Raw genomic sequence first — 72,089 nt, forward strand, 5'->3', positions numbered from 1 at the left:
TTTTTGTGTGTGTTTTTATTTACATTTGCTCCGTGTGTTTGACGTGATTTTTCTGCTCGGCTGCTCTTCTGTTATTTAGCAGTGCAGTTCATTTTGATGTAATGAGGAAACGTGCGCTGTGACTCGGCAGGAAACGGCCGGTGTGTTTAACATCCCAGTACTCCGTTCTGCTCTCATGACTCACGGCTTTACTTGGCAAACGTGCTCGTGCAGTCAAACTGTGTGCTAACTGAACGTACCGCAGGAGGTTTCCCACAGACAGCAGGTGAAATAGACGGGAGATTCTGGATTTTGACAAGAATGTTTGTTTTGTCTTTTCATGCATTCTGTGTCTTTTAGTTCTTTTCAAATGTAAGGCTAGGTTTTCCAAGGAATGTTTGTTTTTTGCATTACTGATGGTAAAGAAAGTATTCCTTCCCGTTAACAAATTGTGATTCATTGTTGATGAACCGGTTGTTTATTGATTCAAGATCTGGTATCAAAGTATCAGTTATTTGTACTCGACTTACGAGTTTTGACACACGTAAGTGAACAGTCCAGTGAGCCGAGGACAAGCCCCAGTGCATGCTGGGTAATGGATGGATGGACGCTCCTGAAGCCCACATAGTAAGATTATTCATGCATTTCAAATTTAATGTATTTTAAGTTGTGAAGGCTATTTCAAATTGTAAGTAGCATAATTATGCTTAAATAATAAAGTAGAAAAAAAATCAATGCCTGTTTAAGATACCTTGTTGACCAAATTGTTTTGCATTACATCCTTAATAGAAAATATTTCAATGTGCATTGTGCAAAAATGTTTAATTCAAATTTTATTAGAAATTACATTCAAATTTTTTACAACATTGTATTCTAATCGAAAAGAAAAGTGGTGTATAAGGAAGACATTTATTAAAGGAAGTGCACTTAGAAGGGTCTGTCTGTGTTACCTCATACGGATGACATTGTATTGAAGCGTAAAGGTAAGAAAGTGGGCTGATGCTGCTGGATTTAGCTTCGAGCAGAACGATGCTTTTCTTCAGACGATGAATCTAGGATTATCTTCTGTGATCTAACGTCGCTTATTCGTGTCAGGTCTTTGGATTTTTCCGCCTAATGCCTGAAGAACTTTAGTAGGCTGAGACGGAAGATGCCCTGAACAATAACGTCATCCGTTACAGAACGTTCATGACCTACCTGTGTTGATTTCTTCTCTCCGCCCGACCCAACAATGACGGGACGGTGACGAATGGCAGCGTTTAAAAGGTTTTAGACAGATTGTGTACAGTCTGCTGTTTAAATGTGTGCCGGGACGTTTGCTCAACCCATTGTCCAGACAAATGGCTTCCTTTAGCTAAAGAACCTGCGCCTGTAAGTATGCCATGGAGACGTTCCTTAGGGTTCCTCAGTATGATCTACGAGACATTTAGAGTTAGCATTTTATTTTTTGAGTTATTTGGGAAAAGTATTGTTTTTACATTCAGTTCAGTGCAATATGAAATGCGGTCTGTTGAATTTTTGTTGATGCATGTTTGGTCTGACACAACACAAATAATATGAGATTGAACCTTGGGCTTGCCGCTTGTGTTTGTACTGGCAGAATCGGAGGATGTTTTTCTTCACGAGTTTGCCCGCCACGCCGCGCGCGCCGCTTCCACTCCCCGCCAAACTCACACAACCCGTTTCAGATCCGTTTGTTGTTCTGAGGCCTTTTGCCATGTATGTTTTATGATGTTTAGGGAATCATAATTTCATTTTAACATTTATGGTCTGTCCCATAAGTGTTGCATGATAAAAAAAAATCTGTTTCAAACGTATAATTAGCAATTAAGCCGATGTTGTTTTCTTGGCGAGCCTTCTGACTCGCAATATTTTTTAGTAAAAAAAAAGATGCTTGTGCTCTTGATGACCTTACGTTTTATTCTCGAAAGAAAAGCAAATATGGGATATTGATCTACTATGCGACAGAGCTTTTTCAAATAAATTACAGATACTGATTTGACCCTGAGAAAGTGCTAGTAAATCAAGAATTGCGAAAGATTTGCGTCTTTCTCTGTAAATGTGGTGTAAACTCTTGTTCAGTTTTAATATTCGCAGTTAACCCGGATCACCCGACTGCATCTGTTGCCTGTGTGACAGTGACCTCTGACCCCGTGTACCCTGCCATGAGAAAAGTGTCCTGGCTAGCCCGCTGAGGTCATCTCTTTCCTGCGATTGGTGTAGTTTTGTTCCTGCGTCCGCGGCCTGTGGTTTCGGTGGGTTTACTGCAGTCGGTCATGCGTACAGACATGAGAATCCTTTGTCGTGGTTTGGGTCACATGGCAGCATGCATCTGTTTTCTTTTACTTCATGGGCTGAGAAGTTCAGTAACTTTACCTTCGGCCAACATTTAATTAAAAAAAGAAGTTTGCTTCAAAAATATTCTCCTGCTGTTAATATAAACGAAGAAGTTTTAGTCGGATGCATGGAGGTCATATTGAGTGATCACAACACTGCAAAGATGATCGCTTACGTTGAAGTTCAGTCGGCATTTGTAAGATCTTTGTCAGGACATCTCTGTCTTTGTCTGTGAGAATATGTGATGAATGATTTCATTGTTTTCCGCTCTGATTCTGTTTCGCTGCTGTAGAAGTTCATTTTGTTCCGCTCATGTATGCAGGGTGAAGCCGAGGCTCTGAAGTGGCTAATATTTAACTAGCTGTAGAATCCATTAGGGTGGTGGTAGTGTTTGGTGAACGTTTTGTACTCTTTGACAAATATCTTTTGGCTGAATGTCCGCGCACACATTTTGCTTCTGGAGATTTTCGTACCAGAATAAAAACAGCACGTATTCCCAACCCCTGGATAATATCAGACCATCATTTTTTGCTTTGTGTTTAAATGCATTTAAAAATATATAGTTTTATCTTAATTATTCTCCTTAGAAAAAAGTGTAGTTATGCAGATTATTGCAATAGAACAACAATACAAAGTAAGCCAGGCAGTCAAGCCCCAAAACATGAACCAGAATTCTTCCATATTCACTTCTTGGGGTTTGATTTTAAAATGCACAAAATGAGCATTAAAATATACATACCCAGTATTGGGATTTATAAAAAATAAACCAATGTGTGGACACCCTACAGACTGTTCCTATGCACACTTTAAGGATGACATCAAGTTTTATACATGAGGCCCCAGACCTTCTGAAGTCACGCCATAGAATAAAAAAATTATGTAAAAATGAAGTTGCTGTTCAATGAGACATAGACATGAGAGTGAGTAAATGATGCCGCAAGTGTTTTTTACTCTTTGAATCTTTAAAAAATGAAAAGTAACAAAATGTGTTTGTTGTGGTCGGAACAGACTTGTGACTGGAGCAGATGAGGATTTAGAGATGAAGTGATGAATTAAACCACACCGTATGTGATTAGGGCTGGGCGATATATTGTACGATTCTTATGCTCTCAGTTCCTCAATGATTTACGGTTAAATGCCGCCACATCCGAAAGCCAGAGGGCGATCTTGCGCAGAAACTCCCAATATGGGAAACAGAAGAAGAACAATCAGTTCCAAGATATGCCTGTGGTCATATTCTATCGCTGTTCTTCAAACCTTTTCATGATAATAAAGTTGATTTATAGTGATGATGTTTGACGAGTGTTGCTTTTTCAAATACACTTTATAAACGACTCGATCTCGTAGTGATTTTAGATCGAGCAGTACTTCCTACTGATCAAAGAGCCGTAGTTCACGGAAGAGCTGTGCAAAAAACATCGAATCGATTTCAGAATCAATTTAGACATGCATAATTAGCGTGAATCGCGATACATATCGCCCAGCCCTATATGTGATATTTAATGGTTTCTGTGGACATGTGCCAAACTTGCTTAAGTCAAAAACTGTATATGTTCCAGAAATGAAGATATTAAAAACAGTGGCATGATTCTTTAACAGTCGAGAGCAGAGTTAATATTCAATCACAGAGGGAGGTGATGAGGAATGCAGGAGAGTTGAACATTGATAGATGATGATTTGACGTTCATATAAAGTCAAATGTCTGAGGTCTGAACACCGAAGTGAAGAATGAAGTTGTGGGTCTGTCACGTGAGGCTATTGGAGCTGCCAACAGATATGCTTCAACTCTTTTGGATGTTTGTGTCTCCTGGGGGTCAAAGGTCAACTGACTGACTTCGGGGCTTCTATGTGTGGTGATGTGTTTGAAATGATGTCAAATTAACACAACTGTCGGAGAGCAGGGGAAAAGAGCACACAAAGCATTGACGCACAAAGGAAGGTGCTTTTGGAATGGAAGTATTGAATACTGTGGACATTATGCAAGTTTTATGTATGCACAGAATGTCTTGACGGCCGAGATGATTGGATGAGCCATTTTCAAAACTCAGATAGACCGAATGAGTCGAGTTGTGTTGTTTAGCAACCATAAACATTGTACGTCAAATGATGACACAAAATATAATTGAAATGTTTTACATGCTGTTTTGAGGAGGCAGTATATTTATTATGTAATATGCTTGAATTGTATTGTTGAGCAATGATGAAAGAACAGGTGAATCTAATCCAGACAGAAAACAAATGTACTGTCTGATAAACTTGGATGTATCTGTGATCTATTAGAGAGGAACAAAATGTTCAAGGGAGAGTTTTCGTAAACATCTGCACCCATTACTTAATGTTTATACATTTCGTTACTTTATTGAATTTTCTTGGCACTGAGCCTCAAAAGAATATTATTACTTTGTAATTGATTTAGGATTATTTTATTTTGTTTGCGGTTTTAAAACATTCCACACTGATGTTTTATTTCTATAAGACTGTAATTAAACAAATTTCTTTTGAATTGCAGGCTATGGGTTATTTGCGGAGCGCAGTCATCAGGATTTGAAACAATAAGTCTGTGGATGAACTGATAACATGGAGACAAACGTTGGATTGGTCTCGGCCTCGTGTCTGGAGGCCTGCCTGTGTTCCAAACCACCCCAACCTCCAATTTACAAAATGCTTTTGGTTTTATCGTCCGCTCCAAAAAGCAGATCTTAGTTGATTATGTTAGTTTATATTTTAAAGGCTAGACGTTTGAAGGGGAATCTGTACATGAGCGATATTTCAACAGCGAAGCTGACAGCCCGTCATCTCTTATTGGAAACAGCGGCATTCTGAGGAAAATTGCTGGCAAAACGTTGTGTCAAATTACCTAATTGAAAGCATCCACCGTCTACACTCGTCTGTAAGAAGGTGACACGCTTCAAAACAGTCAAGTAGACGTGTTAACATTCAGGATGGCAGATGTTTATTTGCACATGCGAGTCTGATAAATCCAGACGCTGGGATTTAGGAAGTGCAAAGTCAAAGAAACAATGAATGTACAAACATCTGTTGCTCATCCAATCAGAATTCAGAGCCAAAACAATCGATTTTATTGACTCTTTTTAAGGTTTCAACTCGAGTGTTACATAACGACGTTAATTTGTAACAAATATTCTTATCTTATGTTTTCAGTGTATAAAGTTCGAAATTTAAAAGAAAATAATGAAAATATTCAAGTACTTTTGTTTTATTCATATAAAATATAATTTATATGAATGTTTTCAGTTTATAAAGTTCCAAATTTAAAAGAAAATAATGAAAATATTCAAGTACTTTTGTTTTTATTCATATAAAATATAAATAATTTATATGAATGTTTTTCAATGTAAATTAGCCGTCAGTTTAATTTGTTCACATTTGTTCAAAAATAATAATAATAATGTGTAAGAAAACCTGTTCGCCTGAGGGTTAACGTGCTAAATCCGGGTGTAGGCCACCACGTAACCGTACATCAAACCGTGGGTGTCCCTCTCCTCGCATTCAGATCTCATCTCCATCTTTAACACCGCAGGGGACACAAAACACAGCGAATTAATCCGACTCGTAATAACAGGTTATCTGAAAGGGTTTTGTTGGGACTGGGATGGGGGGTAACCTTCTGTGTTTTCTAAAATGGAGCTTTTTCACAGTGAAACACGGCGGTTGCGTTATTGTCGAGTGGCTTTTGATTCCCACGCGAGGACCTAATGCGGGGACACAACGGCTCCGCTGTCTCTCACCGCTGAAGAGCGACGCCTCGAGAAGACCTCCATTAACCAGCGCCGGGGATTAAAACTCCACCTCATCAGCCGCTAAGGAGTCTCGGACCCTCGGTCTGGCTCTTGAGCGCTTTTGACCGTTGCGCCTCTTTCTTGCGGCTGAATGCGGGGTTCACAGTTTGTTATATGGAAACAATGCGCAGGGGTTGCATGAATGGCGAGTCTCCGCGAGCTACACATCCTTTTTTCTTCATTCTCTGCAGTCGTTGTTCCCCTCCTTCTCTTTTTGTGCTCCAAGGGAACGCAATTAGAGTGGGGAATTGGCCGGGTGGAGGCCGTGTACGGGGGGAGAGAATGAGAAGGCTATTATCCCACTGTTACATGTGAATGGAGAGCTCCACTCCGAGAACACAAAAGCTGAGAGAAAAGAGACCGGTCAGCCGCAGCATCAGGCTTTCTCTGCAAACTTTCTGACATGACGGGTTCAAATGAAAAATACATACAGTACGAGTGTAGATCTACAAAACTAGATGTGTAAAATGCATTGGCCAGATGTTTGGGGTTTCGTAGCTTGGTGGTTTTTTACAGGCCCAAGTCAGAAGAGGGATTTGAGATATGCCCTTATTGTACATCGGTAGGTTTTTCTTACCCATCTACCAAGTGAAGAAGTCTGTTTTCTTACAGTCATATAACACACGACTTTAGATGTTTAGGATGAAGTTTAACGTTCCTCTTTATTGGTTTATCCCAACCATCAGATTCAGGACTGAGCGCTAGTCATACTTTACATGTCAAACATTACTAAATGATGTAGATAACAGCTCAAATAATTAGGGGTTGTAAGAGTTTGATGAGAAATACATGAAGATTTCATTTGCAAAAACAGATAACTCTGCTTTTATTTTGTATAAATCGTGTTTTTTATTGTGCATTCCAAGAAATACCACTGCAGTTGGGTTGTTTTGAGGTATAATGACTAAAAACAACACCGCTAACAAACACAATAAAACATGATTCTTGACATTTTTAAAAACGGTTATCTGTTTTTGCTAATTTCTTAAAATATAAAAACATATTTATATTAAAACGAAAAGCTTTCCTGTGGCTCAGTGGTTGGAGGATGGCGCTCGTCATGGGATCGACCCCAGGGATGGATTGCACATGCTTACAATCCAATGTATAGTATAATGCAATGGAAGTCGCTTTGGATAAAAGCATCTGCCAAATGCATAAATGTAAAATCTCAGAATTTGGCAAATCTGAGCAGTTTAAGACGTTGTTGAGATGTCTTTTGAAACTCTAGGCATGTGACATTACTAAAGTCTTTTTATTTGTATTTAAATGATTTTCTGACAAATGTCACTGTGTTTTTTCATTGCAGGTAAATGAAATGTGTTTTTTTTATCTACAGTAGGCTACTGTACTGTCACAACGGATGGATGTCGGATGAGAAATAGACGTTGGCTCTTTCATTTTGTCATTGGTGGCATCATCCAGCATGGCTCTTGAAATACTGCATTGTATAAGTCACGACTGTTCACTTTTTCCCTTCATGTTGCTGGTGACATACTGCAGAGCGTTTCCAAAAAAACAGAGAAAAAAGGTCAGGTCTTACGCACGCCTGCCACACACATCTCAGGAAAAACCGTTACTGTGTGGGCAAGGGGTTAAAAAAAGAGTTTAGAGAGAGAAAGAGGGGAAAAACTTCCCCGTGTATAGGGCGATGTGGTGAACTTTACGATACAACGAAAACAATCGAGTTATAGAGACCAAAGTACAGTTGTTAATATTAGCAGCAAATGTGAAACGATCAAATAAACAAACAAAAGTCTTTTACAAATCACCACAACAAGGAATGTTAATGCAAAACACAAGGAATCGTAACCACTAGAGATGTCAAACCTTCATACTTCTAATATTTATTTGTTCTGTATTACTGTCTACATGAAGCAATATTTACATATGTTTCTGAATATGTGCAATCTCTGGGATCGAACCCTTGACCTTGGTGTTCCTAGCGTCATTCTCTAACCACTGAGCTACAGGAAAGCAATATTTCTATATTTAGGAAATGTGCAATGTGTCTGTTTAATTGAATAAATATTTATAGTTATATTTATTAAGCACTGCATCTGGTATCCCCCTTTTTTTTTGCTTTGGTATTGAAATTAGGATCAAGAGTCGTGAAATCACTAGTTATTGATGTTGACTACCGAACGTCTGTCATTGATAAAGTTGTATACGTGACCACCCGGGTGTGCTTGTTTATTAAATAAATGGAGAGATTGTGTGGCGGTAGTGGCAGTGCATTGACATTGAGAGCAGCTCTGTTTAATAGTTTCCAGGCTGGTCACGAACCACTTCCTACATCAGACCGGCTGTTTTTGACCCCAAGGCCCCTGCCCTGTCTGGGGCGAGAGAGCCACAAACACACTAATGCATCTACATGCTGTAGGTCAGACGTTTTTCCACTCTTTTAAAAATTAAAAATAAATACAAGCATATCTAAAAAAACATGATGGCTTGTTTTAAACCAATATGAAGAAAACCAATCGCAAGGTTATAAATTCACCTCTGCTGGATTGTCGTTGAAAGAACCCAGCACTTTAAGTTGAATCAACCCATCATAGTTAAGTTTATAACACAACGGTTGGTTTTGTTCATATTTTATCCAAACATGGTTTCAGACAACAGCGTTTTCTAGAGTGTGGGAGAATAAGATGTCGTTTTATTTGTGATTATAAAAAAAGTTGTTATTATTTGACCTGAACACCCCAGTAATCTCACGCGCATCTCAGATTCTCCAATAATTCTCAAATCTTCAAAAATTCTCCGATCTCTTTGGATCTCAATGATGTCTCAAACTGTGCTCAGATTTGCCAAGATCTGCATCAGATTCTTCAAATGAGAACATCAAAAAATCTGAGCTACAGTATACTATCCACCTTTATTTTATACTTGTAATGTATAGATATTTCAGCACTTGAGTCATTTCTGCCTTTTACATATCAACTTTTACATAAGAGAAAGGAAAAGTAAAACAGCAAATTGATTATATCTGCAGTCGGGCCACATGTGAACAGTTTTCCTCTGATGTCACAGGACACAGCGTATGTTTTATAACATCACTAACTATAAGACGACAAACCGACTTTGGACGTCAATGTGTGGAAATAGAGAGTCTTATCTTGATTCCAGCTTCAGATGTGTTTTGTGTCATATTTTGGGCCTGGCAGAGAAGAAAAAGGGAACATTTTAAAAACTAAACCGCAAAGATGTAGATTCAGCAGTAGCACTGTACGGCCGGTTGTACCGCACAGATCACTCGTGCCGGGGTGGCCGGTGGCCCCCCAGTTCCTCAGACCCAGCGGAAGGCCCCTGAAGGGATTTCCTGACCCCAAGTTCAAAAATAAGAAGCTTTTACGACTTAAGCGGCGTATTTCAGGGTCCGCAAACCAAGCTCTGTTTCACCAAAAAAAAACACAAGGCAGGGCCGTGTGAGTCAACGTCTCCAGAAGGGAATCGCTACGCTCGGCTGACAAAACCACAGGGGTCCGTAATGGTTTCATTGAGAGGGTGAATGTAGAGATCATTTCTGTACATATTCTGTAGCACCATGATAAATGGGAGCTGATGGGTACAAGCGAAGGATCTGGAACGGATTGCGCCTGCATGCGTCACGAGAGAGAAGACCCAAGCTGACAAAATCTGGTTTGTTTCTTTCTCATCACTTTTCCCCTGAGCAACCGCTTTGGCGGGTGAGATGGACCCTCGGTTGCGCCCTCGCGTCGCGCGCTGGTGTATGTGACAAAGGCCGTTAGCATAGCATTAATTAGGACCCAAAGACATCAATTCCTAAACAATAAACACCCGTCCGCAAAAGCCACCGCTGCCTCCCCGGCCCGGTCCGGGTTCAGCCAAAGAAAGTAAATGCAGTAATACATTCAAGATTTGATTTGCCTCCACCCAGCGAGAGCGGCCGTAAATGAAATGTTATTCAACAGACAGGCGTACGATTGTCATTGAACGAAGGAAAGCCGAGCGTTGAAAAGATGGTGTTCCTTACAGCCGTCTGGACGCTGTCCAACGCAGATGTGCACGCTGGCACCTTCACTCATTTCACCACTACGTGCTGTATTTTTTTATTTTGAATCGTGTAGTGTTTTGCTTCACATGTTTAATGTATTTTGGGTGTGTAACTGCTGTCTACAACATTTGTTTGTATGTTTTTTTCAACACGTGTAGAGAGGCGCTACTGAACATAAGAACACAAGTTTCTGCTCAGCCAGTACAGTTAAACCTCTAAACAACTCGAGCTGAGTTTTCCAAAACACGCTAATCCTAAACCAACAGTAAGTGGAAACTCAACATCAGGAGATTAAGTCAAAGACTGCAGATCTGTTACAGAGCGCATTTCACGCAAACCAGATAGTTAGCTGTGGTTGCGTAATGGTTTAAAGTAAGTTCGCTTTTTATTCAACCTCACGTCGATCCAAACCCACACGACTGACCCGTGCAACACACCGGCATACATTTAAAACATGGCTCACGTCTTTAAGAGTGAATAAAAGAACGGTGTCAACACCAGATCTGAAATGGCCGCTGGATTGCGCATGATTGTGTTTCTCTATTGTTTTGTGTATTCAGAAATGTCATTATGAAAGCTCACATCTTCCTGCAGAATTTAAACATTCATCATTCTCTAAACCTACTGTACAACCCCATTTATCATTGTTTGAAATATCTGAATTCTTATTGCTGTAGAAGTCAGCACAGAAAGGGGCAGCCTATTAAACGTTATTATTTTATATAAAAATTTGTCATTTTTATTTTTGTACATTCCGTAACACCCTGTCATCATGTCGTGATGCGTCGCGCGGAATCCAGTGTGGACGAAATTTAAAATTACGACGCGATCTAATGAGTTCTTTTGTCCTGTCTCGTTACGCCTTCTCGCGTCCGGTGTCGATAGGGTATAGCTTGATTTACACGAAAATTTACTCTGTCTGTACTTTTATTATTTTTATTTTATTTATTGGTTTTGTTCTTTCTTAGTTTTTTTTTTTTTCGTGTTGATATTTAAAAAAAAATTGTTTATGTAATCCATTCCTAATTTAACATTGTGTGAAATTACATTTAAAAAAACTAAATAAAAAAATGCGACCGAGATGAGTGATACATGTCTTCACCTTTAAGTTTTCACCAGACAAACAAAAAATTAAGCGAAAAAAGTCTCAGACATTGAATCTCATAGACAATTAAGTCTGTAAGAATCAGAGCTGTGATATATAACCGTATTCATGTGTCCTCCAGTATACGTGCGTGCGTGCGTTCATGTTTGTATATCCCGGTGGGGACCTAAACCTGAATACACACCAACACATGGGGACTCGTGTCACCGTGGGGACCAAAATTGAGGTCCTCATGGGCACAAAAGCTAATAAATTGTACAGAACAATATTTTTTACAAATCTAAAAATGCAAAAAGTGTTCTATGATCTTTAGGTTTAGGGATAGGGTTAGGGATAGGGGATAGAATATACAGTTTGTACAGTATAAAAACATTACGCCTATGGACTGTCCCCACGGGGATAGTCAACCAGACATGTGTGTGTGTGTGTGTGTGCGTGTGTGTGTGTGTGCAGGGGACTTTGGTATAAATGTGACTGAATCACCTCATAAGTGAAATACCAAACCCGGTGAAATCGTCAACCGCAAACCAACACTGCGGTCCAAATGTTTTTCCAACATGGCATGTATTTATCTGAAACATATTGGGATTATAAAAAAAGAGATTTTTCATTTCCATGACACTAGAGAGAGGGTACAGGAGGTGACTGCTGGCTTACGGTCTCTACAGAAGAACACTGTGTGACACGTCTGTAACGGCAGAGGTTGCGATGAAAGTAAACATTGAAAATAAAAGCTCCACGTCATTACGATGTCTGTTTTTCCATTAGCAGCGTCTTCTTCACGACTGTGGTTATTCACTTTCTCTGTCTCGGTCTTTCTGTAAGCGCTGAAAGAAAGCCTTCACAGCAGTGAGAAAGGCAAATGAAGTGAATTCAAAGTGGTTGATAGACTCGTCGAAGGCGAGGTCTTTGCGTCTTGGTTGACAAAGGTAAGTAATGAGAGTTGGCCGAGAGTCTGGACGTTCCTTTAAGGAGCACTGAGGGTCTGGACGGTGGGGGTTTCTCCGGGTGACATTGGGCCTTTTGTCGACCAAGTCAGAGATGCTTCTCACGGGCATCAGCGTGTCAAGATTGGTTACCTCTAACCAGCGCCGATTGTTGGAGAGATGGATGGACCCTCTCGATTCAAATCACAAGCTCTTTAGAGAGAAAATGGGGGAGCGTGACCACACAGCGACGGCTTAGCATTCATTCACGCTGCGGGATTCATTGACCTGTGTGGCATTGTTCGACAGGTCACTTCCCTGAAACCGTAACCTCAGGGGTGAGAATCATTGGAATGCTCAGGACGACATTCCTCCGCAAGACCATTGAGTCGGATTGGCACTCTGTGTTGGCCTGCGGAAACATTCTCCACCATTAGTTACTGGTCCATGGAGACCGCGATGGAGAATAGCCGTCACCGTCCGAGCTGGAGAAACCCTCCTGGCCTTATGGGAAAGTGAGAAAGTGAGGGCGTCCAAAAACTACAGAAGACGTTCTGCGTAACAGACAGAGTTAGATTCATTTGAAGCTGTCAGACCAATGAATAATTCCACCTGCCATCTGTTCATTTATTTACAACGTTATTAAAGCGTACATGTATAATGCTTTATAAAAGTAGTTTTAATGTATTAATTATGCCTTTTAATGCACCATATAATGCATTATGGGTCATTGTAACTACAGGTAATACATTATAATACTTATCAAAATTTGCATTTTTTATTTGGTTATAATTCTTTACAACAACATTTAATGTACTACAACACACTTTACGAACGATTATAATGCATCATACCCTTTATAATGCATTATACATAAAGGCTTTAAAGTCCCAGTGAAATTAAAAATGACAATTCTTATTTTTTCATGAAATATTGCAGCGTTTAGTGTAAATAGTTTATCAATGTGGGTCGTTATCTTTTTAAAATGCGTGTACCCACATAATCTTCAGTTAAAATCTGAAAAAGCACTTCTGCCCTGTAATGACGATCTATCTTAGATGACGTATGTTAGACGGCTTGGGCGGAGCATTTGTTAACTCCTCCCCTTCAACTGTCAGTCTTCTGCCAGTTACATTTCAAAATGCAACGGCTGTTTTTATACATCCAATCAAATCGCAGAGAAAGACGAAAGCCACACCCACCATTTCTCATTAAAAATTAAATTTCACTCGGAAATGCGTCAAAATATGGAAGTAAAAACAATCGCAACTTCCGGTTCACGGGGACTTTAAGTAAAGTGTTACCGAAGTTATTAGGTTTCCCAGCAAGCTCTATATGTGATCGGAGAGGTTGAGTAAATGTACACTGTAAAAAAGAGTTGCTGCATTAAAGGGACAGTTTAGGCAAAGCTGAAAATTCTCTCACCATTTACTCATCCTCATGTCATGTTAAACCTGTGTGAGTTTCTTTCTTCTGTGGAACACAAAAGAAGATATTTTGAAGAACATTAATAATCAAACAACACTGAACCCCTTCGACCACTTCTAGACAACGAGGACATAATTAGTGATGCTTTGAAAAGCATAACTATTGTTACTCGAACACACATACTTCTTATAATTATTCTTGTTCCGCCAAAAGTTTGGCACGCTGCTTGTCCCGCAGCTTTTGACGTAGACCCATGAATGAATACATCACATCGACGGGCCTATTCGGGAATGTTGTGCTATGACTTTTATAAGCGATCTGGTGGACGGGGTGCGATAGGGGGGCGAAAAACCACCCGAAAAATCCCATTGACTTAACATTGCGCCCAACTTTGATGGGTCGTAGCTCCGAGTGAGGATATCGTAGAAACATGAAAATAATACACGATTTGAAGAGGCTATCAGGCTCTGTAAGAACATCACTCACAATGGGGTGTAAGTTGTACCCCTGGGGTGTGAGAGCCTCCCAAAATTTCCCAATCACAGGAAGCATGCCCATATAAGGCGTAAAACGTTCCGTGTTGAATATCTTAGCAGTACAACCACTTAGAGACAAGGGGGTGGGCTCATTTTACTCAGGCTACCAATCAGTGTGACATGATCATTATGAAGTTATTAAGCCACGCCCATAGCAACCATTTACAGCAACCTAGCAACCGATCCCATAGACTCCCATTATAAAAAGTCCATGTGGATGTCTTTGCAACACAGTGTCGTAGAGACAAGGGGGTGGGCTCATTTGACTCACACAACCAATCAGTGTCACAGGATCATCTTGAAGCTATTAAGCCACGCCCATAGCAACCATTTACAGCAACCTAGCAACCGATCCCATAGACTTCCATTATAAAAGGTTCAGGTGGATATCTTTGCAACACAATGTCATAGAGACAAGGGGGTGGGCTCGTTTTACTCAGGCAACCAATCAGTGTCCCAGGATCATCATGAAGCTTCGAAGCCACGCCCATAGCAACAAAACTTGTCAGCCTAGCAACCGTTTAGCAATACCTATATCTCTGCATCGGAACATCGTAGAGAGACGGGGGTTGGTTCTTTACACTCATAGCTTAGAGCATCATCAATTGGCAGATGCTAAGCCACGCCCATAGCAACCAAACAGGTTAGCCTAGCAACCATTTAGCAACACCTATATCTCTGCATCAGAATATCGTAGAGACACGGGGGTTGGGTCGTTTCACTCATAGTTTAGAGCATCATCAATTAGCACATGCTAAGCCACACCCATAGCAACCAAACAGGTTAGCCTAGCAACCGTTTAGCAAAACCTATTTCTCTGCATCAGAACATCATAGAGACATGGAGGTTAGTTTGTTTCACTCATAGCTTAGAGTATTATCAATTGTAGATGCCATGCCAAGCCACGCCCATAGCAACCAAACAGGTTAGCCTAGCAACCATTTAGCTACACCTATATCTCTGCATCAGAACATCATATAGACACAGGGGTTGGTTCGTTTCACTCATAGGTTAGAGTATTATCAATTGCAGATGCCAAGCCACGCCCATAGCAACCAAACAGGTTAGCCTAGCAACCATTTAGCAACACCTATATCTTTGCATCAGAACATCGTAGAGACACGGGGGTTGGTTCGTTTCACTCATAGTTTAGAGCATCATCAATTAGCACATGCTAAGCCACGCCCATAGCAACCAAACAGGTTAGCCTAGTAACCGTTTAGCAAAACCTATATCTATGCATAGGAACATCGTAGAGACATGGGAGTTGGTTTGTTTCACTTGTGAAAGTGAAAGTGAAAGTGAAAGTGACCTATTAGTCAGATATGGTGACCCATACCCGAAATGTGACCTCTGCATTTAACCCATCCAGAGAGTAGTGAACACACGCACAGCAAGTAGTGAACACACGTACCCCCGGAGCAGTGGGCAGCTGTCACTGCAGCGCCCGGGGAGCAAGTAGGTGTAAGGTGCCTTGCTCAAGGGCACCTCAGTCGCTACCCTCCGGCTCTGGGAATCGAACCCGCAACCTTCTGGTCACGAGTCCGACTCTCTAACCATTAGGCCACGACTGCCCACTTGTGGCTTGAAGCATCATCAGTTGGCAGATGCCAAGCCACGCCCATAGCAACCAAACACATTAGCCTAGCAACCGTTTAGCAAGACCTATATCTCTGTATCAGAACATCTTAGAGTCATGGGGGTTGGTTAGATTCATTAGTACTTAAAGTGTCATCACCCTAGTGCTGAGTTCCGCGGTTTGCCACGAAAGCATCACTCACAGTTTCTTTAGAAAATGTACTATCTAGTTTGAACTACAATCGTATATGTTGTCCAAGTCATGAGTTGCGGTAACTTAATAAATTTGAAGTGGTATATTTTGATGAGTGAAACATCACATCATTTGTTACAGCGTAGAAGCTATTGTTTTGTTATTTTTGCATTTTAGGGAGGATGAGAGAAGGAAGTCATGGAGTGTTTTTGTTATGTTGTTGCTTATGAATATTGCTTTGATTGAAAAACATTTAGGACAATTACATTTACCTGACAACATGGAATATAATGATTATAAAAACATTGGCATGATTGAATGTCATTGTAGATGCTTATGCTTACTGTAGATCAAGTTATGATTTTTACATTACTTAAGCTCAGAATTTTTCATACTAAACAGTAAAATTGATTTGCATCCTTTGGCTTTTGTTAATTGATATGTTATTATGTTAACATGTTAATAATTAATAACTTCTAATTAATATGTAACCAATTTTTATGCATTGATCTTATCAAGACTTTCAATTAAATTGATAAGATCCTCAAAACACAAAGTTCTTTATTATAGCTAAACAAAATCCAACATTTCACCAAAAAAACAATTACACCAAAGGACAACTATTAGATGTTTACTGGAGTCAGAAATCGAAGTCGAAAACCACTTCAAAACAAACCAGAATATACGCTGACGGGATGCTCTGATTTGGCAGTCTTGAGTTTATTCATGCGCCAAATGAAACCCAGCAACAAACTGGAAATCTGTCACAGTCAATCATGTTGTAATAGGAAAAGATACAGGACAAAATGACCATGAAAACGATCAAAGGCAGAGTTTAAAACGGGGCAGTTAGATTTATGTCTCACATCGGCGGTCATCCGGAGGGAAGTAGTTGGAGAGGGGGTTGCTGTGACGTTCCTACTGATCACCAGATGTTCACTTGTGAACATTGTCCATCGTCCATCCTCACGTCCATCGGCTTCGCTTCGGTTTAATGGATCTCATTCACTTCTGGTTTTACTCCAAATGTTCAGTTCATTCTGGATGACACAAAACTTTAGTTATAGATTAAGAAGGATTTTTCTCATTGTGCACCTGTTATGAACAAAACGCTGAGTTCCTTAATAAACGACCAAAGAAATGTCAACAACCAAATAAATAAACCTGTTACCAACCGTGCGTTTGTGACAAAACATCAGTCTTACTATGTAATTAGTTACTATATTTGAATTACTTTTCCCTTAAACAAAGTAAAGTAAGGGATTACTCTTATTTTTTCTGTTATTTAATTAGTTACTTTGGATGTAATTGAACGTAATACTGTGTAATGTATACAATAGTGATTGTAGATATAGAAAGTAATTAGTAATAAGTAACTAAATACTTTTTGGAGAGAGTAATTTGTACAGTAATCTAATTACACTATTGGATATGTAATTAGTAACTAGTAATTAATTACTTTTGCAGAGTAACTTGCCCAACACTGAACCAAACATGAACCAAATTTAGAAAAGAAAACGAACTTGGCAGGGGCTGCGGAGCCTCTTGAATCGCTTGAGTAATAAAAACCAAATTTTCCAAATATAACTGTATCTCAGATATCACAGGACTGAAGCTGGTGTTGAGGTGGTCCGGGCAGAAGTTTGTGGGGTGTTTGATACGTTGAAAATCATGTTAGCGTGACCCGCTGTGCTTTTTTGATGCGGCGAGGCCTGTAATCTAGAGGATTTATGTCACTCACCACCCCTGTGTTGTACAACCTTTCTAATATTCCAGGACATAAAAATGTAATTGCTCCACATATCAGAGCTTCTGGAGATATTGCCGTACTTGTTTCTGACCAGAAACACAAATTGGTTTCTATGGAGACGCTCACCACTTATACAATTTACAAACCCAACTCACGGCTGTGGTTTGGCTTTTACACACGAGTGGAGTCGTCTCGCTGCTATTTTGGCATCTGGTCAGATTTGTGGAATCCGTGTGTCTTGTTGGAGCTCGCATGCTCGTCCGCAGGATCTGATGCACCTGGTCATGTGCAGGATCTGTTTTTACATCACACGTCCCACTGCACACAATTCTATTTCTTTTATTCAGTTAAATTCAGTTAATGTTACTCTCTTGTCTGTCTGATGCCTACATAAATAATTCCAGCACCGTCTGACAGATGTCATTCATTTACTGGATCAGATTAAAAGACCGAGGCCTCATTTATATGCATAGAAGGTTCTACATTTTGTCCTACGAATGAAATTTAGAATGTGTCTAAGTACAAAAAAATCTGTATTTATCAAACGTGTGCACACCAGTGAGTAATCGTTGTTGATAAATACCACATGTTCTTAAGCGCCGTGCTCGTTCACGTACATGGTCATTTGCATTCGGAAACGCCCCCAATGGACCATATATGGTGACGAAACCTCCCTTTATAAATCACGTGAAAGTCCTCTGTGCTCTCACTAAATGGATCACAGCGCTCTTTGAAAATGCATTCTTTGCGCAATTTTGTTTTTATTGTTAATGCCATAATTATTTATAGGAGATTTATTTTGCATAAATTAAAATGTTCAGAAAAGAAATCAAATTTGCAGTTATTTTGGGGTGAAATTGCAATGTTATTATGATTTGGTAAAGGGATGTAGTAATAGATGTTAAAAAAATCATATAACCTTTATTTTGTTGGAATGTTTTATCTTTATTTTTTCATATATTGTTCTGTTAAGTGTGTCTTTTACATTGTGCTTTCAATAAAAGGTTTGCCAAATCATCCAGCAAAGCGAGATCAGCCATGACACTATAACTTCTCGCACCAATTACACAAATGTCTAGCTTGAATTATGAATTTACTAATTGAGTATTTGCAAATAAAGGACACAGGAAACACACGGTGGCACTTTCTTTTTGTAGTATCACTGTGCACTAGATTTTCTGCGTAAGCATGCTCAGATGTGTGCTTAAAGTTACACACAATACTACGTATAAGTGCAAGTTGGTAGATCCCACACACTTTGCGTGAAACTGTTCTTACGCACTCACTACACATGTTGATAAATGAGGCCCCAGAACACTGATCTGAAATCAGTTCCAACTGAGTATAAATATTTTTTGAGATCTTCAGTCTTGCGTGTCATTTACTATCAACATATACAAACATTTACAAACTTGTTCATACCCATTTAAAGCTTAACGGGAATTGAAAAAGTGATGTCATTTCCACATGTGAGAGAAAAATCACAGATGAGATCTCTTTTGTATCTAAATTATTTATCATATAGACATTAACGAAACATGATTGGTATAAATAATAAAAGAGATTGAAAAGTAAATGCTGATTTGTTGTGACCTCCATATAATAAAAGTAAACATGTTTTTTTTAATCCTGAGAAACACAAAGGTTGCTGGTCACATGTTGTTTTTTACACCATCAGTGATATGGACATGTGTAGATTTGACGGTCGACTGCTGAAAATGTCTTTAAAGGGACCATGCAACGGTGTTTCATGCATTCTGACTGTTACACTGTTAAACATGTTGACTTCTCATGCTTAACATGGTCAGCTTGTCAAAAAACCAGTTGGACATATAACGTAGTATTTCTGTGCTCGATACACTGCCCAGTGTTCGAATAGGTTTCGGAAAGGTTTTTTTCGAACATGAAAATCTGTTTCGTAACAACTTTTCTTAGTCCCTCATTGGGCAATTCTCCCGGAAAAGGCGAAAGAAATAACCCGCCCGAGCGAGGAAGACCCGCATACCATCAAGATTGGCTGCGCTGTGGGCCTGCAGCTGCAGCTCGTTACTCTTGTGATAGTGAGAGAGGTTTAGGTGTGTTTGTTTGCTCACTGTATTTGGGTGATGGATGTTATATAAACGGTGGATGTAACGCTGGATTTGGAGATGGTTTGAAACTGATAGATGGAGCCGTCCCTGCGCTAAAAGATCCCGGACATGAACCGCACGCGGTAAGTCAAATTAAGTAAAATGTCTGTGTTTTGTTGGCAATCGGCACGTACTTGCATAATGTAAACAACACAAACTTATAGTGAATCAATAGTTATGAAGTGATAATGTATGGCGATTATGTATTATGTGCTCGTGATTTAGTTCCTCCACCCACACACCCCCAGGAGGTCGTTTCCGGAAATAATGGTACAGCTGTATCTCTCTTTTATAAATGTGATCAAACTAAATACTCTTCAAAGATAGGAAGTATGCAATACTACTGTATAGGTACTCAAGATTAATATGAGATTGGCAGAAACTGCGTGTGTTATGGCAGCTTTAACAACTGCTGTGGGACGAAGTTTGTGTCTTTTCCTAATGCATTTATTGATTTATAGATTTTATGACACTCTGAGTCCATAAAGACTGAAATGGATCTGAGTTGTTTTTGGGCGAAAAGGAATCATAAGAAATTACAACTAGACGCTGGCTGTGTTTTAAACTTCAAATGACGTTGGTTTGATGCGAGTATTTTACCTTCATTAGCTGGATAAACGCTGCTCATTCACGGTTGTTTCGGATTCTTTGGGAAAGCGTGAACAATTGTACTTCAGAGCGTTTCTTTACTTGATCAAACACTACCATTAAATTATATAAAGTAAAGGATAAACCTGAAAAATGTGACCCTTACTCATCTCACAACACTTTATTTCAATCAATTTAGACAGAAAGTGCAAATGCGTGTCTGTAAAATCCAAGACGGTGAAGAAGAAACACAGTGTCACAGAACATCATCGCATCAGGCACCTGAATCAAAACAGACACACTTATTCCACATCGAAAGAAAACCTCTTACCAACCCGTGTGTCACCATCTGTAACAAATCCACAAATTTAAATTCTTTAAAATTACGTTCCTTCCTATTTGCCAAACAGTTTTTTTCTCTGTTTTGTTCTATCCTTTTTTTTTTGACAACAGCCTGCATGCTGTGTGAGCTAACCAAGATGTTGAAAATGCAAATATTTTCCAAATGTCTGGGGATTTTTCTCTATGAAGGATCAAATTTTGCGGTCACAGCTGCGCCGCACATTGATGTTTTATCAATGGCATTCGAACCGCGCCATTTGGAGGCTGAATGAAGTAGGACGCACAGAACGCCCCTGCGTGTTTCCAGCTTTAATGAGAAAACGTTTGGGCAAAACTAGCCGTGTTTGATGTTTGCTTACAATGACGGCCTGTTGTTTGAACAAACAAAACGCCTTCAGTCACACAACAGTGAAGTTTTGTGCCGTAAATTACGACTTCGTAAACCCACGCTAACTATTTGTGAGCAGACAACTTCACAAACGCAACAAATCAGAAGCCAGAAGTCACACTTAAAACCGATTTGTCTTCAAAGATGTGTTTGTGTGGACAGAACGCACCATTGAGTATGACTAGTTACAATGCATTCTGGGACCGTCCTGTCCTTTAGCGTCGTCGTTCACACCGCGTTTGCACCTGTGATGCTGTCTAGGTGGTCATCTGAACGTAGCTGATACGTGTGTACCGGCGCCTCCTCAGACTGCTGATGTCGTCGCCGTGTGAGGTTGGAGGGCGGTGCCGTTCACCCATTAACCCTACTTGAGTTTTACGAGCGCCGTGGCCTCATCCACGCCAACGTAAATACTCACGCCGGCCAAGCGCGGGGTAATTATTTAGTGCTCCTCGGTCTCATCCCTCCTCCTCCCAGAGAGCATATCCACGGCCCTATCTGCTCATCTGACGTTATTTACGGTTTACGGTGATTCTCCCGAACAGAAACTTATTAAAGCGCAGTTATTAAACATTCTCGCAGGGGGACGATCTGCAGTAAATCTAACGTTTCCCAGCGCTGGACCTCGAGTCTGTCCGACCCTAATGGATGGGTACGTTTATCTCGTTGAGTTGTTTGCGCAAAAATGTTCCCCTCCAAATAGAGACAGGGAAGATGTAATCGGGTTTCGTAAGAATTATTGAGCGTCTTCTAAATGCGTTGCAGTAAAGATGATTTGGATGAAGGTTTTTCTATGTGATGATCTGTTTTCTTGTAGCTTATAAAAAGAAACATATTCAATTCTTTTCTTTCAGTTTAAACATTGTAGCATATGTTTAGGATGCATTTTTCTCGATTGACAATAAACAAGACATAAATACAGACCAACAAGAGGATAGATGCAGTGATTCTGTAGCTCTTCATGGAGCTGTAAAAACTCTTTCTGTTTCTCTCTCTCTCTCCTGGGGGGTTAACATTCATCATTGTGTTGTTGTGTCTTTAAGACTCATAGCAGGACAGATCACGGGTTCCTCCTCTTACGGCTCTTCAGTACTCAACCAAAGCTTGAAGCAGTAGATGAGCTCAGCGTGGTCTGTTCCTTTGAATCCGCCATGTGTTCTTCACCACTAATATCAACCAGATGACAACCAACCTCGCCGTGATTGTCTCTCAATGAGACAAGTAGTCAAAATAACATAAAGGAAATGATGAACTCTGTTATTCCCCAGACAAAGCGCCACATTCGTCTCTGGAGGTTCTGGACTGAAAGTCTGCGGCAGTTTGGAATGGGTGGCCGAGTTAGCGAACGCAGCCTTTCGTATGAACTTGGTAAAGTCGAGACACTTGTGACCAAAAACGCTGTCACAGCTGTGTATATTAAACCAAAAGAAAAGAGATTGAATGTCTGTTCTCCAATGATGGGGGACTGAAAGACTCAACAGATTAAGCGCTTATTGTTTCAGAACAATGTTCACAAAATCTTTCAATACGGCAGTAATGCGCTGTGACATGAACATGGTTATACAGCGAAACAATGAAAGACCGTTTTCCCGACCGCTGTTGTTAATATCTCACTAAACAAAAACATGAATCATTGTGATGTGAAGATCGCTGGTGAAAAATCAATGTGCTGTTTGGACATCTGTCCAGTTAACTTTTAGTGCACTATGAAGTGGACTTTATGGAGTGTTTGTACGCAATTTGAAGGAATTCGTGCAAAAAATTAAAAGGCAAAAATGAAGGCAACCCCTAAACCTAACAAATGTTACTGGAACGTATGAAGGAGATAGTAAGCCATCTCCTCAAAAGGTCATACTAAAAGTGTCTGTTGATTACATTGCACCGAAGAAAACATATTAATTATAAATTAAATTGATACATATGACTATTTATTAGGGATGCACACAGCAAAATCACCAGTGTTATAAAAGGTCAACTTAACACTCAGTGTATATATAATCCACACTATCGAAGTTTATATTATATACACTGTGAGAGTTCATTTGACCTTTTTTAACACTGGTGATTTCTCTGCGCACCGATGTATCAGCCACCGATATTAATCGGCCGATATTGGTCAGATAATAGACCAATGGTTTATTAATTAACGGCATGGAGGCATGAGTTGCATGTCTGAATAATCCAACATTTTTCTCTGAGCAAATAATTAAATAGCAACAGCACAGACTTTATTTAAGTTTATTAAAGAAATGTTTAATGTTAAGTCAAATATGAGTTAATGAGTAAAGAAATATTGGATAGCAAAAATTTTGCTATGACAATGAAGATTGTCGATGTTGTCTTATTGTATTTTTATCTTAACTTGTGTCTCTCTTAAAATGTTAAATGGATCCATGTTCGGTAAAATTTATTTAATGCTGAAAAACTAGCTAGTATTGTAAAGTACTATGCAATTGATCAATATCGGAATCGGATGATAGTTAAAATCGGTATCGGCCAAAAAAATCCTACTGTTGCATCCCTATTATTTATGTAATTTAAATATATAATATTGTATCTTTTATATAAATGCGCACTAATGCATTTATATATATTAAAGTAGGATCATTGATGTACAGTATTTTCATGTTTTTTAAAAGTAAACCTCTATGGGTTAGTGTGTAGGGAGCGAATCTGGCGTGTGATGTTACTCATCTCTGCTGTCCAACACGGGTGGGAGGAGGTTTTCGGTAGGGTGGGGTGGTCCCAAATCTTTCCCTCCTCCACTATGAAAACAACAGTAAATAGACAGACAACGTAAAACATTTGAACTTTTTATCGTCCTGAAGACACGTCACATGCTGTCAGGATGATGGTGAGATTCAGGAGCGCAGGCATTCTCTCTTATCGCCATTAACAGCAAACATGTTAACATGTTGAGTAATGTTTCTCCCCTCCGTTGCTTTCTGAGGAACATCCTAACCGACGCTCGGTGTGTGCAGGACGACCGCATGTTTCTGGAAAATCTCAGCCGTCAGTTGAAAGCGGCGCGTAACGGTTTCGTCTCGACACTGTGCCCCTCCGCTCTCTCACCATCCCTTTTTTTCTGGAGAGGTAATTTATTCTTTACAACTGTCATTTCTCTCCCCCTCACAGCTGCACGCTATCTATCTATAGTCTCATCCCGCGCTAACAAATTGCCGCCGTGAGATTCGCTTTTCTACCAGGTTGGTCTCATGGAATCCCCCAGAATGCTTTGCACACCGGGGTGGATATTTTAGCAACACTTCACAACAAGTTTCTTCTTGTTAACATTTAAAAGTGTCACTGCTTTAAATATCATTTTTAAAGATTCTAAAACACATCGGTATAAAAACATTCCTGCGTAGTGGAATGTTTAAAACATTCATACGGTTTCATAAGTTAATGAAAACGTTAGCAAAACGTTCTTAGAACATATTTTGGATGCAGTGCTAACTGCTACTGTGACAACAATTTTCAAAAACATTGATTTAATGCATTTCATTTGAAAACACCAACCCCATATTTAGCTTGTTTTATCAGAGAACGACATCCGGTCGGACATCTTCAAGAGATTAAAGTAAAACGTGGTGCCGCCGGGTGTTCTGTGTACGGCACGAGTTACTGGACGCTGGGTGTCCGGCGCGCCTCTGAATGCTTCTGGCTGAATAAGAGCGCTGGCATTCAGAACTCGCATTGAACAAACAATCTTGACACCTAAACGAAAGGCGCTTTAGAGGAGAGCACGCTGTGTTTTTCTCTCTCATATTTTTTAATGACAAAATGTTTGCCAGAAACAGGTGGATTTATTTTGGACGATCCGGTGTGTAGCGATGGAGCTTAGATGCTTCCGGGCCCCAGGGCTTCAGACGACTAACAAAACACATCTTACTTCTGCTTTGCTACCTGTCTGTAATGCGCCTGGTGACCGGGAGATTTCCTCACATTATCACAACCCCTCACCACCCTCTAAACTACACGCAGTGTGAAGAATAAAACATGACGAGTGTTCCTCTTTGTGGAAATAAGATTCAAAGATTCAAAGATTTCGATTGAATTGAAATGTTTTGAAACCCTTTCAACATAGTGTCCCGTTGTGTTGAAGTCTGGTTTTCAACATGTTTTGTTTTCTTTGACTGCATATGTGCCCTGCTGCTTTACTTAGTGATTTTCTTATGAAATTTTTGTTGAATTTGTGAAATAAGTTCAAATCTGAATGCTCATTGGTCTTGTACAGCTGTCACAAACCGTTTACTCTCCCTCATGTCATGTCAAACCTGTACGAGTTTCTTTCTTCTTCAGAACGCAAACGAAGATATTTTGAAGAATGTTGATAATCAAACGACACTGAACTCCGTTGACTTCCATCGTATGAACACAAAACCACTGAGACATTTCTCAAAATATCTTCTTTTGCGTTTCACTGAAGAAAGACTGGCGTACAGATTTACAAACACGAGAGAGAATAAATGATGACAGAATTTGTTTATGGGTCAGTTATCCTTTTAATAAAGGTTTTTTTTTTTAAATTATAGCAATGAAAGAAGCAATATACTGTATATAAAAACAACACCTCACATGTCGCATTCTTTACTAAGACAACAAATGAACGCTGAACACGATCTGAACGTCTACTGCAGTTCTTCAGAGTCAACATCAGCTTTCTTTTCTTCTTTCCCTTTAATTCCACAGATAACTGTACACATGCCATAATCAAGGAAACAAACCGCAAGATATTATAAACATGTGTTTGATTCTCCGGTAACGTAAGGAAAAGCCACATCCACAGGCTGCTGGATTGATGTAAGTAAGATATCTAATGATGTATGTCTTCTCATGGCCAATTAAGATTAAGAGTGACTGCAAGTTTGGAACTGGGGGCAATTTCCGGCCTTCAAATATGCCACACGATGAATATGACTGCCTGCTTTTAGGCACCGTTCCCAAATATAGTTTAAAGACATGGAAGTGGAAAGCCGTCCCTGACACGAGCAGAGGAATTCATATTAGACATCAAGAAGAAAGTCACGTGAAGGGTATTTAATGAAATGTAGTTCAGTTTTGCTGCAATAACGCGCAAATGTCAGTCGCATTGATATTTATTTCGCTTTAATTGCATCGTATCTGAATAGAAAAAACATCAGTGCAGCATTCTGTAACATATCCAGAAATATACTCGCCACAAATATCATGAACCAAGTGAGAACCTTTGAGTCGTAAAGAGCTAGCTAGAAAAAGAAGTGACCCGAATTTCTATTGCGATTCTATCGAAAACTACGGCTAGATTACAGCAAAGGTGAACCAATGTTAGCATGACCGACAAGTGACAGTGGTTTCGGAAGTCGACACATCATAAAACTAGAAAAACATCTGGGGCCTTCTTTTCCTCTAAAAGACATCTTCAGTCACAAGTTTCTACAAAGTCTTTGTTTTCATTTCTTATTTAGTACAAAATAAGACATTTCTACCCGTTAGCGCTTCGGTTCCTCAGGAGACTATAACATATAATATATAATAATTTATTTTCAGTGTTCGAACAGACAGTTCCAGTGTGACTGGATGACTAACAAAACTCTACCAGGTTCCAGTTGGCAGTTAAAAGGCTATTTTAAAAAGAAAATCCTTGATTTGCAGTCTGCATGGTTTACAGAGCTCCTTCTTAAATATAACTCAACATTTCGAGTTCCTTTTTGCCCTTCAACGCAGCATGTTGAGATGAGACAAAGTCTTGTGGTTTCACTGGCTTTTCCAAAGAGTTCCGTCAAGATCCAAATCCCAAAAGCCTCCTCTAAGTCCTTTGATGAGCTTCCTATGGAAAAGAAAATCTAGAAGTCCCAGAATGCACCGGGGCATGGCCGGTCTCCTGCAGTCCTTTAGCTCGAGTCAGTGTGGATACATCAGTATCTCTAGTGGAATGCTGGGCTTGTACCTACTGATAGACTTTAGTATTGAACTCTGTGTTAAAGCAAATATACATTCTGCTGTGCAAAACAACGCCATCAAGAGCTGACGAACTTGAAAATCCCGTTCCCTCGATTTCCTTCCGTGGGGTTTACCACCCAGCGTATCCGCATCACCTCCGCTCCCCACCTGACCGTGTGGACCAGCGTTCGGTCCGCTTCGCTAGAACAAACGTCCGCTCATTTGCAAGTAAAAACCTCTGTCCGCTCGCTGCAAGTGTTGCACTTCACGAAACAGCACCATTGGAATTTACAGTTACACTGCCACACCTTGGTGTACTGGTGTGTGTTGTAGCCCCGCCCACAGCACATGAGGTCACAACCGTCCGTGTGCGGCGACGTCCGGTTGCATAGTCGCCCCTGCGTCCCCACGCTGCCGGTTTTGACGTCCTCTTCGCAATAGTTCGGCGATCGCTCGATGAAGACCAAGTCCGTTTCTAAGGGCTTTTGATAACCATTCGTTTTCTTCACCTTCAGGAAGGTGGGCTGCCGTAGTCGGTCGGCTCGGACGACCTCCACGTGAACGGCTTTGTGGTACTTGTCCTTCAGGACGTAGCCGATCTCGCGGAACTTCGGTAACGTGGTCCAACACGTTTTCGTAGTGCAGGAGCCCGAAACGCCGTGGCATTTACATTCCAACTTCATCCTGTCCTCCAAAACCTGCCAGCAACAAAATAAGAGGAGGTTAAAAATCCAACAGAATACAATAATATTTGCATTATTTTTGACTTTTTCTCTTTTTACTATGACATTTTGATTTATGTACTGCGCATCATGTCAAATAATTCAGAATAGCTCAAAAATGGCCGAGGAATGTTTACGGCCTGTTCATTCTCCAGTAATGAGAGGGTCATTCTGTTTTTACAATGCTGGACATTTATTAGCAGATTCTGGCTCTTTTTTTATCCAGAAACGTCCATGGTCGGCATCATTTTTTGGCCATATAAAAGTAATAACTCTCATGAATGCAAAGACAACAGTGGTATTTCTGAAAACCCCTTTTTTCAAAGGAAAACGTCTCCAGATAAAGCTCAAATGTAGCATGTTAAAATTATAATTTTCTTTGAGCCATTTGTACATTTTCAATAAAACACTAGCTTATGGTGTATATAACACGGTTTATAGTATATAAAAACAGCAACACACTGCGTGTTAAATTCAGCGAGTCTAATTATCCTAAAATAATTTGTTTATTTACATTTTTATCCATTTTGGCGTAAAAATGTCCTAACACTCAGCAGATGTTAAACGCAGCTGATGTTATTTTTGTACTACGCTGCAAATCAAAGGTCAAGTCAGCGCATTGCATTCTGGGGTGGTTTCTGTGCAGATGTGTGCTCTGCGCAAAGTATACGAAATATATTCCAATAACTGTCTATGTCTTGTGTCTAAAAAGATAAATAAAAATAATTCTTGTTGTTCATTCTCTCCCTGGCTTACTCCAGCTTTGATCCTCCTAGTAGCATGGCCTTGTAAACTAACGGTACTGATTAGCGTGTTGACAAAATGTTTACATGCTCTCCTACTTGTAAGTCGCTTTGGATAAAAGCGTCTGCCAAATGAATAAATGTAAATAACCTGCAGGAACAGCTTGTATAGTATTCTGAACACAGCTTTAGTCTTAGCGACAATATCATCAGCAGATTGTCGATTTCACTGGCCATGTCAATGGTTTCGCAAAACTACAAAAACACACTGCACAAAAACCCCGCACATGCTAATGGCTTTGGGAAATCAGCCGTTTTATAGTTGGGAACACATGTAATGTACATGCAGTGGAAAAACCATATGTTGGCATAGCTACATCATTACTGCCAGAGACTTCAGATGAATCCCAGCACATGGAGAACCAGCTGAAAACAACATGACCAGTTGTGCTCTCTAGAAAACCATTCTGCACACGACATCTCTAAACTCATGATACTGCAGTTAAACTGAGTCACTTAACGTCTCGCAGATCTTTCTAAGACCAATGGGATTTACTATGGGCAGGACAACGACTGATTCCTGTCTGTATTATCTCATTATTTGACCATAGAACCACTATGCAACCTGAACTGTTAGAATGGAATTGTTCAAATGATTTCCACTCCCACAAAGGTGGCACCATCAAAACACAGAGCAAGATTCTTTTGTAGGTTTACAGTTAATGTGGGTGATGTTCGGAGTGTAATGTTGCATAAAATGTTTCGTTTCTTTGGCGAAGCACTTTTTCCACTCTCATATTTCTCATTCTCTGGCACGACTCTCCACCAGAAGCCATTCTCATTCCTCTGGAAAACACGTGCAAACTAATTGATTAATCCAACGAAAGCATCGTGACCCACGCAAGGCCACTGACAGTCAATGCGAAGCTCTCCGTCTCAACAGCGCCTGTGCAATAACAAAAGAGGCCTGAAGAATTGTTTTTGGCACGGAGTTTAAAAAAGTGGACATGGACAAGAAGTTTCTAGTTTAAAGTTATTATTAACTGCTCGCTCGGTAGCGGCACACTGACTCATATGAAGCCTGCCAGCTTTCCATCTTAAATCAGAAATGATTCCTAATTGCCACTGATTGAATTATGCTAAATATATTATTGCAATATGATCAGAGATGTTCAAAATGTAGATGTTAGCTCTGTTCCAAAACCTCACAGGCGGCGTTTTCAGACATCATCGGCTCAACACGAGGACTGTTCAGACTTGTGCTGCCTTTTGAGATGACTTGATTCAAGTGCATCATCACATGAAAAATACACAATTATTTTCATCATGTATCCCCCCATGTCATTTCAAACCTGGATGAGTTTCTTTCTTCTATTTTGAAGAACGTTGATAATCAAACAACACCGAACTCCATTGACTTCCATTGTATGAACACAAAACAACGGAGACATTATCAAAATATCATATTTTGTGTCATATACAGGTTTACAGCCACATAAGAGAGAATAAATAATGACAGAATTTTGATTCATGCATTCAGCCCTGTAGGATTTGAAACGGAGCGTTAAATGTGTTTAATAACCGGAGAACATTACATTTCAATTTCATGAAATGTAAACAGAATTTCATGCCATTGCTTAACCAATTAACAAATAATTCCCTCGTAAAACAATGACGATCTGGAACGCCTTTGAAATGACTTTCACCTGGTGTCAAAACATGCCGAGAAATTCGCCACACATCCAGCCAGTTTTCACCCGCACGGAAAGGCGTTCAAAACGAACTTTCGAACGAAACGTTACTTCACAAGCCGTCTGCAGGCTCGCAACGCTGTTTACGTTTGCCTGGATACGTGTTTATCCACAGCGCTAATGCAGAGCAGTTTTGGCCCCGATCTTTCCGAGCCCGCCGCGACCACATACACGTCTGATAGCAATTGAAATTCCAGAGTGGCAGCTTACATCTTCCCCATCTCGAGTCACATGGTACGTCCGAGTTTAGGTTCGGATGCTATGGCTCCAGCATTGCCATTGTGGGTCCTCTATAAAAGAGGGGGAAAAACGCAGATTCAATGGAGCGAGGGGCTGCAGAAAGACTCGCAATAATATCCTGTTACAGACTTCAGACTTGATGATTCCATGCAGCGGCCCGCGATGGGATTGGCCGGCCTCCAACTGGCAACCGCGGGCTGGGCGCTCGATCCCGGCTCGGCTCGACCTCGCTCACACTATAAAGCCCTGTGTTATTAATTAGATCCATTTGTCAGTGGAGTGCATGCGGTTCTGCTGTTTCGCTGCATGTTGTTTTGTGTTCTTGGATGACTAACGACTATCAAACAAACAAACATGGCCAGAGCTTCACGCGGCCAAACCCAGCTTGAACGGGGATCAAAACTACGCCGCCGCGAAACCATGAAAGCTGTAATTGGCCGGAGACCTCTGAAGATCAATGGAGCGCCGCCCGGCTCTGCTCGCGGATGAATCCCGAGCGTGGCACCTGATACACCTGTTTTACATGAGAAGAACAAACTACGCCACCCACATGCAAGCCAACGGGTCTGGAGTCGTAAAGATGAACCACACCGCATGAGTTCATCAAGCCAAACACTGAAACGTTTCTACTCTTTAGACAGAAGAAAACGACTGAACGCATTTGTCTTTTCAACATGAATTAATGGAGAGAAACCTCTCCTAAAAATGTTATTTGAAGTAAACGTCGGCCAAAAACGCTTCAAAGTTTGAACGTCTTAAACAGATTGTCTGGAGGACATTCCCAACCATGCAGTTAAACAAAATGTTGCATGATTGTTTCTGCAAGACGACCATGACCAATGCTGGTAAAATGTCAAATTAAAATGCTCTTGAGAAAAGCCAAAAGATGGAGATGAACTTTTCCAAAGATTTAGTTATTTGTTTCTATAAGTAAACGTTGGCCAAGAACGCTTCCAAGCTTTAAAGTTCTAAAGCTTCCAGCATCTAAAACACTGTCTGGAGAATTTCTCCCACCGTGCAGTCAAACAAAACCTTTCTGCAGGAAAACCAAGACCAGTGTTGGCCAAACGCTGAGTTAAAATGCTCTTGAGAAAAGCCTAATGAATACATGAGAACTTTGAGGACAACTTGGTTATTTGTTGCTTTAAGCAACCGTTGGCCACAAAACCCTCCAGCTTTAAAGTTTTAAGGCTTTTAACATCTAAAACAGATTAATTTCTTGCAGAAACTTGCCAACTATGCAGTCAGACAAAATGTTGCGTGATTATTTTCTGCGAACTACCAAGACCAATGTAGGTAGCACGTCGAAATGAAAACGCTCCAAATGATGGATAAGAACTTTTCTTAAGATTTAAAAGCTTCCAACGTAGATTAAGATCCCATTAATGAAACGCAAGCAGAACAAAACATTTATCCTTATGTAAATTGTCGAATTCGATTCGATGTGACAAATTGTGTAAGAGTGGTTTTACAAACGATGATTTGTTCTGCTGGTGTGTCACGGATGAGGCATGAATGTGCGGAGGATTTTCCCAAACATGTTTCAGCAGCATTACCAACAATCCTTATGTTCAACGTTGGCCTTACTTTTCTCCCGGCTTCATTATTTTGAAGGTTCATCAATCGACGGGCATTTTTTTTAATCTCGCGGGCGTCCACGAACTTCCGGGAGAACTCGATGCCGTACTTGATGTCCGCCGAGCATCCGCCCCATTTCCAGCCCTCCTCCTGGTTGTAGTAGCCCTGTTTCTCCCGGTCACACCCGCAGTGGCTCATGTTGCCCTGGCTGCATGCGGCTGTGATGGCGTGGGCGACTCCAGCGGCTGTGATGGCGTAGGTGAATGCCGCCTCCCTGCTGCCTGGGGGGAAGAGAGAACAGACTGTGACATCTGCTCGACACGTCTCAAACCACACTACACCCGATCTATTGACCACGGCTGCGTTTCCCAAAAGTAGCGTTAGCCTACGATGATCATAGCTCCATTGGTGACAATGGTTATAAGATCAACTCAAAGGGATGCTTCACCCAAAAACCAGACAGATCTCAACACCCATTGACTCCCATAGTAGGAAAAAACAATGGAAGTCAAAAGTGCCCCAGAAGTGTTTGCTGTCCTACATTCTTCAGAATGTCTTCATTTGTGTTCAACAGAACCAAAAAAAAATGTTTCCTACTATGTGAGTCAGTGTTGAGATCTGTTTGGTTATAAGCATTCTTCCAAATATCTTTCTCTGTGTTCATCAGAACAAATAAATTTATACACATTTGGAACAACTGGGAGGTGAGGAAATGATGACAGAATTTTCATTTTTGTGTGAAGTGTCCCTTTAAGGTTACGATGCTTTTGGGAAACGCATCCCAGATGATTTTCTTTCTTACTTTTTTACCAACTAGAAACCATCCAAAACCCCATAGCAATCACAAAGAAAACCTCCCAGAAACCCTTAGCAATAATAAGATAAGACAACAATCTGAAAAACAAACTCAAGTGTTGGTTTGAATCGTTCGACTCAACCATCGGTTTAAACAACCCAGCATTTTGAGTGTAAATTCACAAAATTCGTTGAGTTCAGGTTTTTAAACACAGAAAAATAAATGATTCCGTGCATGAGTTTTTTCAGAGCTCCTGCACCAGCTGTTGAACACAGATGTTGAGCTCTCGGTGTGTTTGTGAAAGAAAGTCAAGGTGCTGTCCAACGTGCTGAATTCTCCTGACTGTGCACCTTACAAACCCCCCACACCAAACACAGAGGGGTCTTTCTGGACCTCCACTAAGAGACGGACAGCTCAGTCCACATTTCAACAGCAAATACATCAGAGATGCTTATCAATGCATGAGCAGGTCACACAGGATGAAAATCTTATCTAATGAAGAGGTTTAACTGATATTTTTCAAAGTTTGTGATGTGTGTTGTCAGTGATTCGCAGAGAACACACGTATGACGACATCGTATAAAATTGTGAAATGTTAAAATCCGAACTAAAATTCTGAAATTTGCAAAATTGTCTTTAACCTGTAAATAATAAGTTATTGTAAATTCTTAAGTTATTGAATAATGTGTCAAATCAAGTCTGACAACAATTCCTCACCAATGCCTCTGTGAGGCCTCTATTCAGACTCATAATGTAGATGTAAGTAATATACGAAGAGTTTGCTTCCAAAATGAGGTAACTAAAATTTGTACGTTTTTATTATGTTTTATTGTGTTAGTTAGCTGTATTTTTTGAGTTATTACGGCTTAAATCAAAACAGACCAACTGCATTTTGATTGATATTAATTGGAATGCACAATAAAAAACATGATTTTGGAAACACTTTTTGGAATTTTGGAACCAAACTCGTTAGTCATAATAATGATATGTAATATTCAATGTAAAAAAAACAGTTCTTCATTTTCTATTGAATTTACAATCGCCTCCCTGATGGCACACACATCCCATCTGCAACACGCGTCTGAAACGTTTCCTGTCAGATACATCCTAAAGATGTCTGTAAAACCGTTTTTTTCTAAGATCAGATGTTTTTACATCAGATCTCCAGATCTTACAGACGTACCTGTGCTATCTGTGCTGATGAAACGGCTGTTGCCCCAGGTGATAAATGTATGAATTTGACATGCTACCAGTCACTAGATCATTTTGAATTGAGTTTTTTGAGTTTTTACAGAGTCCTGCTATTCAACATCAGCCATTCACAATCCAATTAATTCCTAAAGAATAAAATCATTCCAACTCAATATTTTCCTTTTGTGAAATGTTCTATTTCATTTACAAACAGGTCACCTCATGGAAGTTAAATGAGTTACTCTTTAACAAGTATAAATGAAGCAATTCCCAAGTTTATGTCCCTAAGAGGAAACCTGAAAGAGAGGACAAACACAAACTCAAAAGCTTCTCTTTGGTTTAATGGTACAAGTGTCCATACTCATGAAGAGAGTGGGAGAAGGCCAGACCCAAAGTCCTGTCTGGATTCCAACAGGAAGAACCCTGGGATAGCCTCATACCCTGCCAACGGAAAACTGGACTGACCAAAAAACCCTCAAAGAAATTGGAAAGTCGTGTCGGGCAGAACAGAGGAAGATTAAAACAGATGTCTAATAGAGTTTGGTGGCAAGTGTCTGCGACAGAATCCAACATCGCTGTGGAAGAGTGAAACAATGCCTCTGTTTATTCTCACTTTATATTTATATATACTGTATATAGATATACCAGGACCTGACCACACCTCGTGAAGTAAAGGTGGGCGGAAGAGTTTTCCGTCATGCTGACCGCTTTGGCTCGGACGGAGAAAAGCGAACCACTAAACAAATCACGTTTGACACGGCTGAAGAGATTTACAACCTCAGAGAGAACAAACAATCCTGTCGAACTTTGGGGTGTCCCGGGCCGGTCCAGATGCTTCGTTCACAGAAGAAACGTACGCTTACATCAGAGACACTTCAAGTCAAACGAAATGATCTGAACTATTCTCATATACTCTTTATGCCAACAGATGGCTCCTTAGCTAAATTTAGGATTATCAACACTAACCAGAAGGTCTCCCGAGTAATATGAGCAACACGGGGGCGATACAATTTTACTCCGGGTCTTTATAAATAGTATTAACAATAGAAGCCTGAGAAGTCTTAAAGACGACAAAAGTGCACCTGCCCATCTCTAATGTTCATATCAAAGGTTCTGAACCACCACCGCTCACGTATCAACATCACTCTTTTCTATGTAAAGCAGATCATAACTGAATCCAGATAAGCGCTCATAAAGCTGTATTCTAGAAACATTTTTTAGATCAGAGTTATCGGACAACCATGACAGATCAACTTCATTCAGCACATATGGAAATGTACGGCTATTTATATTTAAAGCATCTATGATAAGAGCTCAAAGCTGACCAATGGCAGCAGAGCACCGTTCAGCCCCGCATCTGTCCAATCAGATGCAATGGACTGATTGCGAGAGATTATTATCAGATGTCTTTACATCCCGTCTGTTAGCGTGGGTATTTCACAAAACACCTGAAAAATCATATGCTTCTCGACAGCAGGAAAACTAAAGCTATGCATTACTTAATTTAAAATAATAAATAGTCAAATGTGACGAATTGATAAAAAACATACATTTACTTAATTAAAAACGTCTTACTATCTTAAACATGGTTACTTTTTAAACTATAAACAAGCTATAAAAGGGTCATTTTTGTCAGTGCAGTTGGACAAAATACACTTCTATTCAATATACAGTCTTTCCGGTGTATGTTTGCCGTTCTGTCCTGTTTCAACTCATTGAGTCCCAAACATGCACAAAATAAACGGATATCTATCAAAAATCTGCTTAAAAAGAAACCTGTTTTCACGTGTTTACATGCATAGTTATAAACCGGCTACGCAGAGCACTTGCCAGGTTTCTCGCGTGCAGTGACGTCGCCGTCGATAGTCTGTTTAGTCATTAAAAATGCAGCGGGAAAACGGTCAGAAGCTGTATTTTTATATCTCTTCTCATGTCCACAGTACCTGCATATGCAACAATAGTTGCTTAGGGGTTTTGCTTACGCCGTTTATGAGCTTTCCCTGATAAAAGAAAACCGCTTTACGCACTCAGTGACACGTGGACATATTTCCATACTGCTATACTGCACATCCCACTCAAATCCAGATTTATCAGGAACACGTCCAGAGAGGACGTCTATCTTTCCCTGTGGGTTCAGAGTCATTTGACTAGTCTCCATTATATCTGACAGCTGAATGACTATCAAACACACCTGCCGTCCACATCCGTCTGACAATCATTACACGCCAGAAAACACAAGCAACGCTTGGCAGCGTCTCAAACTTTCATTGCTTCAATTCAAGCCTGTAATTCTGAGAAGCTCCTGACATTAAATTCCATGTAAGAATCATCTGACAGTTGGATTTCATGCCTCAATGCCATTGGGATTTCCTCGTGACAACTGCAAAATTACGATACAAAATACATCGTTCACATGTTGTTTATCAGGATAGCACATGTGCTGACATTTCAGAATCTGATGTGAAATGCATCAAATCAACTGAGCTTTACATTTGTGGAAGAAGACACGATGTTGTCGAGAAAAAACGTTTAAATTGTTCCATTCGGTTGAACGCAACCCGTACAAAAATTAGACCTCATGATTTGATTTTAATATTTTTGGGGGATTCATTCTAGAGTAGTTTGCAATCATATTCAGATTTTATTAAATTCTTCAAATGTTCCATGCGGATGTAATTTCACCATTAGTGAAGAGAGTCCTCTGCTCTGGACAGTGATGCAGAAACATGCAAAAAAAAAGACTTTAGATTCTGCACAAGCCATTCACAGCCTAATTTTTCAGGGTTCTCAGATATGAGTCTGAGGTTCCTGTGGAATCTAGAACCCACCATTAAGAGTTTACTGAGAGACGGACAGCCCGAGCTCCGTTTCAGCTGTTGTGGTTTGCAATTCAATACCAAAATACAAGCATAATACAAAAAGAATGCTGCCCGACATTTCTGCTAAGACAAGACTTTAATGAACAAATAATTAAAGTTAAAGTAAAAGCAGAAATCTGAGGAGAGGCCGAGCCATCCATTTCTGTTTCAGCTGAACTGAGAGATACAGCGACTGAACGTCTGACCCTCATGAGATGGACACTTTCATACATGAACCACTGGACTAAACGTGTTTGGTCTAAATTCATTTTTGATGTCTGCGAGTATCTGCAAAAAAATAATTGGGAACATATCCTGCTGTATATGACCTTCTCATAAGACCACAAACAAGATATCGCCATTATTTCTCAATTATCTGACAAATGTCGTCTTTCATTACACTGGATTCACACCAAACGCGAATTAAGCGTTTTGCTCAAGTAAATTACATACAAAGTCAATTCAAAGACGCTTATAGATGCAAACTCGCGGCAGGTGGTGTGAATGACGCGAATCGGGCGGTGCGATTGCCGCGAACGCTCGTCAATCTCGTCTTCTGCAAAGGTTGGAAATATTTGTCAGATCGCGTCACTCACGTAAAAATAACGAACTATTCCCGTGAGTAATAAAGTGCTTGGAACTGGATTGTTCGCGTTCAGTGTGAACCCAGCATTACAGTTTGAGAAGAATGTGTCAAGTCTGTAATCAAAACTCAGTATTATTGAAGATCTCAAACATTTCTCATCACATTTACTCAAATCCAGATTATTTGACCTAGTAGTTTTGCCAATGACACTAACTGAAATGTATCTACCTTGCTATTCGTAAATGACAATAAAACCGTACACAGAATAGCACAACACAGACTGTAAGATCACACTGCCCAACCTTGTACAAAAGTTCAGAGAAGCGGATACTAATGTGAAGGAAGAAACCAATCTTTTTCTATTGGCTCTGAACTGAGTGTGTTCCTCTGGAATCCAGCAGTCACATATATCTTCTCCTGGGCTTTTAGTGTGGCTTTAGAAGGACGGGGAATTCTTCATGTGCTTCAGAGTCTCACCTGCCCGAGAGGAAAGTGTCTAATCAAGACGCGAGGAGGGCACGAGATGTTGAACTCTGCTAATATTTCTCTCAAACTGACAACTAAATCCTTTCACACCAGCTCAATGAATCACGTAAGAGAAACACTGTGTGTGCGTGCGTGTGTGTGCGTGCGTGTGCGTGTGTGTGTGTGTGTGCATGCGTGAGACATTTGAACGTTTTATTGTTCTTTTTTGAATTCATTTTTTCACATAAATGGTTTTTTTATCCTCAAAGGACTTTTTAAAATACACTAAAATGGTCAAAAGCACCATCACAGAGAGACAGAAATGAAAAAAGAAAGAAAGAGACAGCTTCATTTTGTCACTACTGAAATCTAACAAACCGTCTCAGTTTATAACTTTCGACATTTTCAACATTTGTGATCTTATTTAGATATCATTAGGGGTGTCACAGTATACCGATACTGACAATAACCTTGATATTAACAACTAAGATTATCCATTATTAATATCCCATGTATTTATTATCAAAATATTGCTTGAAGAGTTACAGGGGTCATGGTCTCTCTCTCTCTCGCTCTGCCTCCATACACTTGCATTATGAGTGTGATTTGTTGACCAAATAACAGACAAAACACCAAAAACCATGATAACTGTGCAGTGAAAATCGGATACCGCGACAGCCCTAGAGCATTATCATAAAATTACAGCAAGCATTCACCTGAGTTCATCTTTGTGGGAAACACACGCCTTAAATTTTGACATGGAAAAAGCAAAGTCGTGTACATGATGCCTCAGAAAGCTGTCTTGATGTGCAGCTCACTACATGTTCGAACAGAGCTCATTTCTGTCATCTCTGCCTGTTTTTGAGACAAACCCTTTCTGTGAGTATTTATTGACGGATGAGGATCCGATTTGGCCCTGTTTTTTAACCTGAAATGAAATCCTTCCTCGACTCAATTCTTCAGGGGCTCAGAAATACTCAATAACCCGGCTATTAATGTGCGCCACAGAGAACAGCCAAACGTCCTATAGCCAAACGAATCCGAATTGACCAGAGAGAGAGAGAGAGAGAATTAACTCTGTGGTCTGTTGATCATCATCTCTTCGAAAAACAATGGAATCTACTGGCCGCTTCGACGCTTGTAGACCGGCTCCTTACGAGCAGGAACAATTTAGTGGTTGCAATTTGGAGGATTAACATTTAGAAAAAAAACCTGGAGTCTCCAGGCATGAGAAGGGCGGAAAGCATACAGTCCATTATGAATGGATGGGGATATTCTTGGAATAGACTTTATCCTCAGACTTAATCTTCAGTTTCAATGGGATTTGCCAACAGACCGCACAAAATAAACATTTTGATACTTACTATCAGAAAAATATTCTATATCACAAACACACCAATTCAGTGTACACGGTCGAAATTAAAACAAACCTCATGTTGCTTAAAACACGTACGCTGTATTTTCTGTGAATCCAGTTCCGTTCTGTTCTGTTCCATACAGACACCAAAAACACACCAAAGAACCATGAAAGTGTGCAGACGTTCAAAAGTCAACACTGGCTCTTTCCTGTCTGCAGGAGACCTGGTAAAGTCCCGTGAAATACTTTCATAACACTTTGTTTTTGTCCTTTTTGGAGCTTGCCGAGCAAAAATCAGGGTTAATTTCAAAAGCAAGAAATCTCTGTGGTCTCGGTGGGTATAATTTAACATGTCCTAACATGCATAACTAAATTACACTATGAGATGCAGCGTAAAATCCAATAGATGTCCGTCTTAACTGTGGCAAATCCTGATTTCGTCAGCAAACACAAACGTGTATGTTTCACTATTTCAAACAAGCTGTAATGTGTTTTTTGGGGAGGAGAGTGATTTAAAGAGTCTCCGTACGACCGCGTTCTAACAACACTTTGAAATAAAAGTAATGTATAAAAGACAGCGTTAAAGAGCAAAGCTCCATGAAGCCTCTTCACACAAGAGCCATGACAATGTAAATGTTTGCCTGCTTGTAGCTCATTTAGACTCTATGAACAGAGAGAGAAAGAGGTTACTGTGACATGATCTTTAATACGTTGTTTTATGCTTTCTTAATTTCTGATTTATTTGCGTTTGCTCAAGCAAGGGTCACACTTCTGATGGGTACACCCATACAGTACCATGACCTCAAATCTATCAGAGGAGAACTGTTTTATCACTTCTCTGTCGTTTTTTTCACCTGGGTAATGATACAGCGAGTTAAAAAAATATATCCCTAACACTTCAATTCTATATGCACCGATATGTAAATTTTGGCCGATAACCGATAATTCTCTAACATTGGAATCCGATAACCTGTATATCGGCCGATAAACAGCATCTAAACATTACTATAAAATTCCCTAAGACTGAAACAAAAGGCAAAAAGTTGAAAATTGCTTTTATTTGAAAACATTGACTGCCGAACACAAGGTAACCATTAGTTCTCTTTTAATTGAGTGGTTTAGCGCCGTCAAAAGAGGACGTGAACAACGTGCACGCAGTAGGTAAACAAGTGACGCTACCCGCGCCCACAAAGGCATTTTCTCACAGAAAGGCGGATTAAATAAAGTCTGCCTACAGGGGAGAGTAATTTACGTCCAAAATTGCGTTTTAAATATAACTTGAATTGTCGTAAATGTGAGCGTATTGTGTTCCACGTCACCACCTCCACCTCCAGGTCAGGTCAAGCGCGGGAACAGAAGTGGAGCGCGAGCAAGCTGGGAAGCGGAAGCGCGTGCACTGGATGGATCTGCTGCGCAGGATTTGAGAGGTTCGTACTCCAAACGTGGTTGAAGTGAACCATCCGCATTTCTGATGATGATCTATGACAGAAATGTTATTGCGGTACGCCATGTCATTGCCTATATGGCATTATTCCAAGAAACAGGAAACGTTATAGAGGAGGATAAAACGCGGAAGTGTTGTGGAATATCATGCCGTGTGCGTGTTTACATTTACAGTGTCGCGCGTTAAAGTCTTCCCTGCGCATATGTATAGTTTCAAGTTTACTTTATTTATATAGCACATTTTCAGTGTATAAACACTAGCGATCAGAGCCGATTCTTCCTATAGGCAAACTACGCAAGTTGCGTAGGGCCCCTGCACCACCAGGGGGCAAAAGAACAAGAACTAGAAGGCATGTGTTTTTGTACTATTTTAAAGTCTTATTTAGTTTTGTCAACTTATGCAAGTACATATATAAAACAGTTGGTTTGACTGGACGGTCGATAGTCGTGAATTTAGGGACCGTCTCCAAAGTTAGGCTACATACACATTCATATACTAACTTCAATAGCATTTACAGGGAATGACTTAGTCACAAAACCAGCTGTACAATGTTCATGTGAGTCTCAGCTATAATGCACACCACTGTATTTTGTTTGCCCATGATAATATGTCATTTTTGCGTCATCACATTTAGAGAATAATTGATATGTTTTGTTTTCGAATGCTTAGCTTTCTTGAGTAAACTATATTTTATGTTTTATTTTTGTTAATCACTCATTTGAATAGTGAAAAGCTAGATGGTTCCAGAGCCATGTGTTACTTTAGGTAAAGGATTATTTACATGTGAATCAAAATGTGAATTTAATTTATACTTAATTGTTCTTACTGTCAGTTTAAGGTTTTTTGCCTTTCAGTTTTAATTTGTTTAAGAGTGTTAATTGATTTATCATTTTATATCTTATAGTTTACAGTTATGCTTATCTAATTTGAACTATTATGAAAGGGCCCCTCACAAAGGTTTGCATAGGGCCCCAGACGTCTAGGATTGGCACTGCTAGCGATCATGAGTGTAAAATGTAGTCCACACATCTGTCCACCAATGACTACAGCATACAAATTGAATACAGTAATGAAAATTGTGTTACAAATTTACAATACAGTATACTGCATAAATTTGGGGAATGATAAATATTTTCTACGTTACCTCAGTATGTTGCACGGTAAGTGTGTGTTTCCATTATAAATACCATTATGAAACCATAATCTGTTTACCATTCAAACCAGTACAAAATTCTGTTATGTGGTGTATTTTGGAATTTATTCCAATAGGATTTAATGGACTTGAACTTTTCAGGGAAAGCATTAATTCTAGTTTAAATCATTTAAACATAAGTTTCTGGATAAATAGATTTCTATTATAATGTGTTGTCAAATAATGCGTCAATATAAAAAAAAAACACTGCCATATTTACTTTGTTTATGTGACGTTAAGTAGAGCTCATATTATATTATTGAAATATCAGAAATGTGCATTTCCCTCAGGCCTGAGCGATGCTTTTGACATGAAGTGTGTTTGTTCAGTGTGTGATCGAAGGAGTCCGGCTGAGTTTTGCAAACGAAGCAGACCGTCAGTTGGACTATAGTGCATCCATCATAACTGCAGCGCAAACATGCTTTTGCATGCAGCTGAGAGTGAAGTGTGTATCTGTGAGATCTGTGTGTAACCAGGGTTTCATTTGCGTTTGCCCACAACACAGAGAGAACCGTCTCTCATATCATCACCACATGTGCTCTGTCACAGTTCAGTCCGTTTGTCACAGCAAAAGAGCAAAACTAGCTTAGTTACAACAACAGCATTTCTCTTCTCCAGCACAACTTGTAAATGTGAATTCTACAGTCTCAGGGAAACTGTTTCACGCCGTGAATGATTTGTATAAATTCGCATGAAGCGAATGGTACAAAAATCTTTGAGTTATGCGAAAAAGCGGCGTGAAAGCAGATCATACGAACTGCCAAACGATACAACTTCAGATCTAATGTCAAGGCAAACAATGCAGAGACCGCTGACGGCCACTGACCTACTCGCAGCTCTTGACCGAAGACGGTGCGTTCGCCCAGCGCCGAGCAGTTCCAGCGGCCGTATCTGAACTGATACTGGCATTCGTTGATGCCCAGCTGCGCCCCCTCTCCGATCACAATGATGGCGTCGGGCCGGCTCTGGCAGATGGCGCGCTGGCGAGGGGCGAGGCCGGGGATCTTATTGCAGATGATGTTCGCGCCGAGCGCCACCACGGAGGAGAGAGCCCTGTGAGACAGAACAGAGACAAACACGAGTAAACACAGACATCTCTTTACTGGACTACACAGTATAATTATTCTCCCATTTTGTTGTTGTTGTTGGTTTCATTTGTAAGAGTATTTGAAGAGTTTGGTTCCAAAATGAGAACTTCGTTTTTACATTTTTCAAAAATGATGTTTTTTTATTGTGCATTCCAATTAATATCAATCAAACTGCAGTCGTTTTTTTTTTTTTGTTATTATGGCTTAAATCAAAAGACAGACAACTAACACAATAAAAACATGATGACATCATAAAATACATGACTTTTGAAAAAAAATTCTCATTTTGGAACCAAACTCCAAATCTTCTTCATCTTTAAAGGTTTCGTTAAGGGGTTTTATAGCAACTGGCTACTAATGACTAAAATAAAACCGAAAAGATCAACATATAACCGTAGACTTGACTAGAATAATGTGTTCGTGATTATAAACATCTGAATTGGCTTCATAACTCTTGTGAAATGTCATATTTCAGGAGCACACGTCTCTCTCATCATGTGACGTTGCGTGTTGATATGAGCCTCTTGAGTGTTTTCAACACGCCGTGTTTGTTTAAACCCGCACTACTAAACAAGTGGGCTTCTGTGTTTACGAGCGCCGAAGCCGTTCAGATGTGTGCCTTTCAAACATGTCAGAGACCGGGGCCGTAAACTCGCGGGGAGACGGATGCCAGCTTTGAAGAATGACGTCGCCGACCGCGGAGGACTTTACCGCAAGCCAGGCGAGTTGCAACAAGCGATGTGTGTGTCAGCAGAAACGGCACGCAGGGGTCGACGGGACGGGAGAATAACTGCTACTTATAGATTCTGCTTTAGAAGAGATTCGTTGGACATGTTTGCTTGTGTTTCACAGTTCGTATAGGCTGTGAATTATTATACAAAAGCATATACAGTATAGGAATGGGTTTTGTTTCAGTAAGATCGAGCGGCTCTGTTTTGGTCAGCGAGCAGTGAAGAGTGGATGCTTATTTCAACCCTTCATAGAAAACAAACTAACACATGTTCATAGATGTGCGATTTAGAGTCTTGTGTTTTTGAGCTGCAGTCACGTTGTTGGACTGAGTTTTGTAAGAAATGACACCGCCGTGATGCTTTGCTCTGCCCATCTAGACAGCATATTAGACATCATAGGGGCTGTTCTGTCAAGTGTGGGCGGCATTAAGATGTTCGCTTTTAAGATGCCTCACGTTTGTTCTTGAACATTCACATGCAACCCAGAATGCATTGCAGTGAGATCTCAAAAAATATGCAAATTAATATATACTGTATATATACTAGGGATGTAACAATATCAAAATCTCTATGTGCGATAATACCTCGGTGTAAAATCCGCGGTGCGGTATTTGCAATGGCCAATGATGTCTTGGAAACGTGCCATAAGCATCCTCTTTTCTTTATCCTCTAATCATAACTGTTGCTTACGGGTTATAGTATGACATGGGTCAAATGACCGAAAAATCTAATACAATTATTGCACCAGATGGACCTTGACAAAGGTAACATCTATTATTTGTTGTAACATTCTCTATGTTAGGTCCGGAAGACCTATCGTTTCATACAGTCATGTGACCACCATCATATTGAGACAATTTTGCTATTGCGATAACACGATATCCATAATATTGTTACATCCCTAGTATAATTATACTGTATATATTGTGATAAAAATAATCGAAAACATGCCACAGATTTAGACTGAAGGAGGACCTGAGCCAGAACATCTACCCAGAGCACCCTAGCAACCATCCAGAGACATTCACCTTCATCATGTTGAATACATCTGTATGAGAATCTTTCTTGAGTGAAACACAACAGAAGATATTTTGAGAAATGTCTCGGTGGTTTTGTCTTCATACAGTGGAAGTCAATGGAGTTCATTGTTATTTGGTTATCAGCATTCTTCAAAATATCTTCTTTTGTGTTCTGCAGAAGAAAGAAAGTCAAACAGGGTTGAAATGACATGATGGTGAATCTTATATCATTTTTGTCTGAACTAATCCTTGAGTCTCGTTTCTGTTTATGAGAAACATTTACCGTGCACTTTACATCATAACCTGCTCTGAAGAATGCAGACTATATTCAACTTGTTTAACCCGAGACATCGCTTGTTTAACCGCGTCAGTTGGTACTTTATGACCGTGGATGAGCAGGACAGCCATAATAAGAGGTTTTAAACGAAGGCCAAATAAATATGAAAGGGTGGAACGTCTAATTTGTTTCTAGAGCGGATCATGTTCTGTGGCACACAATTGAATTTATGTAGCTGTGAAAAAAATATGGTTACAGATGAGATTACATGACAACGTCATCTTTCTCGTGTTTTGGCGCAAGTTTGGATTATTTCTACATGCATAATTTAACTAATTGCATTATAAGTGATGTCGTAAACATGTTAAATATAGAGTTTATTTTTTGAAGCAAGTGATGTGAAGTGCATGTATTACGAGTATTTCAGCTGTTTCTCCCAGACAATAATGAGACAAAATGGTGCGGAGCAAATTAAGATTTTCTTAAATATGTTCTCAAATGATAAATCCAATAATGCAACAATGTTATGTCTTACTTAACTAGTCCTCCGAGGTTTTCTTTGTCTGTGCAGGTAAAGCAGAACGTCCCTTCCTCCGTCACGCAACTAATGCAAAACATGTCAGATTTTTTTTCCGATCTGAAAATACCGCTGGTTTCACCAACCAACACTTAAATAGCCCCAAATGTAGGTTTAATTGTGGCCCGTATAAAGTATGACAAAATAAATCAGCACCGTCCCGCGAGGAAGATTTCAAACACGAGCAGGATTTCCTGGGAAATGAGGAATAAATAATCCGCAGGATGAGTAAATGTGCTCTACTTTTAAACACAAGAAAATAAATGTTCTCGAGGCGCTTGGCTCCGGCTATCACACAGTCCATTCTACTTAAAACAAATCCAGCTAAAACAAACTCAGAACTACCAACACTGGCACCATATGCTTAAAGAAAACCTACAAACCTCGGGCTGTACGCAGCCGTGACTTTAATCGTAACATTTGTATCTGTAAAACTCCATTTATTATGACTAGATCTTAACAAAACGTCTTTCATTGTAATGTGTATTTTGTACTATTTTATAATATGACATGTGACTTGTTTTTGTTTGTTTGTTTAGCTATGATGGCGGCTGGTTTGAGGATATTAATATAGTTTGATTTTTTTGGCCTTAAAGGAGTAGTTCACTTCAAAATTGGCCCCCATTGACATTCCATGGTAAAATGGAATAAAATATAAATATTTTATAACAATAAATAAAAATGACCAATTTTAAAGCGAACTACTCCTTTAAAGCTTGTTGGATGTCTTTGCAATACACTTAAGGATATAATCATGTAAATGTAATCGAGCATCATATAAATCGAACAATAATGAAAATATTGGTAAATATAACGTCCCTCTTAATCTCTCTGATAGTTATCTTCTGCTTTTTTTTTAGAAACGTACCCTTAATTTGCACGTTTAATTCCCTAAAACTACAGATTTAGATTGAAAAGCAAGTCGATTCAGTGTGTGAGAGAGAATCCCTCAAGCCTCTACACCCACCACGACCTTCATTACTTCATGAAACATGTCTTTAAATATTAGCCAGAACTGAAGAGCAGACCACAAACTTCCTTTCTGCGCCGAAATTAAAAGCCTTTAATTCCACCGAATGTCTCGAGTGCCGTATAAAGACGCTTTAAAATGTCAAAACAAACAAAGGTGTCGTTTGTAATGTGCAAACCAGCTCTATACATAGTGCCGGACGCTTAAACGGAGCCACGTCTATTTAAAACATTGAGCTGCCAGAATGAAGCCATCGGTCTGGATGTCCTTCAGCAACGAGACACAAAGAAAGAAAAATATATTAGAAGGGATAATCTTACAGACTTCTTTAGAGTAATAGAAGTAACGTTAATGTTCGTGAAGCATGTACAGGAGGAGCGGGGCTAGTTGTCACACAGGAAAGTATACGAGGTAAATTCACACAACGCTCAAAAAAAGCCATTTACTGTACGGGGTCAGTGTTTGTTCAATACACTTTATTATTTAACATGTGTATGTATGTCATTTGTGCCTGTGAACTTTGAAATATAAATAAAAAGTGTAACATCTAAATCACTATTGCTGTGTACCCATAGTAAATAAGTATATTTCAAGTTTGTTTTATTAAAAACACTAAGCAACGTTCAAGTATATTTTGAAGTGCATTTTATGTAGAATACTAGTACTATACTTGCAAGGACTTTGTAAAAGTGTATCACAGCAAAACCGGCAGTGTTAAAAAAGGTCCAATTAACTCTCACAGTGTATATATAATCCACACTTTGAGAGTGGATTATATATACACTGTGAGTGTTAATTTGACGTTAATAAACGTGTACTTTTAAGTATAAATATACATTAAACAGTAGTTCACTACTGAGTACAAAACTAGTTAACAACTGCTTTTTTCTGAGAAGTACATGAAACAGACTGCAAGTATACTTTTTTATTTGTGTAAACGTGAATTAAGAGCATATGTGAAAAAAAAAACATATTTTCTAAGTGTAGTGTGTTATTATTATTGTATTGTAATGGATTTGATTTGATTTAACTGCTTGATGTGTGACAGGATCATTGTAATGTAAGGTGCACAAACACAAATGAATAGCAGACATGAGAACAGGTGAAAGCTGACGGAGGTATCGTCCGTGTTTAAGACCAGAGGAACACACACAAACACTTTCGGTTTGAATCGTCTGAACTTCTCTGCCACTCAGTGGCCAACTGAAGCTCTCCAACACCGAACATTTACCAACACACACAAAAAAACAAATCTACAGCAAACAAATGTGCTCCTGACCCTCTAAATGACTTCTGTTATTGGAACCTTACAGTGAGGTTGACTGTTTAGATTTATACTCAAAAAACTATCTGTAGGACATGACCTCATGGATACAAAATAATGACATTAAACGTGAGATTAAAACTGCGTGAAGGCAAAAGCAAGAAGTGAATGTTTCCCATGAACACCATCAGCATGGCATCATTCATAAATCTTATCTAAATCAAATATTCAAGAGCGTGTCCCTTCATTCAGAAAACTCACTCTAGTAAACGCATTCATTATTTGCAGGAGAGATGCGTGGCTTTGCTTTGATAACACCGTTTCATCACGAGCAGTCAAATGTTTAGACACACCTACTTAATCATTATATTATATCATGACTTTTCACATTCTGGAATAATAATGAAGTCATTCAAACTAATAGCCTAAATAACAATAAGGTAAGTATTAGACTTGTGTGGTGACCAGTTATTTTTAGCTCTCTTCTGAAGCAGACACCCGTTGACCAGACTGCAGATTCTCTCAACCAGCTTCAATGAGGAACACTGTCAAAAATACTAAAGCGTTCCTATGGGAACTTCTGTCATAGTTTGGAGCTAAAATATCCTAAACAAAACAACCAACATCATATAACAGAACTTTTCTGATTCCTGATGGGATACAACATCAGAAAAAAATGTCAATGGATTTTTTTCAGAACTCACTTCAGTAGCAGAACATCATTACATGACCATCAGTAAACATCAATACAAGTCTCTCAAAAACAATATCCAATACAATTTTATTCGATTCCAATTGTGTTTTCTGTAGGATTGGATACGAATGATGACCCAACATGTCTTTTTAAAGGCATTGGAGGAGTGTAAACTGAACACTGGCTTTTCTCTCACTGTGTAAGTCAAACGTCTGTATTTGCGTAATTCATCTTCGCCTACAAAACTCATTTCACCCCGTGCTAAAGAGAAACGCACGTGAGAGTGCGTCCAGATGCGTGTGCGTGCGTGCGTAAGTTTGGAGACTTACAGGTAACTGCCGCTGGTGAGGAAGAGGAAGATCTGCGGGTAATACACAGACAGCAGCACACTGCGCGAGGAGAACAGGATCATGGTGACACATGTGGACCGCACTGACAGAAAGAAACGTTAGTTCCCGTTGCGCGTCCGCGGCGTTCGCAAACGGAGCTCCTTTCTCCTTTTTTTTACGCGGCGCGTAACTCCCGGACGCGTGTGTGTGCGCTGGAGACGCGTTGTATCATCGCGCGGTCGTTTCGGCGCTCGGAGCGGGTTGATGCTTTTTGGGAATGGAAACAGAAGTGCCTCTCTCCTCTCCGGAGACTCCGGGCTGCCATTGGGCAGAGGACGGCACCATCACACCACCATCCGCCCACTTTTGGTGCGCGCTGGGATAAAGGGGCCGCTAGGGGCCACAGAGACGGCGCGCGCGCCAGTGCCCGCACGAGAGGTAACTGGGGATCCGTTTCACTTTATATGCTTCCTTATCATCACATTGAAGCATTTTTAGCTACTATTCGACTGAATGGTAACTTTTAAATGTTATTCAGAGACTTTGAAAGAAGGGATAAGTTATTTTTTAATCACATTTAAAGCAGATCGTTGGCGTGCACTGGTTCCTCTCGCGAGCCCAGTTACGCAAATTAACCACGGTTTTACCACAAATAAAACCACAGCAGCAATAGTAGTAAAACTGTAATCAATGCACCACAGACTAACTACACTTTTACGTATCTTCATAAGGGACCAAAGGTCGAAACACTATAGTGTTTTTAATAGGTTAACCTTTAATAAAGTACATTATTCATATTTTGTTCCGGTAATGGTCTGAGCGTTCCAGGCCTACGGTTGCTATGGTTATCGCCTCAGGCGAGCATTTGCGTAGCACTTGGTAAATATAGAAACATATGTTTAATCTTTTCTAAAGTGTTTTGCTTACGACAAAAGTGACATTATACGTTTTTTTAGAGCACATGTTTTCACTTCGATGGCGAAGAGCGTTTACGCTCGACGGATGGGGTTGCCACAGCAACTGTACACATCTCCACTGCTTTGCGACAAAAACCCTTATAGATGCTTACATTTCTAAAAGAAATATCACACTATTTTACCCAGATCTACAGTATAAATGAAACGAAGCAGCGTGTTATTCCGGCTGAGTACTGAAATTGACACCTGGTTTAAAACGTAGGCTTCTAAAAGCAACTATTAACAACGACAATGTTTTTTTCATAAACGTTTAGTTGGACTGAGCGTGCGGAGTGAAGCGCGGTGCTTGTACCTGCATGTGCTGTAAGTTCGTCATAGTTAAGAGTGTAAAGGGGGTATAGTGACAGATATCAAGCCTCAGGGGTGAAAAAACAGGTTTGACCTGACGAGACCCCACATTATCTGAAGATCTGCGAGCATGCTTTCCGTCACACATGTCTCTGAAGATTGCGTGATTGATCTCAGGGCTTTGACATAATGACGAATGCGCTCGCAAGAGTCCAAACGGGATTTATGTGCTGGTTTTAAACTAAATAATTGCCTCTTTTGTGTGCACATGAATAGATTTCCACGTTAAACTGTGAACGCTTCATGCATGTATATACACATTGTGATATGACGCGCTAATTCTGTTCTGTCATTGCATTGCTCAGAGCAAGGTTTATTTTTTTCAAAACATTTGAAACGAGTCAAGCATAATGCATAAATCATGATAGATGACAGGTGACCCTCTCTGGGAATACGAACAAATCCCTGAAGAATTCAGGTGAGGTCTTGCAAAACTGCAGGGTGAAGGAATGTGGAAATACAACTTGTGCTGTTATTACTGAGAGCACCGAGAGGTGAGAGAAAACAGCAGCGTGGATCATCCTTTAAACTAGTTTACAAAGAGCAAACATGGAGCACACGCTGCGTGAGAGCAAACAGACTTGCATGAAACCATCAACACCTGGATGGAAGCAAGATAACGCTGTTGATGTGACCGAAATTCAGTAAATGCATGCGTGTAGATGTTCTGAAACGATGGGAATGATGCATGTCGGTGGTCGGGCACAGGTGCAGAACACAATGCACCTGCAAACCGACTGCACGTTCACACATTACTGCAGATTTTCTTTAAAAAACAGTTTTTGTTTGGATTTTAGATTGAAACGAATATGAAGTGTGTGTTTTGTTTTCTGTTACTGGTTACCAGTTCATCATGGTTCATCACCCTTTTGCAGCGTGACATTCCTTTTTAAATAGTACAAACATTTCATGCTTTCTGTTATTAAATTCGAGTCGATTATGCGAAATGTTCTCGAAATAATGCTGTTTGAAATGGCCATGTGACATGTTTCCAAACTCAAACAGAACGGCGTGAAAGAACTCACCCGAGTCTGGAATAAATGATGCCGAAACAGAGGAGCACATTAAAGATCCACAGTCGCGGGGGTCCGATCATGGTGTCCATTCAGTGCGGAGGTCCAGCTCACATGGGCCCCTCCGTTCCACCTGCGCAGGTAAACACGCTGCTTTTGTTTCTCCGACGTGTCTTTTTGATTCCCTGCGGAGTGGGAAACCTGAGAGCCATCGTCGAGGTTCAGGTACACGCCGAAGGATGATCGAAGGCGAAAGTCTTTGAAGATTGCGGGTCGCGAGCTCTTTGTTTTTGAAGGAGGAGCGAGTGGAATGTTTTGAGGTGAACCTGTCGTGAGCGTCGAGTTCCTCCTCCTCCTCCTCCTCCTCCTCCTTCTTCTTCTCCGTCCCTGCTGGAATGCCGACGGTTTTATGTTCCAGGGCTCATCGACTGCTGTTGCTGGTGTGTTAAATTCTTTCCATTTCTCCGCAGGTGAAAGTCTAGGGCAGGTAACACAAGCCCTTATCCACGCCCCTTCGGCTTTACATGAGAGCATTTTACAGGCATGAGACACGTGCTTTCGCCGCACCGACTGCAAATGTGAGGCATGCGGGACCAACCCTTTCCTTTTCATGCTGAAAATGGCTTTAGATCCATTGCATAATCCTGCAACCAAGTGATGGTTCCATGCGTGCGCGTCTGATGCTTGATATTTCATGGGCTGCAGGGGGAGGGCCGTGAGACGCACCATTTCTCAGAAGTTTAAGAGTCTTTCTGGATTCAACTTAGCAACTGATGGATTGCGTGCAAAATGTGTCATTGCATGTCATTGCAAATAAGTCAGTTTTGCTGTACACCAGGTCTTGAGCTTTTCTCTCTCATAGGAAAGAAACATCTGAAATGAGCTCTCATTAAGAGTAGGAGGAGAGCGAATCAAATGTGTTTACAACATTTTTCTCTGAAAACAAAAAACAGACATCTCACACATATTACAAGTTTCTCAACAGTGTTTCAAACTGTGTTCAGAGGGAAACGACATGCACATAATGCAGAACGTGACGCAATTTCATCTCATTTGTCCAGTTTGTGTCAACAGGTTCAGTTTGGGTCATTTGCATGAGAGCAAAGGGGGAAAACACACCCCCTTGTGGTGAAATTGATTTTACACGCATGCGATACCATGTTATTAATGTAAACGTTAGAATGAATACTTGGCAATACAAGACATGCAGTATTCTATACTACAGGAGTGTGAGCTCGTTTAAGATGTTTGTTGTATGTCATTATTTCTGTGACACAGCTGGGGGACAGTTCACCCAAAAATGAAAATACTTTCATCATTATAAACGTGCATGAGTTTCTTTTGCTGTAGAACACAGCAGAAGATATTTTGAAGAACGTTGGTCATCAAACAACGCTGAACCCCATTGACTTCCTTTGTATGAACACAAAACCATTGAGACATTTCTCTAAAAATCTTCTTTTGTGTTCCACTGAAGAGAGACTCGCATACAGGTTTACAAACACATGAGAGAGAATTGAGATTTTGGGGCTTATGAGAAACAATTGGGAAATTACAGAGATGGTTTTTTTGGGTGGGATATAAACCGAGGCCTTCACAAATGTAGACGTGGCACACACACACACTTGTGCCATTAACAGGAGGAATCATTACTTCATTTCAAGTATGTCACTCATCTGTACAGATGGTTCGTTTTTGTTGACAGAGAGAAACCAACAAACCACAGAAATGCTTTGTTCCCAGACATCAGTTTTTAAGAGCTCACTTCAAAACAAGTTCACTATTACACCAGACGGCCGCTCGACGGATTGAAGCTCAATATAGAGACGCTCATCGGGTGACGCTTGCGGCACGGCCGTGTTTGAAGTGCCCCCATAAAACATGGTCTTTGTTTGTCACCGTCACTGTAATTTTTTGATTTGGCTTTATTGAAATTACAAAGAAGTAGCAGTCGACTGGTTTATGGAGTCCAATTGACAGGACAGCGGTGCTTTTCGTGTCCTCAGGCCACATTAAACACGCGTGACGTGTGTGTGCAGACAGCTTTTGTGCTTTATAACAGTCAAATGCATTTCCAGGGACTTGAGAAAAGCTTTATGTCATGTGAAGACGAACAGACGTGCAGGTCGACTTCATGTTGATTGTTTCAAGGCTAATGGAAAAACAATGCCGTTTGACTTGTATCCAAATCATTAACAGCATTGTCAACTAGGGGTGTCACAATATACCAATATTGGCAATAACCGTGATATAAAAGCCAGAGATTGTTAATTGTACACATATCGTAATATCGTAAACTACTCTGCATCCATTCCAAATATTGCTTTAAGAGTTACAGAGATTATGACCGCTCTCTCTCTCTGCCTCCATACACTTGTATTGTGAGTGTGGTTTGTTGTAACAGACACAACAAACAAAACCCAAGGAATACCGTGATAACCGTGCCGTGAAAACCTGATATCGTGACAGCCCTATTCCCAGCATTACATATTATGAACATCAGACAACTTCAGATGAGACTGAGTGGTGTGTGTACATGCTAAACTCACCATCGCGACGCTAGGATGTTTGTTTGCCAGGGTGTTGCTATGTGGTTGTTCAGTTAATAAATGGTTGCTTTAAAGGGACAGTTCATCCAAAAATAAGAATTCTTTCATCATTTATTCATCTTCATGTCATTTCAGACCTGAATGAGTTTTTTAACTAAGACATTTCTCTAAATATCTTCTTTTGGGTTCTTCTCTTCACAAACCACCTGCATCGATTAGTGATTTATGTTTGGTAGTTAAATATCGAAAGTAAGACGAATACTGTTAATTCTCATATTCAATTTCATTTCAATCATTTTCTACTGTGCTGCAAAGCAAAACTGTTTTCCTGTCTCTTTAAATATGATGAAGTGCTCTTGAGAGATGGCTGAATAAAAGAAGCCAGTGGGCATGCTTGTGTTTGTGTGGGAGTGGGCTCAGCTGGAAGCGTCTCTCCAGGCCGGGGAAATCGATTTATCCAGCGCGCCAAACTGGGTCCACACGGAATACACCGTGTGCTGAGACCCGCTGGACTCCATCATCAGCCCGTGGATGTTTGTGTGTTATAGAAATACAACCATAAAACAGCTTTGTGACATTGTGTTGTTTAATTTAGGAAATTGATACATTGGGGTAAATCGTAGAAATGGTGTTTATTTTGGTGTTGCTCATTCTTTGTTTGAGAGATTTAAACGATATGAAACAATATGAAAAATTAAAGGTTTAGTATGTAACTCATCATTAATGTGGTGGACATAAATGTTCGTCAAACAAATAAAGAAAAAAACAGTCGATTTTAAAATTTAACATTGTAGCATTCTTGAATTTCGCCTGTAAACTATGGCAGCATATTGGTTGCTATTTTCAATTTGAAATGCAATCTGCAAAATGGCAATGCAGTATGTAAAATGACAATGCAATTGTGTATTTAAATATACCTTTGAAATAACATATGTGCAACATTAAGTGCAAAATGAAAATAAAAATTATATCAATTACATTTGTCAGTTCCTACTCTAGTTTTAATATGTTACTTAATTGGATATTTTTAACGCTCTTTAAGTTGCAAAATGAAAATGCATTCCCCGGATTGATTATATATGTTTAAGATACAGGGGCGTAGCTACATGGTGGCCACGGCTACCCCTGAATGATGGATGGCCACCTATCTGGCCACCTCTGTTGTGTGAAGCAGTTTTAAGATGTGTGTCAGAGTTTACGGAGTGCGTATGCACTGAAAGTAACGCGAGAACATTACTCTCGCGTTAATATGATGTCATACGCTGAAGCACTAACGCAAACAGTCTGAGCGCTATAGCTGAACAGCTGCTAACCGCTTCGTGACAGTGCACTGTCTGTGTACCATGGAAGTTCATCGCTAGCAGAAGGATCAGGTCAGTAAAATCAGTCTTGTTAAACTTTAGCGAAAATGTAATTAATGAATGAAATCCAGTTAAAGTTGGGGTACTGCAGTGTTTATTTTCTATAAAAAAACTGCTAACTTACTGCAAATGATAGCTAGCAAATAATTAAAAAATAATGTTAGCACATGAAAGGATTGCAAATAAATTGTTTACTTTACGTTCTTTGTGTATGTTTTTGACCAGCAAACTATGTGTAATAAAGAATTGGTGTAAATTACAGTAGAAGTTAAAGAATTTCTGTCTGTAAGGATTTTTTGGTCACCCTAATAAAATCACTGGGTCTTACCTGGCCACCTCTAAAAAAAAGTTGTGGCTACGCCCCTGTTAAGATAGTCAAGCAAAACTGTAGCAAAATGAAAATTCAAATGTTATTTTCCATAAATGCATTAACAGATTGAACATTTGGGATTGCATTTTCATTTACACACAGTGCGTTGGGTGTTGCAAAATTCAATGTGGACTTGAAAATGCATTTCGAGCTGGCCACGCCCCCTCCCGATACAACGTCATTGTGTGAGGGCGGAGCCAGCATCGCTCGTCGTTACGTGCATGGATGTGCGTCTGCAGAGCTGATAAAAACATTTAATCGCATGCACACGAATTGGAGCACAAAGACAAAAATTACTTACGTGTTTTTTAAGATTCTTGTGTGTCTGTAGACGATAGAACTAGTAGCTACATTGCTAGAACATCTCGTAGAGAATTCTCTGCCTTATCAAGCGGTGAGCTCGCCTGTTGAATGTCTCATAATCACTATAAGTTGACTTTCTCATACGCGTTTTCATCATGAACACATTCAGTATTTCGATTGTCTTTTTTGTCACAATATCTTCACACAATCGTTCAGAAACGTTTTTTGTGAGACCACTCTTCAGTAACTGTACAATCACAAACGCGATCCATCTACGTGAAAAAACACCTGTGCTGTGCTACTTTCGTGCTGGAGGCAGTGTAAGGGGAGAGATTATGCACAAATATACATAAACATTGCCAACGTGTAAATCTTTCCTTACGAAAATTAACCTTGGTTTCCAATTCATCCGGATGCTGCAGTTTGGGCTGTGACAGATCCACTGTAACTCGATTCCTGAAGTTACGGAAACGTTGCACCACAAAAACAGTTTCTGAATGATTATGTTAAGATATTGAATAAGACAACAAATACTGAATGTGTTTATGATGAAAACGTGTATGTGCAAGCGATTTAACGCTATCATCTCTGCCGTACGTGTTTTCAACACCTCAAAACAACACAGGTAACGAGCGATGCTGGCCCCGCCTTCACACATGACGCTGTATCGATGAGGGGGCGTGGCCAGCTCGAAATGTATTTTCAAGTCCACATTGAATTTTGCAACACCCGACGCGCTGTGTGTAAATGAAAATGCAATCCCAAATGTTCAACCTGTTAATGTTAATGCATTTAGGGAAAATAACATTTGAATTTTCATTTTGCTACAGTTTTGCTTGACTATCTTAAACATATATAATCAATCCGGGGAATGCATTTTCATTTTATTTTTTAAACTTAAATGGATATTTTTAACGCTCTTTAAGTAAGTAACGGTGTCCGATCGGAACATCTAGACAAACGTTTACCTACAACCACTGATTTACACAACATAAATGGCGGCGGCCCTGGACGGACATAAATTCAGAACTTTCTTCCAGTCGGACACAAGTGGGTTGTGGGATAATGAATGCCGCCTCATGTCCGATTTCAATCTGGGACTCGCGGGGCAGAACATATGTAGATCCACAGAGCCAAATCTGCCGTCCGGCTTCTGTTTGCGGTGCGATTACTGCGACTCTGAATGCAGGGACACGTCTTCTCAACGGAAAGCAGAGTTTTGAGGTTACCGCTGGCCAACGCCACATTTTGAGTGGCTGGATGAGGGTTCGATAAAAGTCAATAAAAGCTTCATGTAAAAAGCTTGAGAAACTAATTTGCTGTGTTTTTTTTCCACAAGGTTCAATTTGCATCGAGGACCTTCGCCAAAGCTGACTGCACCGCTCTGTGATGGGTCGACCTCGGCCTGTCGGTGTGAATTTACAGCTCACTGACAGAACGCCGAACGTCTTGCCAAAACTCACTCAGATGTTTCGATAAAAACAATTCTGTGGTGGGTGAGGGAAAAGAGACCCGACCCTAAACTCCACGTTACCTTTTTATCTCTGGAGACGAGGGTATGGTGAGCAGAGCGCTTGGGTCGAGGGTGGTGCTGATATGTGTTGGTTTTGCAGGAACACCGCTCTGTATCGGAGCCAAAATGGCCGAACAGACGTGTTCCGGAGGGATAAGAGTGGTTTCAGACACTGGACTTGATAAGAGTCGTTCTGTTGACGGACGGACGGACCGCACGCACATCTGATGCTGCCGTCGCTGAAGAGCGATTCGCCTCTCTGTGCACATTCACACAAACTCAACGCGACTGCCAAATACTAGAAAACTGAATCAAGCATTACAGGGACGTGGTTTGAAATGAAGACCGGGATGAAATATGACGGCCAGTTTAGATGCTGGTGTAAGAGAAAAATGATTGATCGCCTCTCGTGATTCTTCATCATGTGGCGTGTTATTCACACCTGTTTATCTAACCGTTTGTTATTGGAGGCAAAGCCGGAGCTGTCGGATCAAATCAACATGACTTGTTTTACTGTAGAAATCTGCATGTTAAATTACAGCTTATATGTGATTCGCTGTTAAACTTTATTTTTAATAAATAGAAATTTTATTTTGTTTAATGTAAATGTGATTTTAAGCTATAACTGCATTTGGAAAGGTAACGGGGTTGATGGAAATAGGACTGAGTAAGATGTTCTTGGCTTTGGGACACTGCAAAAAATCTGCATTCCACATTCTGTCCTTCAGAAACCTCGGATGTCCAAATTCACTTTTTTTCAGGAAATTGAATAATCGCTGTACTTTAAATGATTAAGTACTGTGTTGTCAAAGTTGACAAGCACTTTTTAAGTAAGGGATAATACTAGGCAGCCGGCTGTTATCTCAGAAATAAACCCCGACAGTGTGATCAGGACCTGACGCGAAGCGTTACATTAAACTGTTTACTCTTAAGGTAAGAAACGACGTTCAAATGTCACGAACAGGCAATTTGGTTTAATCATTTGTACATATAATGTCATGTATGTTATTAAAAGACATAATTATTTTTAATTTGTCCAAAAAACCTGTCGAAATGATTCGCTGCATCCGGGAAACATGTGTTACTAGTTTTGAGAGGATGTTATCTGGGAATAACCAACCTGCAAATGTTGCAGCTGGCCAATCAGAATGAAGCATTTCAACGAGCCGTGTAATAATACTTTTTATTAGTTAGATATTTGCAAAACCCAGTGACAAACATAAATGGTGACTAACAAAAATGATTTATGGCTAAACAGAGAAATCATCAAATATGGAGATACGAGGTTTCGGAGTTATAATGTGTTTGTGTATGTAGAACATGTTTAGTCAGATGTCCACCTTCAGAGGTTGATTTTCTCTTCATGAATTATTATTATGGTTTATACAATATTATAAAACGGTCAGTTCTGGTCCTTGATTCTGATTGGCTGAGCGGAGTTCTAAGCCGTTATAAAATACCTCAATATATAACGGCTGACCGCACCACATAGCCTAAATATCATTTTATTTACTTTATTTTATGAAACCTTGCTAAGCATATGGAATAACCGTTTTATAAAAGCAATAAGCCCCACGAAGCAGTAGGTTACAGTGCATTTTATAACAGCTACGGGGTTTTAGGCACTCCGCTTCGCATCGTGCCACAACGCCCTTAGCTGTTATAAAATGCACTGTAACCCACTGCTTCGTGGGGCTTATTGCTTTATTAGATTTTAAAGTTTGACACTATAAGTGTAGACGTGTGGCCGGGAGTTCTTGGCCATCACACACATTTCTTTCACGTAGTACAGTATCACTGTCAACAAACTTTGGCCTGGCAGCTCGTGCGATGGGTTGAAGATTGAATCACAGCATTGCAAATAAAAAAACTGACGGTTACCTTGATCGCTTTATCATTGGGTGATGTCTTTTCAGAGCAGTGTTTTCATGTAGTCTAGGTGTATTTACACCCATGGGTTTGGGTTTGTGTGGCTTAAAGTGTGAAATCAATCTAACTAATGTTCCCTATAAGAAAAACGAGTCATTTGGCACACGAAAGACTCGCTGCATCCAGAGCTTAGGTCAGTATAAAAACAACAGAAGTCAACTGTAAGTCCCCACAAAGATACCAAAACAAACGTGTGTGTGTGTGCGCGCGCACGTGTTCTTCTGGAGGTCATCTTCAGACAGACGCTCTGTAAACATGACCTCATTGTCACTGTCAATGACATTCTCAGACCTGTTCATAAAGTTTTGTTTTTCAAACGCTAGCGTTTCATTTTCCGCGTTGGGTTGGCTTTTAAATTCGCCGTATGCACAATGAGCTCAAGTCTCAAATTAAAGTCAAACAGGAATTATAAAGCATTATTCCACATTGAGCTGCGGAAGATATGCTTTTCAGACCGATGAATGACGGATGGGGTTTTCTGTGGCCTTCTGGAAAAGCAGAAATACACGATTATTAAAACTTTAAAAACCACCGACGTGTCACACAGCAGGAAGATTTAGCCATGATGTGAGTCACTACATTGAATATGATCATGTAGTCTGAATCAGAAAGCCATTTCATATTTGATAATGTGTCTTTTATAAATCAGATATTAAATATTGTGAGTTTTTGTGATTAAAACACTCCAGCTTGATAATGATGTTGTTTTTCAGTGTCATGTGATGTGTGATATAGACAGATCAAATCTAACTGTAATAGAAGTAGACCTCACATCATTCAGCAGAGCGTCATGCAGACATCAGTCCATTCACATCTCTTGTGTGTTCGTTTATTTCACATTTTGGCTATTTGATCATTTGCATCTGGTCAACATGAATCTTTCAGCTGGTTGTGGCTAAAAGTTTTCTGTTGACCAGACGGCCGCAGCGGCCCGACTCTCCAGTTTACGGGAATATCTTCCAATCCCATCATAAATCTCTGCAGGGTTCTGTGAGCTACTTAATTCCTCAATGCCAAGCAATAAACTTCAAGTACATCCATTATAATCGATGCTATTATAGAGAAATCTACAGAAGCTGGAAAATATCATTCATCAGCTGATAAATGATGTGTGTAGTTTTAGACACATCACACAGATACTTCACTAATCTTTCTCAGATGATATACTGATATAGTGCATATTTTGGGATGTTTGTGTGGCATACATGAGAACTGAAGTGAATGATGTAATACACAACAGAGCCAGTAGATGGAGTCAGTGCTGTTCACATTAAACACAGCTGCAGATGACATTTCTCTCTCACTTTCATTAGTCATGCTCTTGTTTTCATGAGGTCTAGGATTATTAAAATGGCAGATCTGTGAAATGATTTTGATCCTAAAAAATTCATTTGTCTGCTTGTTTCCTGTATATCTCACAAACACACACACACATCGGTTTATTTTGGTATCTTTGTGGGGACTTCTATTGTGTTTTATACTGAGCTAAGGGTATCACAAATCTTTCTGCATTTTACATGTTTAAAAAAGCATCGATATGTTTAATAATAATAGACTGACATCGTGGGGACTGCTGACTGCTGAACACTGATAATAAATATAAATACACAATAAAAAATCAATGACAATGATGATACACAGGACACCCGTAAACATCCTACGGAAGATATTTTTGTCGGGCGGTCCTAAATTATTTATCTTCAGTTTTTCTACAACTGAAGAGTTGATTTGCAAAAACAGTTTATAAAAAATGTTCAAAAATCATGTTTTGTTGTTGTGCATTCTTTAAGTAATATCAATTAAACTGCAGTTGGGTTGATTTGATGAAGTAATAATAAAAACTCAGCTAACCAACACATTGAAACACAATAAAAATATGATAACAAAATAAAATATAGTAATACACACTAAAGCATCATTTTTTATTTTTTTTAAATATAGTTATCTGTTTATGCAAATAAACACTTCAAATGTGAAGATGTGGAGTTACCCAAACACAAAGTGTGCTAACAAACAGAATATGTAAGAAATGTTTGTTGTTTGTAATTGTTGCTTTGACCAGTAGAGGACGCAGTTTGTGTGCAAAGTTCAATGTGGAAGTCATGAGCTCACACACTTACAGGAAATTTGTTTCTACATGTTGTGAATCCAAAACTGCTGTTGTAATGTATTGTTCAATTCATTTCAAATGTATTTTATAGTGCTGTACAGAAAACACATCAGACACATTTGTGCACATCTGTGCTGTGGCTGTTGATTTATTGAATATGGGAGATTTATATATATATATTTTCAAACTTTGACGTCTATGTTATGAAAAATATTGTTTACTATGTTCTTAAATAAAACAAATAACAAAACAATTTAACATTCAGATGTTTGCTAAACTCTTTGACATCTCCATATACAGTAAACCAAATGACAGCAATTTCATTTTCCTCCAGCAGGTGGCGCAGCGGGACGTCAAATCCAGGGAGTGACCTCAATGACCTCGAGACATGGCAGAAATGTGGAGATGTGTCTCTCACATCAGGTTCTTTTATCTCCACAACACACCGAACTGAATCACAAGAGTTTGGCGCCTCACACAGCGTCAGTGGCAAACACCTGCATGTCATCGGTCCGTGTCACCGTGTGTTTGTTAGCACAGGGTCGGTTTGCACGCGTGATCGTCGTGAACTTCAAGAACTCACTGATTGCGCCTGCAAAGGTTCACATCTCCTCCAATTGGCACAACACCGTTCTTCACTCGCCACCACGGCAGACGCAGATTCAGAGTCGTGCTAATGGAAGCAGAGGCCTCGGCATGTTGTTGTGGTTTTTAAATCATGCAAGACATGTTTCTGATGAGCTGAGGACAAAATATCAGAAAAAGAAACACAGCACCGAGAGACGATTATCATAAGAATGTAAAAAACACTTTAAAGGACAGACACTAAACTCCAGATGTCAAAGCGTGTATAAACTTTATTCAGAAAAGAGTGATTCTTTTATTTCAGATCAAACTAATGTAAGTAGTTCTTGTGAAGGGACAGTTCCCCATTAAATAAAACAATTCAGTCAATATTTATTCACCCTCATAAGAAGATATTTTGAGAAATGTCTCAGTGGTTTTGTGTTCATATAATGGGAGTCAATGGGGTTCAGTGTTGTTTGATTATCAACATTCTTCAAAATATCTTCTGTTGTGTTCTGCGGAAGAAAGAAACTCATAGAGTCCACATGACTGCTGTTCATCCCGGTGAAGTTTCTTGTCAGAGCTCTGCGTAGGATGAGCCAGCCTCGCAAATCCTCCCGTAATCCTGCCGAGCGAGCAGAGGGCCGGTCTCTCCGGGGACCCGGGGCCTGAAGAAATCAATTGAAAGGTGTTTTAGCAGTAATATATCCAGCACTCCGTGCGCTGTGGGTTTTGGATCAGCTGTGACAGTGTGTTTATCATTATTTGGCAGCAATGAGACACAGATGTTGCTGGGATGGCCGTTGGTGTAATGAAGGAGAAACAGATAGAAAAACCTGACTGGGAGAGAGAGAACGAGAGTGCAGTTTGAAGAACTAAACTAGAAAAATGAAAGAATCCGACAACAAGTCGAAACTTTTCACTTGACTGATTGTTATCAGCTCATTGTGATAGGGATTTTTTGGTTTGTTAAAGCCATTGTGGAAAGATTTTAAATACACGAGAAGTGTTCTCTGAATGATGAAATCACACACAGTCATCAGATCCCAGATCAGAGTACAGTTCAAACACAATTAAGGCATTAACCCTGGACAGTTGACCCGGTCACATGACCAGACCAGCGGCGACAGCTATGACGTCATCTCCTGAGTTAATCTCATCGGGGCCGTGCGCGGGCGTCTTTCTGGGTCACCGGGGCTGATCCTTCTTCTATGGCCCTGTCCCAAATGACACACTCCGGTCTTGAGGACCTCCTCCGAGTCCACACTTGGTGACGTCAGGAAGTGCAGACCTATAGGGCACTAGGCACGAGTCCACAAGGGTACATGGGAGTGCATTTTGGGACAGACTTGAGGTCATCACACCGGAAAAAGCAAGCGGTGCTTTCTAATCTTTCTCTCGCGGTACTTTGTTGTCATTCACTGATCAGTCTGCGCAGCGCCGCATGAAGTCGACCACACTTGTTGTCCCACTGTTGTTATTTGGGACTGGAGCTGCCGGTTTTTATTGTTCTGTATTTCATATGTTGATATGCCACCCGAGCATTATGCAATAGATACTTATGTTTGTAATGCATTCATTTGTCATGACGTAAATGCAACTGCTTATGTATATGTATTTATTTGTATACACTATTCTTCTGTATACACTTCTTAATATGCATATATGTTGTTATTTAATATTTCTCTATAATACAGAAGCTGTGTTGTTCATCTTTACAGAGCCCAGAGACAACTAGATAGAGATCTACAACAAAACATGACTTATTACCGTAAGTAAGAACACGCACTGCATTAAAAGTTTTTATTCTTGAATAGCTGGCTTAATAGAAAATAAATAAGCAATAATGTGAATAAGTAACTAATTAATCAATTAATTTAGAATTTTATCAAAACATATATTTTAAAATGTATCCGTCATGTTTACGTATATGTCTGACATCCACGACACTCCTCCCATCCGTTCTGTGATTGGGCGCTCGCAAGGATTCCTGGGTAGGGGACTTCAGTGGAGTCTCACTCAGTGCGGGCTTCGTCGAAGACAACATCGAGGGCACAAAGGAGGCGCTCGCGAGCAGACTTCTGAGCGCTAAAAAGACAAATGGGACACGTAGACTTGGCGAGAACGCGCAATTTAAGTCCACGAGACCGCAAGTGCGCCATTTGGGACAGGGCCTTCGTGTGTCATCACAACAGACACGTGAGGCCAGGTAAACCCTCCGGGGGGTAAGAGAGAGTTCAGACCGGGACAGACGCACCGCTTGAACCTGAACTCTGGCAGTCTGTTTGTTTACCAGGAACTGGAGTCGCACTGACACCTGCGACTGTGGGATTTCTGAAGTACATCTGATTGCTCGGTACACAGCCAAAGATCCAAACACCAATGAGAGAGAGAGAGAGAGAGAGAGAGAGAGAGAGAGAGAGAGAGAGAGAGAGAGAGAGAGAGAGAGAGAGAGAGAGGGAGAGAGAGCTGTGTTGTCAGGGCAGAATGATACAAAATTAACATCCAAATGTCATAAATACATGCAAGAGATAGAAGTCAAAGTTTGATTGAAAAGTTTTATTTATATTATCACATACTTCAGCTGTGCGAGTGTGGAATGTCTTAACACACAAATATAGAAAATGCATACACAAATTATACTTTTAAAATGGCATACATTCACTGTAAAAAAGGTTTTTACATCTACATCTTTGATTGGCACAAATGTAAATTGTCACTCCTGGCTTCATCTGATCTAATCGAAAAAAATATTTTAATTATTTATAAAAATAAGTTCTATATTTTACATATAATTATATATATATATATATATATATATATAATTGTTTGTTATTCTTAGTTTGTTTAATCAGCATTGCACTAGAGCAAAACTCTGTCTGTTCTTGCTTCATAAAGTGACACGAGTTCAAATACAGCATTTATTTGGACTTTATTCATACAGTACAGTTGATGTTGGGTATATAAAAATGTTAATTTGTTATTTCGGTATATTTTTCACGAATTTCATCTTGCACAAAAATGCTTCATCGGGTGCCCTGAAAATTGGCTTCACGTGGTTCCATCTATAATTTCTGAGAAATATGACATGATGTCATATGATCAGGGAATTTTTTTAATAAGCTTTATTTATCGAGTGTTTACTTATCAAGTTAGACATTTTTGGTACATCTTACAAACAGAAGAGTTCACGTACATTGACGTCATTGGAAATGTCATTACACTTTGATTTGGTACACTTTGGTTGATAACGTGATATTTAAATGCACGTGAACTTTGATTTTTATTATTATAAAATACATATTTTGATATTATAAGTATTATAGCGCCTAACGTTCGTGAATGATTGTTATATGAAAGCGCTACCGTGCAGTCTATCCGCGGCAGATCCGTGTCTGTCGGTGAGACGCAGGTGAGTTCTCATGAGATCAAAGTTTGTTTGAAGTATTCTTGCGCGTAAACTTCATCTCTGTTGGGAAATACGCGTTGAACTCTCCCTTTTTAAACGTATTCAACAACATTATCCATCAGATGGCTAAACAAGGAGCTTTTCCTTCGACGAGATGAAAATGGGCGTCGATGAACAAACAGACGCGAAACTTTATATCCAAATCGCCAAACGTCAGAAACTTCACTGGAGTCAAATATACACGGACCATCGTGTCATGCATGAACTTATGTCGCGTTCCGAGATTTGTGTCAGTGATATTGAGCATCATAAAAGTTTTGTCTTTCACATGTAAACAAAAATGGTGGAAAGCAGAACGTTGCGCAGTGAACCCTGCGCGTAAAGACGCGCAACACAGATGTGATGAGATTACAAAAGACTTTCATTCTTCACCCATCTCTATCAGGACGTCCTCAAGTTTATCTCGGAATATTCTAAAGGTATGTCAAGATTTTCTAAATCGTATATTTTTGTTAGTATGATTGTGAAGTATGATTCCACCGGGTGTCCTGCACACAATCTTTCAGGATTTCCGGACTATGAAGTGCATTAAAGAGCATTGCAAACCAAGATATTGCATAATTATACAGTAACTCTTACTAGTTTTCATACATATTTACAAAATAATTAAATACACGAGCAATAATAATATGGAAATTCACGATACAATGCATATAGTGTGTATGGTGCGTTTAAGCTATTATGCATTACAGTAAATCTATAATACTCTTAAGTGTTTGTTCATTCGGGTCTGTCAGCATAGTGATTGTCTGCTTTATTTCTTTGAATATGTTAAATATAATAAAGTAAAATAACACTTATTATTGATCATGTAAATTGATCAATAGTATGCACACTAATTCAGTAGGGCAGTCTGTTGTATTTATTTTTCTAAAAGCCAGATAATTTAATGTTTTAAATAACTAACCTCTAACAGTCTAACTTTGTAACCTTGTACATGTGAACATAGTTTTGGAGATGCATTGTTGGCTCACTGACGAAATGTTAAATGCTCTCTCATTTCATAAAGCATTTGCTGAATAAATGCAAGTAAAGAATGATAATATACTCATTTGCATAAGTGTTCATTTAAAAGCCTAAAACGAGTGAAAGTGTGGATGGTGTCATTTTGCACGTATATGCGAATGTAACTGTAGGCCTACTGTACATGCAGAATCCGTGGAGATGTTTCAGTGCTCATGTGAAATGTGCTTTCTCGTGCAGTCTGATGAATCTCCGTGTTCTCCAGATTTCAGAACGTTTCAGCAGAGCTATTGAAAGTGACGCAAGTCAAAGAGATAGTTTTGTGGTTTTGGTGGTTTTACTGTAGTCGTATTCCTGCTGTGAAAGCTGTTCTGTGTTTCTCACGACAGCTCTCTGACTCATCATGATCATGATCATGTTCTGTATGACTGAGAAACGATTCTTTAAATCGTCAGAATCCTCATCATTTTCATGGAAACCACATTGTAATAATTTGTATAATTAAAAAGATTTGTTTGAGACTACTAAAGTGTTGTACTCGAGCTTCAAATCCAAACAGATGAGATGCACAAAAGTTTATTTCTGTGCAATGTGCACAGGGCCGGAATCCCTGGAGAGCTGAACTTTTTCTTTCCGAAGCTGACCGTTAGAAATGCACAAAGAAAAATGAAGAAATAAACTGAACTAGATGTTCATTTTGAGTCGCCCTGGAGTCACAAAGACTAAAAACAAAATCTGAGATTTAAAAACACACGGTACTGCCGCATGCGTTTGCTTTCATTTGTGTCTGTTCAGGTCAGATTTCTTTTCACAATTCATATTGATTCTGAGCTCGGTTTTGAAAATCATTTGAGGAGGTTTGTAAAAACGTAACACAACACACACTGAAAGAAATGATACTTTAAATTAACTTCATTAAATTATGGACAGTGGTTCCACACAACAGAAATATGTTATCTCTACTCAAAAACTTAATGTATGATGAACTAAACTGTATTGAGTAAGCTTAAACAACCATGTCCAAATAATGTCCAAATAACGTGAATCAATTAAGTTCATCCTACTAAAAGTATTTAAGTAGTGATAACAACTTTCCATTATGTGGAACCGCCGTCCTTATCATTTGATAAAAGATGTATAATTTTATTTAAACTTTTACTCTCCCTATTCAGCCCCGTGCAAAGCATGATGGGTAGTGGAAATCCCGTTCCTAGTTTCTATAACCCTACTTTAATACAACTAAATTCATTTTTGCAGGGTCGTGTTTACCATTTTGGGGGCCCTAAGCAAAGTCAAGACATTTTTGTTTGAATTGCACAGCAGCATTGAGTACATGGAATTAATGAGACATATATACATACAAATATTAACTGGATTTATTTTACGCTGAACCACATAACAGCACAAAATTCTCTACAGTTTGTTATAAGAATAAACCTCCTTGGTTTTGGGATGAAAAAGTGTCCTTTGTTCTATTCAGAATAATACAAATATAATTATTTTACAATACATATTACAATAATAAATGCTTTTAGCTACAGTACAGTATAAGAAAGTAAAAGGTGCAAGATTCTTCTTTTTCATAGCATTGTTTTGCTATATTCGTAAAATTAGTATTAGATTTCTTTTCGTTTGCTTTTTTCGTTTTGGAGCACCGCCAATACTTGCGCTTCATTGCGTATATCTGAGTGTCTAAATCAAGCGTCAAATGATTTTACCGCTTGTAGCCACTAGGGGACCCCCAAGCTTGCGGGGCCCTACGCATTTGCGTGGTTTGCGTGGTGGTTAACAACGCTACTGCATTTATGTAAAGTGCTTCAAAATAATTGTGTTGTTAAGCCAAAGCATTACTGTTTTTAGTCCATTTAACACAATGCAATTGTGTTTGAACATAAAACCTAATACAAAGGTGTTAAAACAAATTTTTTTTTTAAATAAAGTGAACAGTATAATTAAATAATTTTTTGAGTGCGTGAGCAAAGTTTATTGAGTCAAGAGTCAGGAGAATGACTGCTGTAGACGAATCCAACAAAATACTCAAAACTGATCAAACGCGTATTATTATGATATATTATTAGAATAAAACCTACAGTTGGGACAAAAATATTACCCCCCTTGTAAATATGAGCAAAGAATGCTGTGAAAATAAATCTGCATTGTTTCTCCATTTGATCTTTTATTTAAACAATTCACAAAAATCCAATGTTTCATTGAAGTAAAACAATTTAAAATAGGGGAAAATCACATTATAAAATAAATGTTTTTCTGTAATACACTCAGGCCACAATTATTAGCCCCCCCCAGAAATTCTTACGAGTGAAACATCTCTCAAGTATATTTTCATAGATTTTTACATTTTCTGAGCACACCAAGGTGACTAGAAACATGATGTTGTCCAGTCATGACTTCTTTTTGCACAGGAGAATAAATATTAGTAACACAAAGCCCAAACCCCCTTAATCATTCATCACAATGGGTAAAACCAAAGAATTAAGTTCTGATGGGCAACAAAAGATTTCTGAGCTACACAAAATAGAAAGAAGCTTTAAAGAAATAGTTAAAACAATAAATGGACTGGAGATGTTGCAGATCTGCCTGAAAGAGGATGTGTGTCTATATTGTCTCACTGCACAGTGAGGAGAAGAATTTGAGTGGCCAACGACTCTTCAAACATCACAGATGGAGGATTGCAGACATGAGTTTAGTTTTGGGGTCAGAAAGCATTTCATAAAATAAAGGAAAACTGAACCTCCATCACCACAAGTTGTTTGGGACACTGTTCAAGAAACTGCACCATATTAATGTGCCATACTGGAACTTCAACCAGGACTGGGGTCTATGGCCATATGGAATGAAACAGAGTTTTTTTGTCAGCAAGAACACAAGATAAGTTTGGTGCACACAGGGATACCATGTCCACATTTAAATCTACTGCTGGAACTTCAAAATCAAAACCTGACTTGCTCTGCTAGAAATCGTATAATGGGTCGTGGGTAGATCTTCCATCAGCACATTGAAGGTTCAAAACAAACATCCAAATCAACAAAAAAATGACTCGCTGAACACAAAATCAAGGTCCTGCCACAGCCATCCCAGTTCCCTGATCTGAACACTATAGAACATGAGTGGATGAACTGAAGAAGAGGCAGCACCAACATATGAGGGATCTGGAGAAATTCTGTATGGAGGAATGGACTCAGATGACTCTCAATGTAATCTCAAACCTCATCGGGCATACGAGAGAAGACTCAGATCTGATTTTCTTGCAAATGAAGTGCAAAACGAATTAAATGAAGGGGGGCTAATAATTGTGTGTGTATTAGAGAAAAACATTTATTTCATCATGTGATTTCCTCCTACTTTCAATTGTTTTACTTCAATGAAACATTTCATTTTTGTGATTCTTTTCAATAAAAGCTCAAAAGGAGAAGCAATGCAGATTTATTTTCACAGCATTCTTTGCTCATATTTACCAAGGGGGCTAATATTATTTAGAATATTCCCTGATACAGTTTTGCCAAACAATTCTGTCCAATAAATATCTTCGAATTGTATATGTTTTGTTTGTTTGGTAAAAAAAAAAAAACCTTAGCTCTGTACACTGTGGTAGGCTTTGTGAGAGCAGTTTTATTGCACGTATGCTTTTTGTTGTCCTTATGTTGTTCCAATTGCTTCCATTGTTTCCCTCATCTGTAAGTCGCTTTGGATAAAAGCGTCTGCTCAATGACTCGATGTAAGTGTATCATACACCTCATATTTGGATGATTTAGTGTAATCTAAGGAGCAGCAGACGTTGTCCAAATATTCCCTCCGGATGTCACTTTTGTCCACTTTTGGGTGGTCGAGCATGAGACTGTCGCAGGAATACGGTGTTTTTTATCAGTCGAGCACAGCTGTGTGGAGTTTGTTGTGCTAATGTCGTATCACAAGTGTTGTTACAGAATTTGTTTTATTAACTGTACGTTGATGTATTTGTGTGTAAGTGCATTTCTCTGATTACCTCTCACGTGTTTTGGGTCGTTTGTGAATGACCCAGTTCTGTGAAGAACCTGCAGTGTGTGTGTGTGTGTGTGTGTGTGTGGGAAGGGTAAACCCTGCGGTATGGGGACAAAATGTCCCCACAAAGATGGCAATATCCAAAACCCTTGTCCTTGTGGGGACATTCTTTTGTCCCCATGAGGAAACAAGCTCATAAATCATAGAGAATGAACTTTTGTGAAAATGTAAAAGAGCAGACAGTTGTGTGTGATTGTTACGGTTAGGGGAATATGAGATACAGTTTGTACAGTATAAAAACCATTGTGTCTATGGAATGTCCCCATAAAACATGGAAACCCAACGTGTGTGTGTGTGTGCGTGTGTGCGTGTGTGTGTGTGTGTGTGTGTGTGTGCGTGTGCGTGTGCGTGTGTGTGTTTGCGCGCGTGTCCCCTCCCCCAGCACTTCCTTGTGTGAGTCTCGGAGCTCAGCGAGGGTTCAGATGAGGACAGGGAAGTTCTTTCTTTTCCAGCGTGAATCATGGAGGAAAAATGAGCCCCTGGAACTTGTTGCCCCCTTCATTTTGGCATGTTCCTCCTCTCCACTTTATTGTCTATTTTGGCCAAACTCGCAGTTCTCCTTTGAGCTGCCAAGAAAACTTCAGGTCCTTTAAAGACACAGCGAACCAAAGTCAGTTCCTGCAAAGAGAATAAAAGTCAAACTTGGTGAGATTTGGTCTTGCTGGGTTGTGAACTGGGTCTCTGAGCGTTTCTCTTCTGGGTCTTGTTATTAAAAGGGACGCTTTTATGGGTGCCAATACAAAGTAAGATGAGGATTAAGCTTGTGCACTTTTCTTGTACGTTTGGATAAACACAAAAGTGTGCAACATGACCGTGTTGACCTTTTACGTATAGTACTGCGATAATAATGAAGATTTCTTTATATTTGTTGACACAGTTAATGCATTGACACACTGCAAAAAATGACGTATTTTTGTCTTGTTATCCAGTACAAATGACCCAAGAAAATAAGTCTTGTTTTTAGACCAAAAATATGAAATTTCAGTGAATTTGTACTTAAACAAGCAAGAAAATCTGCCAGTGGGGTAAGAAAAATAATCTTGAATAGGGTGACTAAGAAACAGGTCAACCTTAATTCAAGATAATTTTTCTTACCCCATTTTTTAAGCACATATTCACTGAAATGTCCTATTTTTGGTGTAAAAACAAGACTTATTTTCTCAGGTCATTTTGCTCATCAAGAAAGCGCATCTTGATTCAAGAGCTTTTAGACATTTGTACTGGAAAACAAGACAAACATACTAAGTAAGAAAGTCATTTTTTGCAGTGCAGTTTGACATTTTCACCATTTTATTTAGTTCTGTGGGATTTCTTTAGCCGAAGAGATCATACAGTTTCTTCTTTTTGTGTTCCACGGGAATTCAGATGTCATCCAGGTTGACATGAGGGTCAGTAAATATTTTTGTTTTCATATTTGGTGGAATTATTTATTTTAAGTACGCCAAAATATGAAAAATGTTGAATTTATAGTTCATATTTCTTGAGCTTTGATGACATTTATATTCAGCCACAGAAAAAAGTGACTTTACTTGTATTTCTCTGATGGCAAATGTGTTCACACAAGGTCTTTTTTCAAACGTTCTCTATCATTTGCTGATAAGGATTATGGGATTGTGTCTCATATGTAAGAGGGTTACGTTTTGGCTGTTATGTTGATATTATTACTAAAACGT

General features: G+C 39.6%; 1 protein-coding gene across 2 annotated transcripts; it reads right to left on the reverse strand.

Moving 5' to 3' along the window:
* Positions 1 to 25,783: 25,783 nt before the first annotated feature.
* wnt7bb (wingless-type MMTV integration site family, member 7Bb) lies at positions 25,784 to 51,831 on the reverse strand. 2 transcript variants are annotated; one of them, XM_057330006.1, is made up of 4 exons: positions 51,239 to 51,831; positions 42,766 to 42,992; positions 32,060 to 32,331; positions 25,784 to 27,714 (listed from the first exon to the last, which is right to left on the reverse strand). In XM_057330006.1, the coding sequence occupies exons 1-4, from the start codon at positions 51,316 to 51,318 to the stop codon at positions 27,235 to 27,237; spliced, it is 1,059 nt and encodes a 352-aa protein (XP_057185989.1). In that variant the 5' UTR covers positions 51,319 to 51,831; the 3' UTR covers positions 25,784 to 27,234. The 2 variants fall into 2 exon arrangements, with proteins under 2 accessions (XP_057185989.1, XP_057185988.1); XM_057330005.1 differs by lacking the exon at positions 51,239 to 51,831 and adding an exon at positions 48,889 to 49,228.
* Positions 51,832 to 72,089: the final 20,258 nt, after the last annotated feature.

This window comes from Triplophysa rosa, linkage group LG3, assembly GCF_024868665.1.
Source record: "Triplophysa rosa linkage group LG3, Trosa_1v2, whole genome shotgun sequence".
Taxonomy (NCBI): domain Eukaryota; kingdom Metazoa; phylum Chordata; class Actinopteri; order Cypriniformes; family Nemacheilidae; genus Triplophysa; species Triplophysa rosa.

What these genes read in the sequence shown, in the direction of transcription:
- wnt7bb (XM_057330005.1), bottom strand. Translation starts at nt 48,971, where the DNA reads ATGATCCTGTTCTCCTCGCGCAGTGTGCTGCTGTCTGTGTATTACCCG. An exon ending in CGGTCAAGAGCTGCGAGTAG is followed by an intron (nt 32,332 to 42,765) that starts GTCAGTGGCCGT and finishes TCTTCCCCCCAG; the next exon opens with GCAGCAGGGAGGCGGCATTC. An exon ending in ATAATGAAGCCGGGAGAAAA is followed by an intron (nt 27,715 to 32,059) that starts GTAAGGCCAACG and finishes TGTTGCTGGCAG; the next exon opens with GTTTTGGAGGACAGGATGAA.